General features: G+C 42.0%; 1 pseudogene; it reads left to right on the top strand.

Annotated features, from left to right (window-relative positions):
* The first annotated feature begins 50,064 nt into the window (after positions 1 to 50,064).
* Positions 50,065 to 67,473, top strand: LOC142844332 (nucleolin pseudogene; annotated as a pseudogene).
* The last annotated feature ends 4,616 nt before the right edge of the window (positions 67,474 to 72,089 follow it).

The following is a 72,089-nucleotide window of genomic DNA, read 5'->3' as shown; positions in this document are numbered from 1 at the left end:
TGGCAATTCCTATCATATGTTCAAATGGATTTGTCACATACATGAAAGCAAGGTAATTTAGAGTCATTGTGGATGAGAGAAAGAAGGGAAAACTGACCCTGGGTGGGGGTTGAGGGGGAACACGAGGATCTGGTTGGGTGGGTTAGGGGCAGGACAGAGGAGGAGAGTGATGAAAGACATGCCTTGATGGAGGGCATAAAAATAAAATAATAGAAATTTTTAAAAAAAATGATCAGAAGCAAGACTAACACACACAGAGACACACACCACACATGCACACAGAGGAACACAACACATCATACACAGTGTAGCACACCATACACACATACACAGATGTGCACACACAGATGCACACGCACAGGTGCATGTGCACGAGTGCATGCACGCACATACACACACACACATACATACACACACACACACAGGTGCACACAATACAGTCCCTTGCTTGAGCTCCAAGTCCATAGATTTTGCTCTACCCTCTAGCAACCATTCCAGAGATGGAAATACAATTCAGTGTCCATAAGAGAGAATTATTCCAATTGCTTAAGCTTCCTAAATCTGCATAGTGACAGAATTTATGAAAATGATGCACCACAATGACATGATTTTTCAGAAAACGCCTCTCCCTCACAAATGGCCTGCCGCACTTAATGAGCAGAAATAAGTGACAGGAAGTTCAGTCACCTTCCCTGCTGGAAGAGCCGGCTTCCCAGTACACCTGGTGGGGGCATTATTTCACACAGCAGGCAATAAATTTGTGGAATTCATTACCCACAGGAAATAGAAATAGGTTCAAAAAGGGTTGATCAAATTTATAAATGGCAAAGCCATAAATAGCTCTCTCCCCTTTGTATTCGATAATATTTTACACCGTGCTCTGCCTTGCCTCCCAGATGCTGCCTTCACGTGCGTCTCTGCACTCCTCACCTCTCTGGGGGGATTTGATGAGATGTGAAAGACCCCATGTGGAAATGTTAGTTTTTCTCTTTGTTAGTCTAACATGGTCACATTTTATTGGCTTAAGAATAGATAAAATTGTGTGTGTGTGTGTGTGTGTGTGTGTGTGTGTGTGTGTGTGTGTACGTGTGCTCCTGTATACAGAGGCCACAAAACAAACTTGGATGTCATTGCTTAGGCCCTGTCAGCTTCTTTTGTGTGTGAAAGACAGATCCCCACTGGCCTAAACCTGCTGTGGAGGTAGGCTGGCAAATGAGACCTAGGGATCCACCTGTTCCTGCTTCCCCAGAACTGGGATTACAAACTCACACCATCATATCCTGCTCACACCATCCCACCCTGCTCACACCATCACACCCTGCTCACACCATCCCACCCTGCTCACACCATCCCACCCCGCTCACACCATCCCACCCTGTACACACCATCCCACCCTGCTCGCACCATCCCACCCTGCTCGCACCATCGAATCCTGTTCACACCATCCCACCCTGCTCACATCATCCCACCCTGTACACACCATCCCACCCTGCTCACACCATCCCATACTGCTCACACCATCCCACCCTGCTCACACCATCCCACCCTGCTCACACCATCCCACCCTGTACACACCATCCCATCCTGCTCACACCATCCCACCCTGTACACACCATCCCACCCTGTACACACCATCCCACCCTGCTCACACCATCCCACCCTGTACACACCATCCCATACTGCTCACACCATCCCACCCTGCTCACACCATCCCACCCTGTACACACCATCCCACCCTGTACACACCATCCCACCCTGCTCACACCATCGTATCCTGCTCACACCATCCCACCCTGTACACACCATCCCATACTGCTCACACCATCCCACCCTGCTCACACCATCCCACCCTGCTCACACCATCCCACCCTGTACACACCATCCCACCCTGCTCACACCATCGTATCCTGCTCACACCATCCCACCCTGCTCACACCATCCCACCCTGTACACACCATCCCACCCTGCTCACACCATCCCACCCTGCTCACACCATCCCACCCTGTACACACCATCCCATCCCGCTCACACCATCCCACCCTGCTCACACCATCCCACCCTGCTCACACCATCCCACCCTGCTCACACCATCCCACCCTGCTCACACCATCCCACCCTGCTCACATCATCACACCCTGCTCACACCATCGAATCCTGTTCACACCATCCCACCCTGCTCACACCATCCCACCCTGCTCACACCATCCCACCCTGCCCACATCATCACACCCTGCTCACACCATCCCACCCTGTACACACCATCCCACCCTGCTCACACCATCCCATCCTGCTCACACCATCACACCCTGCTCACACCATCCCACCCTGCTCACACAATCCCACCCTGCTCACACCATCCCACCCTGCTCACACCATCCCACCCTGCTCACACCATCCCACCCTGCTCACACCATCCCATCCTGCTCACACCATCACACCCTGCTCACACCATCCCATCCTGCTCACATCATCACACCCTGCTCCTTTTTACAGAGTCCCGGGCATTCAGTCCCCGTGTTCATGCTTGCAAGGCACACTTTACCCACCAAGTTACCTCCTCAGCCCCTAGATAAAATCTTGTAGATTTTACCCTTCCACTTTGTTTTATAACACTATCCAACACATAGCTGCTTTAGTAATTCAAAGTCCGTGTCTACACTACTTTAAAACAAATTAATCCTCTTGGGAAAACAGATGAAATAAACATCTTAGCAATGTTCTTGTTGCTACAGGCACTTGAAGGCGTGAGGGAGGTGAGGGTTGGAATCAGAGCAATTAGGCATGAGCAAGGCTGTGTGGAGACTCCATTTTCAGTAGCAACTGGCGCCTCTGTTCTGGGATCCTGTCTGCTTTGGAATGAGAGGGAGGAAGTACACGGTGCCGAGAACATTCTGAACGCTGAGGTGACTGCTATTGTGAGGTGCCCACAGAAGAAAGAGCTGAAGTTCAGAGACGTGAAGGATGTCTCCCAAAGTCACACGATTAGGAAGCGCTAGATCTGGATTTTGGAACTGCGAATCGCTGTCAGCAGAGCTCAGGCTCATAGCCAGTCTATTTATGTGCTTTCTGGCTTTGCGGTTGTCAGCATGGGATGAATTTGCTGTTAGTAGGAAAAGGATTTAACAAGTTACTCTGGAATTGGAGGTGGAAAGAGGGTAAGAGTCAGAGGGGATGGAGGACACCAGGAGAGCAAGGTCCTCCGAATCAACTGAGCAAAGCTCATGCAAGCTCACAGAGACAGAAGCAGCAAGCACAGAGCCTGCCTGGGCCTGCACCAGGTCCTCTGCATAGATACTGTAGCTTTCAGCTTCGTATTTTTATGGACTCCTGAGTATGTGAACGCATGAGTCTCTGATTTTGGGCATGCTCTTGCCCATGCTCTTGGCACGATAATTTTTGTTATTTTCTAATGAGAAACAGAAAAGGAGTGGATCTGGAGGGAAGGGGAGATAGAGAAGAGCTAGGAAGAGTAGAGGGTGGGGGGAGGACTGTAGTCAAGACATTGTATGAGAAAAGAATAGATTTTAAATGAGTTTTAAAAATAGAATAAAAGGCAACTGCACCACTTATAAGTAAGTGGTGAGCCCTGATAACCCATCTGATCTTACTGGGGCTTAGTATCATCACATGCGGCTATACATGGACAGCACCTGTGTGCGTTCCTTCTTTTCCTTGTTTTGACAAAAGAAGACAAGCAAGGAAGGGCTGACTTTAGCTCATGATTTGGAAGGATGCATTCTACCATGGGAAAGGAGTCACGGTGGCAGAAACCTGAGGTGGCTAGTCGCCACTGTGTCAGGATCACGAGGCAGAGAAAGATGGATGTTAGTGCTCCGCTTTGTTCTATTTTTATTCAGTCCCTGGGATGGTGCTGCATAAATTAGGGTAGATCTTCCCTCTTTGGCTCAGTCTCTCTAGAAAGACCCTCACTGATGGGCCTAGCATTGTATCCTGGGTGATTTCAAATCCTGTCAACCTGGCAATGAAGTTTAACCATCATAACATCTAACATAAATGGTGGCTTTTTTCCTTATAGGGCATGGACTCCATGGTTTATCTGTGAAAGGATGCTCAAAGTACAGATAAGAAAGTGGAGAAAGATGGAGAAGGGAGAAGAGTCGATAGAGGGTAAGTTACTGGTCAGATAACCACCGCAAGCAACTGTGGTTCGCATGTGGAAGCAGCCTAGAAATGTCCTGCAAAGCAATTCCTAAAATCTGGCGTGCAGCAGAATCCCTTGGGGCTCCTTAAGATGGACTTCTGTACCTGCCTGCCCACATTTCTAAAGCAGTAGTTTGGGAGAGTAGCAGATGAATATTTCCAACAAATTTCCAAGTGAGGCTGGCCTACTGGGCTGGGCCATACCTTTGAGAGCTGCTGAACCGAGAAGTGTGAGGATGGACTTAGACACTAGCCCTTCCCCGACTGTTCGAGAAGATCCATTGCTTCAGTATCATCCTTGGAGATTTTCAAACATCGCATCCCCTCCCTGTTGGCCTGCTGTAGTACAGCAAGTTTAAAGAGCACCAAAGAAAGCTGTAAGGCTTAACAAAAGGGAAGCAAGTTCTCAGCCCGCAGGCTACTGCCTCTCACAGCTGCTGCTGAGACCAAGTTGAATGAGAAGTAGACATAAAGAGCGTGGACTTATGCCTTCCTTCTACTGCTGCACCTGAGGTCATTGTTAGTCATTAAGAAAAAGGGCTATAGCCCCAAGACTTTCAGAACCCACTGACTGCTAACGCAGGGAAACTCCTGAGGCCCGAAGGTGACAGCTGTGCTGGAAGACTCTCCCACACCAGTACTTTCTTTAGCAAATACAAGAAGGAGGATTAGAACCATTAACCAAGAGTGACTGCAGCAACCAGCGTGCACCATGGCCCAAAGCAAACACATCCAAGCTGCAAGAAGACACATTTCACGGGCAAGTCCTGCGGCGCACAGAGACTGACCACACACTCTTTGTGCCCTGTCAAGAAAATAACCAACACTGGCGACAAATGGGACTGCTCCCATTTATTCTGTTCCGCTTGTACATTTAATTGTCAGCATTGCCATCCCTTTAACTGCAAATAAGCACAGTCTCGTTGCCCATCAATTGTTTGATGAGAGGAAGACGGGCAGTTTGGAGATGATTTGGATGTGAGGAACACCATTATTATCTTTTTATATGATGCTTTGCTTTCCTTCTTCACTTCCTCGAAGTCTCCTCAGTGATTATATTTCCACACAAACTCAACATCAAAATACAAGTCAACCCAAGATATTCCAGCATCCATTGCAGTCCTCAGGCTTTCCTATACGAATTCCAGATGTCTGTGGGAGCTGGGGTTTTGTTTTAATCCTTTCTCCAAGCACTTATATTTTTCTTCATCTATCTACTTAAACTGACTTGAACTTAGGTGGTTGGTAGAAACACTATTTGCGAATGAGGAAACTGAGGCACAGAATAGTACATTGGCCTGTGTGGTAACTGACTGGCAGTGATTACAGCTAGTGCCTGATAATCAGCTCTGGAGATCATATGGCTAGAATAGTTGGAGACAATACTGAAACCAAGGCAAAGTGTTTTTCATATTCCTTTTATCCTTATTCAAATAAGTAAGAAGCTCTCTGCTTTGCTCGTTGCCCCAGGAAAAGCATTGTGTTAACAAAAAAATTAAACTAATTCTGTATGAGTTAAAAAATTTTAAAAAATCTGTATTTCAAAGTAGCTAAAGAGGAAGAAGATCATAAATGTTTTGTCACAAGACAATGACAAACGATTGCTCTGATGGATATGTTAATTGTCCTCAATTTGATTATCACATAACACATGCATGTATCAAAACATCATGTTGCAGACCAGAATTTTTTACTATTACTCTATGGTGATTAAAAATGAACACAATGACAATGGGGATGTTCTATTGGGAACTCACCAAGGCCAGCTGGCCTGGGTCTGGAAAAGCCTGGGATAAAACCGGACTCTCTGAACATAGTGGACAGTGAGGACTACTGAGAACTCAAGAACAATGGCAATGGGTTTCTGATCCTACTGCACGCACTGGCTTTGTGGGAGCCTAGGCAGTTTGGATGCTCAACTTACTAGACCTGGATGGAGGTGGGGGTTCCTTGGACTTCCCACAGGACAGGGAACCCTGATTGCTTTTTGGGCTGGGGGGAGACTTAATTGGGGGAGGGGGAGGGAAATGGGAGGCGGTGGCAGGGAAGAGACAGAAATCTTTAATAAATAAATAAATTAATAAAAAAATGAAAAAAATAAATAAATAAATAAAAATGAAAATACAATAAAAATAAAATTATCCTTGGAGAATTCTAACAGGCTTCTGGAAGAAGCAGGAAGGAAGTAGAAGAGCAGAGGAGAGTTAGAGAACTGTGACAGACACACATGTGGGAAAACAGGAGGGTGACCACCAGACTAAAAAGGTCTTCCTGAGATGTGGAAACAGAGAGATGGACTTGTGTCCAAATTCGATAGGATTCCATATCCTAGCTTTCGCCAGTAAAGTGAAGGAAGAAGCCAGGCCCCAAGAGGAAATGCTCTGGGGCACATAATACCCTAGAACAGGCTTAGGACGCCACAAATGTCCAGAGCCCAGAATGCTCAGCCTTCGAAACTGCCAAGAGGGCAAAGATGCAGTAGTTTCGTCATAATGGGTTGACCAAGTCCAATGTCCCAAATTCAGCCTGCAGTAAGAACACCTCAAACCTTGATCCACACCCATGAAGTAGATGTTAGGTTGCAGTGCTAGAAGAGACTCAGAGTGACTGTGTATCAACTATCTGCCAAAGGAAAAGTGGTTCTGGATCACAAAACATAAAAACTATCACTTAAAGCTAAGTGACAGCTCAGAGCTATCGAGATTATGTTGGTACCAGCAGGATCCTTGAATCACCAGGTTGCCATGGAGAGTTCTCTGGACCCTTCCACCAGGAATGTTAGTTCTACCTGTGGGCACTTCCTCTGCAGCCTGATGAATTCAGGGTTACATCTTCCAATGTCCTTGCTCAAGACACATCTTCCTCTACTACCATTAAAACACTGTCCTGCAGCATCCACCCAATTTTCTATTAATCACCCTGTCTTCTCCCAAGTCAACCCACCAAGACAGAAAATAAAAATACCATTGGAAATTGGATATCGTTCTAAACACATTCTTGAGTAAGGGCATGGGGATCCGAAGGAAAAGTAAGATAAAGGTCTAAGTTATGCTACCAAAGAAAACATGGATTTAAGCACCAGTACCTCCACATACAAAGGAATTTTCAGAATCTAGGTATGGCCACTAGAGTGCTATTGCTATTTGAGCCACTTAGGATAAGGTTCAGAGCCACGACACTGCGGGGACTTGTCAAACTCTGAAATGATGGAGAGAGAACCATTTGCACCTGGGTTGGTGAAAACAGACACAAGAGCTATCACTATCCCACAGGTTAACAGTATCATCACCCATCATGTCGGTCATCTCCTCTACTCTTCGTATTAATGCTTCCTGGAAGTTTGTCATGGAATGGGAATTATTTAAAGCACTTTCAAATTGCACACAACCCATTGGATGTTATCCTTAGTTTGATCGAGGAAAACTAAGACACAATTTGCCCTGTGAGACAGTGGTTGGAAAGGGAAACTGGGATAGAGATGGGAACTCTGAGTCAGTCTGACATACTGGGCCAAAGGGGGATTGTTGGGAGACTTGATAATTTAAGACTATGTAACATATAATAAATGGTCGTGCAAAAGGATATAATCATAACAGAATTAAGTTTATTTCTAATTCCCATTGTTCTAGCCAGGGTCCTTGACTGGAAATGCAGACTGTATCACTGGTAAATGAAATCAAAAAGGAATTAGCTTCAAGGTTGACTGACTCACAGAATCCTAGAAAGCCTGGTAAACAAGAGAGGTGGGCAAGTGGGGGTGGTGAAGCTGAGTGAAGACCCTGACTTGACAATAAACTTCTCAAGGCTACCTACAGCACTGTAGCTATAGTTATCCACCCCATCTCTGCAAGACCCACCCACAGCACAGTAGCTATAGCTATGCACCCCATCTCTGCAGAGCTTGCTGTACTCAGACACGTGCTACCATGGTACCAGCCTCTAATTCACTCATAGGCTCCACAAAGGGCAACTAGCTGACCCACCAGCACCTGCTTCTCTTTCAAGCTATAAGGAATCAATTGCAAATTATTGGTTGACTACATTTGGGTCAGAGACTCACCCCATGTCTCTTTGTGACTACAGGTTAGCTTGTGTGAAAGGCTACTTCAGACTACAGTGGGATCAGGTCAGTTTCATGTATCACTCGTTCTTTTTGGACCAGAATCTAGATACATTTTTCTTGAGTACGGTGTCAATACAAGAGCATAAGCTAATAAGCCATGTTACCTCGTGAAGCTATACTTCTAAACCCACCTGTAGTTCATGGGCCAAGGCAAGTTGTATAGCCAACCAGATCAGTAGACTAGGGATGCCCCTCACCTTAATGGGTGGGCTGCAAAGTCGCATGACACGCCTAGCTATTGATAGCTTCAGTGGAGTACAGTACAGTGTGTTGCGAAACCACCCTACCACATGGATCAGGAACGAAGGAAGGTGTTTCCTTTCACCCATGGTGCTCACCTTCTGATGAGCCAAATCGAGCGTCTACTACTTATTTTAAGGAAAATGTTCCCTAAAACCAAGAGCAGCAGCCTGAAAAGCCTTGGAGGTCAATAACTTGCCCCAACTCTTCTCCTCATTTCACATAATGAGTTTCAATCCCCACACGGGGTCCAGCTTCGGGTCAAAATTCACTTTAAAGTTTTTGAAGATGTGTGCTTATTCGGTCTCAGCCAGGGATACCCATCAATTGTGTTATTTCCCCAGATGACTTTTTTCAGTTTTTATTAGAAATGACAGTTCTTTTATTAAAAAGCAGAAAATATTATATGGAAGAGAACTTCCAGTAACAGAAACCAGGTGCTAAAGGATGTAAAAGCCGTACCCTGTAGCTGTGTCTTTACAGGAGTTAAAGTTTGAGGGGTTTATTAAATCTGACACAAGGCCTGTAATTACTACCAATTATTTGGTCATAGTGTCAGTTCCATTTAAAGTGAAAGTTAGTGGTGACAACAGCTTATTTTTAATAACTTATTTCAGGGAAAACCATTTCGTGTTCACTTGCTACTTTCTGATCTCCTGACCTCCAAATAAAAGACTTGTACCTGTGGGGTTACCCTGTGAACCCACCCCAAGAGAGCAGCCGCTAGATGGTATTAATCACTGACAGTGAGTTATATATTCAGTCAGCCATACATGTAGGGTACACGCAGACACACCCACCAGGTGCTGGCCACTGCCTTCAAGCCCTAAAATGCTCCCTCTGATCTGAGGACCCCAATACTTGCCAATGGCCAGAAGATCACAGATGCTGGGATTCATTCGTATGAGCAAATGCTCCCTCCCATGCCAAGACCAAACCCCTCCACTCATTTAATAAAGAGGTAAAGACTGACTGCTTCTGTGGCCCTTGAAGTGAAGAAATGACTCTCAAGTACCAGGAACACCTTCATGACAATGTATCTTCCCTCACAGAATAGACCACTGGGGGAGTAAGTCCAGTTATGAAGTCATCAGAGCTAAACAAGACCACTTTTTCCATGTGTTTTTTTTTTCTCTTTAAAGACACAGTCTCCCACAAATCACATGACATGGGTAATTTGGGAATACCTTGATAACCTTCCCTAGTCTCTCAACTACTTCTTTAAAAGCATCCCCCCCCCACTCCGCTGCAACTTTGAGGGTTTTTCTTGGCTTGTGTTCTTTTGCTCTCTTATTCTCCCAGATTACTGCTTTGATTTTTTAATACAAACAGTAACAATACGGAAGCCATACACCTAAGGCATTTTAACCATGCAACCCGACAAGGTGTCTGGATACAGCTTTGGCATGAAGAGTGGCAAAGACTGGCACGAGACTAGTCTGAGGTTATCATCTTCACATTCTCTCCATTCTCATGAAGCAGGAGATAGAGAAGAAAGAGGAATTGGAGAACGGCCCACACTCTTACTGCAACTGACAAACCAACGAAGTCTGAGACGGCTTTCACACTTTTGGCTTCTAAGTTGAGGTGCCCCGCCTCCACGTTCTGAACCTCACTGCAGTGAGCACAGCTGCTTGAGGAAAGGAGACTAAAATAGAAAGCCCGTCGGTGAGGAAATGTGACAACCTGCCTCTGAAAGGACATGTTTGATGTGTTTTCCAACTGGATGTTTCTAAAATTTATGACAGTTTCAGACAAGATTTCCAAAGAAATCCTTTCTCCTCCCCATCCAAACCTCCTCATCTATAATACCCTTATCACTGCTGCCGAGCGGCACCAAGGACAAAGCTGTCCCCCAACAAGCTTCACAAATCACAGCTCACAATTCCAGAGATGCACCTTTTCTCAGCAGACTCAACATCTCCCTCAGACCCTTCCCCCGTCACCTCTTCCAGCAGCACCCCCTTACTAGGGTGAATTACTTGCCCCCTCAATGCCCTGTTTGCCCATCTGAGCAATGGAGAGGTTCAGTGTGTAATAGTCAAGGAGTCAGATTTTATTTTGAGTCTGCAGGTGTTCAGAATGACACACTGCACCCCTGAGAGTGGGGGACAGACATCCCAGAAACTTGAAGTTTAAAAGCAAAGTGGCGTTTTATGATTGGAATTGATCTCCCGCCAATGGTTAAGTAAACACTAAGCCATCTTCAGATGTATACTGTAAGACATGGGCACAACAATCATCTCTTCTGGTGCATGAAGATGTGAACAAGAGATTCCAGGAAGGGGATCACGAGCTGGGAGGGCACTATAGGGAGTAAGCGCTTTATTCTGCTTCTTCTAGCAGTTGGAAAGACCCCAGCTGGGGGTGAAGGATCTGGAGAGGGAAGTTAGGAAGCAGTGCTCCTTCACCTGGGTGCCAGCACTCCTTTCTGGGCGTGTGTATGAACACCAGTGCTTATCTACTGAACCAGGGTCTCTTGCTATGGTTGGTGGAAATTAAAACAGTCTGGGTTAATAAGACAAGCTTATTGCAAGCAATCAGATATTTTATTCAGAAACAGAATATAATGCTGGTTGCCAGGAAGAATACAGATATAATAATGTTTGCAAGCTATATAGGGTATGTAAGATCAATGTCCACCTGTCTAGCCAAGCTTCTAAATGCTTCTCTGACTTTTAGGGAACGCAGAGATACATAAATGGCCTGAATGTACTACTGCCTGCAATGGAGGGGGTACCTCAGTTTCTCATGAACTGGAAGGCACACAGTGCACCAGAAGCCATGGACTCTAACCTGAAAACCTATGATGTATGCCTCTGAAGGCAGCTAGCCCAGGCCAACTCCATGATCCCCCACAGGTGCACCTAGCCTGCTGTTGCCAATGTGACTTACATCCTCCGCTGACATCAGAATTCAGTTTCTTCAGCATCTTCCAACCTGAACTAAAGATCAGTGATTCCCCACATCTAATCTGATCCCCCAACGCTAAAGGCCAGCTCTCCTAGAATCCTCCAGACCTTTAGTTAACAGACTGAGACTGATGAGGCATCCAGCCTCATGGACTAAGCAGTGACTGGGTTCTCAGCTTCTCCAACACACAGGCATCTATTGGTGAACTATCTCAGCCCAAAGTATTTGGACCAATCTAATAAATCCTGTTCCTACTCTGTGTTTTTTCTATCAGCTCTGCCCCTGGAGAGCCCTGACTAGTAAATCTATTAGTGTAGTTCATTGTAACACGGTGATTTGTTCACTGACGACAGAAGACTGGACCACACATCACGTCCCTGAGAAAACATCATAATCGAAGCATCGTTTCTGCCGAATGTGCAGCAGTCACGCATCAACAGACAGCAGACAAAGTGATGCTATTTATATTTGTATTATGAACACCTGAATATCAAGTTATGAGTTTTTGATGAGAAACACCACATATTATTTTAAAAAGAGGAAAGAAATATGGTGCTAATATCCAACCAAGTTAATTATATATTAAAAGATTTTTAAATGACTCATCAAAAGAAATTAACAGAACCCAAAGTCTCTAATGACATTTATTATGCCTGGTGCGTAATCAAAAAGAATTCAAAGTATAGTTAACCAGGCTAATAAGAGCCCCAGGAACACTGTCAGAGTGAAGGTGGAAAGGAAGCCTGAGATATTTATCCGGCTGCCTCCCCTCCTAGGAGGCCTGCGTGTGTCAGATCATTCAGCCACAGCTTCCATCTTCTCTCCATTTGTACTTAATGAGTTTTCATTCCAAATGACCACAAGAGATGGCGTCAGCGCATCCAGAAGAGCGTTTCTTTAATGTAAAGGACTGCTTTTCTTACCGCCACTTGCTCCGTCTAACAAGCCTGGAGTCCCCATTTTCCCTGAGGCTCTGTTACTTAGATTCTTTTCCTAGCCCCAATAACACACCAGTCAAGGTTCACGACCGCAAAACATAGAAATGAATTCTGACTGACTAAACAGAAAAGACTTATACAAGAAAGAGAAAGGTAGTTCATAAATGTGATGGGAGGCAGCTTCTTCCTTTCAGCCCGGTAACACGGGGAATCCATTTTTGTCCATCTTCGTTGAGAAACAATCTTACCTGAGTGTAAATAATTCTATTTAAGGCACATACTACTTAATATTTCAATATACACATGCATTGTGATATAATTACCACAAATAAGCTAATTAACATCACACTGCTGTCACTTTTTCATGTGTGTGGATGTGTTTATACAGAGAGGGATAAAAATCTACAACTCTCCAACTAGGTAAGGTTCTAATTACAGTAATGTGACCTAACAGCGCTATACTATTTGCTTCAAATTTGGAAGAGGCTAAATACTAAGAGATCTACTTTAAACATAAAGATACAGATAAGTTTTAATGTGAACGGGTAGGTTACCATGGAAACCTTAAACTTAAGAACAGGGTCTGTATAAAGATCTGACAAAGTAGACTATGAAATAAACACTCTAAAGAAGCAAAGATGAACAGTTCATAATGGCTACAACATCACTTAAATAGAAGCGACGGTGGGTGAAGAGATGACTCATTTAGTAAAGTGACTTCCACACAAGCCTGAGGACCTGAGTTCAGAGCCCTAGTACCCACGTAAAAGCCATGCACAACGCTACACATCTGTAACCCTATTGCTGATGGTTGGCAGAGACAGGTGAATCTCTGGAGCTCCTCAACCGGCCATCATAGCCAGATCTGTGAGCTCTAGGTTAAGGGAAAGTATTGCAGCTTCTTTTAATGTTTTATTATTCAGTAAAACTCATGAGTCAGATATTAGGGAATAAACCTGATTGATCCGTGGAGTGACAGAGGAAAGATCACTTCTGCCTCTCTTCCAACTTTCTGATCAGAAAAGGCCATGCATCTTTTTAATCCCTTCTTCTTCCTGAATCCTTCTATCTCCTCTGTGTCGACCAGAAAAATCTATGGTCCACTCCATGAACAGTCTCAGAGTGAAAACACAAACAAACCTCCCTTGTCTCAAAAATAAAAAAAAAAATGTGTGCCTACACTGCATATGCACTTTTACACACACGTGACGAACAAGTGCACCTTAACACATTTTGATAAACATAGACATATAACACAGAGAGGGGGTATAGGAGGGTAAAGAACCAGCAGAAAGACAAACTAAGAACCCCAGTTAAGGCAAGGATATGATCAGCCAATACAACTTGGGTCACCTGCATGAAACACTCACCAGTTCAGTGACTGGACTCCAATCCTATCACAACCATTGCCACTACACCTGCCACTCTCTCCCCCCATTCCACCACCTTCACTCTCTAAATATCACCATGTCTTCAGATCTATGTGCCTCTCAGATTCTCAGGACATCAGCATTCCATGGCAAGACCGGTTTCCTATATTAAAGATTTTTATGGCCAGAGAATAGAAATGATAATCTTCGAGAGGTATTTCACAGTGAAAGTTGTTTAGATGTGTGTTTATGTCCTTTTCTTTTCTTTCTGACCAAGTCATTCTATTATGCAAAGTTATCTTTGTAAGGGCTGGTAAGGTAGCTCAGTGGCAGAGCACTGCCTAACGTGTGCAGGACCCTGAGTTCCGTCTTTGGAGACAAAGAACAGTTATCCCCTTTTCTTGGTTTTCTGAGGGATTTCTCTATGATGTAGTCCTGACTGTCTTGGAACATTTTTTAAGATGAGTCAACCTCTCAACAGGCAAGATTATAAAAAAAAAACGATGCTCATGTGATTGTTTACAAGAGAGTATAATGATACTGCCCAAATTCTGTTAGTCTAAAAGAATGTGGGGAGATGTAGCTATTTCTCCAAAGGTAAGAGCCCTGTAGAACTGACCTTTGGCAGATGGATACAGTCAACTCGAGTAAAATGCTAGGATCCTCTCTTTTGCTTATGACTTTCCTCATCATCTCTTTCCAGGACTCCACATTGACCTAACCCAAAGAAAGCACCCTTGAACATTCTCATGGAGCCAGCCAAGAAGAAAAGGGGAAGACACAGAAGGGTGTACAGAATAAGGATAAGGAAGGGCAAGTAGAAGACAAAAAAAAATTCTGTTTAATGATATCTGCAAGCAAACTAAATAATATTTAGGAGATGATGTAACAGAAAAGGATAGCATTTTAAATGCAATGTCAACTGAAAACATGATCCAAATCATCTGGAAATTATGGTGCCAAATAAAAAAGAAACAACTAAAGTCAAGAGTACAGTGACCCAGTTGCGCAGTAACATCATCTGGTCATTGTCACCCTGTAGACACATCAATTGGTGCAGCTTTCTGGGCATTGTTCTGCATTCACGAGAGCCAAGGGGGCCAGGAGAGAGCCCACAGTTCCAGGTTTTAGAATAGTGAAAAGACAAGACATGTGGAAGGTGACAGGAAGAGTTGCCAGTATCTCCCCTCTTCCAACTTCACCTAGCATGAAGAAGGGTGCCTCCCTTTTAGGAAGCAAATCAGCATGACCTGTCTGAGGTTTTTCTTCTGTTGTGATAAACACCATGACAAGCCAGCCCGAGGAAGAAGGGGTTTATTTGACTCACAAGTTCCTGTCCATCATCAAGGAGCTCAAGACAGGTGCTCAAGGAAGGAGCCTGACATCAGCAACTGGAACAGAAACCACGGAGAAATGCGGCTTACTGACTTGCTCTCCACGACTTTCCTGATGCTCTTTCTCATACAACACATGACCACCTTCCCAGAGGTGGTGACACCTGCCTTGGACTGGGTCCACATAAATCAATAATTAATCGAGAAAATGTACCACAGACATGTCCACAAGCTATTGGATGGAGGCAGTTCTTCAAATGAGATGCCCTCTTCCCAGGTAACCCTAGTTTGTGTCAAGTTGATAAAAAACCAAACAGCACAATAGATTCTTCCATCTGTGAGTCTTGGGTGTTATCTAGCTTAGAGACAGCCTCGGCAGGAAGGTCTGTGAACACCCATCCCCAGCTGCAAGCTGTATAGCCAGCCCAAGGCCAGATACACAAGTCTCTAGACTAACCTCTTCCAGCACCAGGCAAAGGCCCGTGCCCAGATGGGGCTGGCCCAGCTACAACACTACCAGATGCGAAAGGTACACCCTAGGTACTGCCTTCATAAACACTACTCAAGCATTGAGCAACATACAGGGGACAAAGGCCCCACTTGTCCTCTGTGCAAAGCACTAATACAAAAGAGAGACATCCTATCAGATCGTTATTCCAACCAGCATTGCATATGATTGGTTGCAAGAGTCTTGGGCCATGAGTCCTCCTCCACAGTAGGCAGGTCATTGTTGATATGATCTTGGTCCTACACTGGAGCTATGTTGGTCTTGACAAGCTCCAAGTTCAGGGTTACAGCACTATTAGCTACAGGAAGGACTTAAAGGTCCAGGGTTATCCCCTCCCAGAGGCTGGTAGAATCCTACAATACCTACCACGAAACAATAACTGTGAGTGATGTATCTGACTATATCTTTGTAAAGTGAGAGAGAATTGGGGGCCCAGACAGTCCTTTCTAGGTCCCTCCCTGGTTTGTTTGGAGCAGTGTACCCAACTGTGGATTCAAGACAAACCTGGGCCTACATTGCCCTCTAGTGTTTAGTGAAGGCACACTGATAGCAAACTAATGGCAGACTGGACTTGGAGCTCCATTTATCATGGTAATAAAAGAAAGGACTAAGCCGGGCGGTGGTGGTGCACGCCTTTAATCCCAGCACTCGGGAGGCAGAGGCAGGCGGATCTCTGTGAGTTCGAGACCAGCCTGGTCTACAAGAGCTAGTGCCAGGACAGGCTCCAAAGCTACAGAGAAACCCCGTCTCGAAAAAATAAAATAAATAAAATAAAAAAAGAAAAGAAAAGAAAAGAAAAGAAAAGAAAAGAAAAGAAAAGAAAAGAAAAGAAAGGACTGCAGGCTCAGAGGAAACTTGCAGCCAGCTTCAGATTTCTGGAAAGACATGCGAAATGAAGCCTGACTTAAATACCCAATCCTTCAGTTCTCACAAGGATCACATTTTTAAAGCATCAAGAACATCCAGAAAATCATGACCTCCCATCTGACAATCCAAACAAAGTGCCAGAAACCAAGTAGATCGCAGTTGACAGAGGAGAAAAGTCCATCGGAGGGCTTGAAGCAACTGTTTTGTGGGAATTCCAAGAGCTTCAAAAAGACCAAGAAGCAAGTCACTAGTAGGAGAAACTTAAACAAAATGAAAATAATTTTAGTGGTCAGCACTTAACACATACACATATAAGCAATGCTAACTGAACATAGTATATTGTATTTGTCGGGTGTGTGTATGATGTGTATATATATACATATATATAATAATTAAGAAGATGTCACAAATTTGAAAGGGAGTGGTGGGGGGGGGACCCAGGAGGAGCTGGAAGGGGAAAAGAATGGAGTAAAGATGATGTAATATTCATGTATGAAATTCTCAAAGAGAGTGAAATAAAATAAATAATAAAATCATAAAATATTCACTAAAGCAAATAGTGTATGGCAATATGTGAAAATATTTTTATTAGTCATATAATTTTTCTTTTTTCAAAATGACCACATTGAATGTGCATTCTTATCAGAAAAAAAATAGCTGAAAAGATATTTCAATTAACCTACAAATAATTGTAAGAGCCAAGACTCTTGTGAAAAGATAAAAATCAATATTGAGCTCTTATGGATTTGTCCTGTTTGCTTCAACAAACAATTATTGATGACCTGCCAAATGCCCAACACATTCTGGGGAACACAATGCTAGATAAACTTTGACCTTGGAGACCTTTTCTTTTCCGAGCCTTGGAGTGCAGGATGGAGCTGACAAGGAGAATGGCTGGAGCATGCCCGTCTGCAGCAGCACTCACAGACCTCACACAGGCACACAGAGGCAGCGCAGAGCCTGGACAGCTGGTTGGGGTGGGCACGGAGACTCTGACTCATGTCCCAGAAAAGTAGAAGGCTTGAAATGCTTTCAACATTATACCATTCCGAGACCTAAGCCCAAAATGCTGCATCTGTCCATAGTTTAATCAACAGGAAGATAAGTCTTCAATAAATTCTCACAGACTACAGACGTGCTATCTGAAAGAAAGGGGGGAGATAAGATGAAATTTGTGTATTTGTCATGTAATCGATCTATATGTTTGATATCAATAAAAACAGCAGAGAAACTAACCTGTCACATTTGGTTTTGTAAATGGACATTAAATACTGATGCAGTCCCAGACCTGAAATGTTGTGTGAATGTGTAGTTACCAGGAACGTTCGAGCAGCAGGAATTAGATACACCTTTTACAAATGTAGGCTACAGCCTGCTTTATTGAAAAAGCATCCAGAAGAAATTAAGATAAGTCACGAGATAGGGGTGGGCGGGGAAAACAACCTGGCAGAACCATTTCTGGCTTGTGTTGGGGTTGCAATTACAGCAGGTAGGCAAGTAAGTCCTCTTAGAATGAGGCCGGTGCACTAAATCCTAATGACAGCCCTCAGGTGCTTCTCAGCAAGATGCAGAGAAGCCTGGGTTTGGGGGAGAGTATGATTGCATTTAACAGCCGTTGCAGAGACACCCAGCAGGCCGAGGGAGGGTTTGACAGCCTCAGCACCTCTGGTGAGTGCTCCACACCACATGTAGTCCAAGTCAAGAAACTAGTGATCAAAGGACGCTCCTTCAGCTGAAAGGATATCTACACAGATGCCTAATCGGAGGGAGCACTAGATCTTCATGGGTACCATTTCTACGCATTGTAAAGTTTGTTTCCCATCAAGATGATCCACTGCTTAAAAAAAAAAAATCCACAATGGATGTTTTTTTAAAGACTATATGATAAACTAACTATATATTGCTAAACATTTTTTGCTAGACTCCAAGCTTAAAAATATGTATTTTTAAAGCATTGGATAATTTTTAGATGTAGCATAGAACAGTAGTCTCTGTGATACATGGACAGGCAAAAACCATAGATCGGGGGAAGAACATAACAAAGTGCCTGAACTTCCCAAAGGGTTAGAAGACAATGCAGTCAGGTCTGTTCTGCCAAGGTCAAAACCATATTAGAAAACTTAGGACTTAATAAACAGTGGAGACATCTGGACAGGTGTTCTAAAGAGTCTGAGGCCCCGGACATCTCTAACGTCTCTGGGCCAAGAGGTACAACTAACTTTTCCCGCTTTTGCTCCTCTGAATCCAGAGCTACAGGCAACCCAAGAAGTAAGGGAGTTCCCACAAAAGAATGTCCCAAACTCTCCTTAAAAGGAAACGATTGGGAATCTGAAGAAAGAGGAAGAATAAGTCATGGTGGCAGGTCCAAAGTGTGTGTTGAAGAAGAGACGTTAGACCGTGTTACAGCCTATCTTCACCGAGTACTGAAAAAGAACAAGGACTGAACACAACCACAGCAAGGGACCTGTGTGAAGATGAAGTGAGGCTGCAAGGAAACTTGGCTCAGAACCAAGAGCAGTATCTTTCTGGGAAACAAGCTGAACATCTTTATCAGTGTCTGGGAATAGTCAAGGGCTTGGCTTAGGCTCAAGCCTGCTGGGAAAACCTGTTGCTGGCTAGCCTAGAGGATATTCAAAACGCTGTGGTTCTCAATAAGGACATAAGGAGCAGGGAGAGGAGCTGAGGACCCACACTCCAGGGCTGCTAGGCTGGCTGTTCCAGTTCATCACAGAGGACCATTCAGCTGTGGTTCAGCAACACCGCGGGATCCTCCACTCCCCCTGCTGACCTCTAACTGCACCTGGAGTTAAAGCATAGATACTGCTGAGATCGCTGAGGAGGGCAAAGGACCATCTTCCAGAAGGGCTACCAGCGTAGCCAGCATGATCTGCGAGGCTCCAGAATGTGTTCAAGGGTAGCACCTGTGAGGCTACACTCCAAGACTGCTTAATCAAGTGATCTAAAATATAAAAGTGTTCACCAACCTCAGGGACTCAGGGAGTATCTCAAGATAAAGAATTTAATATTTTGACAAGGTCCCCAAGAGATGTCACTAGCCTGCTATGAAAATGTCTTTTAAATCAAAACCTTAAGACCCTCCCAAATCAAAGTAGAAAGCCAAGTTGTCGTGGTAAAGGATGGAGAAAGGATTTAAATGCTCAAGGGTGTGGCTGGTTATACAGATATACAACCTAGGACCACAAGAAAAACTCGGCAGTTACATTCCTCTGAAAGGCCCAGAGAAGATCCCGTTTACCAACACTGTAAAAAATATGCTTAAGAGAAGATCACGAGCATCAAAATGTCCTTTTTTGATCTTCCCCTGTATGTTGTAGATAATGGGAATTGATGTCACAGAATTTAGGCCCCCAGTTGTCTTGGGGATGGATCGAAGCTCTAAATAATAATGGGCAAATGTTAGAGGCATGCATGCAACTTAGTCAGAAGCTTGCAACACTTGTGAAAATAGCAGAGATGGCCTGTGAGCAAAGGCACCTAAGATGGGGGAGCCATTACCCACATGCATGCCCATGCTCGCATGCATGCCCATGCTCACACACACACACACACACCATCTTTCCTTACATAGCTGGAAGATCTGATACCAAGTATCTCTACACTGTAATCATTCTCTGATCCTTCTACATTTATTGTGCAAATGTACACTAGGGAAAAATTAAGTTAAAAGGCTGGACTATGGTGCATACCCCGAGTGGGAGCTTTGAGATGATACTTGACAATATGAATTGTTATCCTGGACCCCTGTTAAAGCAGGGACATAAAAGCAACAGCAAACGAGAGAAATGAAACCAAAGCATGGTCACACGCAGATTAACCTGATGGCCCTGTCCCCATGCTGACTGTACAGCGGCACACACGAACTCAGAAGGGAGGCTAAGCAAGGAAATGGAGACTAATGTGGCTACCCAAGAGCTAAAAGCTAAAGGATCAACAGTAACTGCCCCCTGGCTGCCACAAGATGGATACGTCAGGGATCTTCCAGATTTGTCATAAAGGGCCAGCTAATAAATATTTTATATTTTGCGGCCCACATAGCCTGCCACAGACACAATTCAACTCTCTCATTGTCACATGAAAGCAGTCATGGATAATATGAGTAAATGGTCATCATTATGTGTTCCAATAAAAATATATTTCCCAAACTAGGCAGCATGCTGGATTGGGCCAGTGGGCTTTCCTAGTCAAGCAATATGGATTATCACAAACTTTACTGAACGGCCATTCTCCCATTGGAAATCTCTGGTACCTGCTAGAGCAACGCATACAGCATCAGATGGATACTCTGTGGCTATGAATTTGGTCAGTGCACCAGAAAAGAGAGTCATAAACAGCTTGTGTGGGGTGGACATAAACCATTAAAATTTTCTTTCGGAACTATGCTAAATCTGTGTTCTTATCATACTATAACACAGAACATCTGGAGATCCCATGTGACACCACTCCATCCTATTGGCCCTGCGCTGGTTTACTGAATGCACGGGGAGTAGCTGTCACGTAGACCCAGGAAGTAAAGCCGTTGCCCATGTTAAAAACAGGTTTAGAATCTTGGGTTTGAGAGGTTGAGGGGCCCCTTCTGCAACATTTACCTGAGCCAGTGCCTCTTCTGCTTCTACCGTAAAGGAAGCACCTTTGCTTAGTGTGGAGAAAAGGCTTGGCAGGCAGCATGCGCAAATCTTGTAACTGCCATTATGCTGGATAGTGGCTGCTCTAAGCTTTAAGAAACCAAATTGGAACAAATTAAAACGGCAGCTCCTCGGCATCACTAACCACATTTCCATTTTTCAATAACATGTTGATAATGGCTACTACAATGGCAACTTACAGTAATATATAAATGTATATATATATATATATATATATATATATATATATAAACAAAAAACATTCTATTGTCCTGTGCTGTGCACCCAGGAACACAGAACATTGCTATGACCTGTATCCCTGATGATCAAAGAGCAGTTTTGAGTGAAGATTAGAGAAAAGCAAAGAAATCTAAAGCAAAAGCTCAAACTACAATGGATACAGCCCTGTCAAATGAGTCATGTGTTCTAGAAGATTCTATAGTGATAGAGGTGTTGAGGCTGTGCAAATGTCCATAGAGGTAATAGAATATTCCCATAGGAGAATCACAATAAATCTTGAGATTTATTGTATGTCAATCTGTATTAGACGTTGTATTAAAGTGAGGAGGGTACCTGAAAACAGGGCCATACTATCTGACTCCAGAGAATCAGATGTGGTTTGAAAACAACTCCTGCCAGGCTAACAGGACCCCAGAGAGCTGGAATGTCTTTTGGTCTTCTCATGTCTATTCTAAAGGATACACTTCCACGTTCTGATAGCTGAGCCCATTTTGTATTCTATTTTAATTTGTCTGAGAGAACACAATTCATGTTGAGCAGAGCCAGAGGCATGATCACTTGGTGATTGCTGGATAATCATTTCTCTCTGCTGGGTACTGAAGTGGTTCCATGACCACACATCTGGCTCACATCCTACAACATGGTGCTGGGTAGGCCAAATGAAGTCTATGAAAAGCTGCATCTCAAAAGTAATACTCTAAAAAAAAATCCCAGCCCCTAGATGCAGTATAGGCATGAAATAAAATACTCTTGGGGTGCTAGAATCCCAGTTGAAAGTCTAGATGGGTCAGGGACAGAGAATCTGAAGGATGAATGATTCTACTTGTCATTACTGTCCCTCACACACTTAGAAAAGGTGTGTTTGCTCTGCCTACAGCTTTGCTCTCTACAGAGAAAGAAGTCTGGCTCCTAGAGAAGGGACATTCCTTTCAGAGGACTAGCAAAATTCCCACTGAATTGCAAACTGAAGCTTGAACATTTTGGGCTCCTTGGACCAACAAGCCAGCAGGCAAAATGAAGAGTCAGCACCTTATTCCAGTTATCATCCCTAATGGTGAGAACAAGGAAGGTAGCACTCTTGTTGCCCTACAGGGGCAAGGAAGAATATGAATGACACACAGTCCATTACACATTCTTTGTCTTCCCTTACCCAATTATGGCTAAAAGTAGACACGAAAAGTAACCCCCTCCTTGAAAGGACATGATTTTCAAGTCATAGCTCCAGAACCTTGGTTCTACTTTAGACCACTAGTTAAACCATCTAGTCTAGTTGACCTAGTCCCCGAAGGTGATAAAGAATCTAGAACAAAGAGTTGAATAGTGAGACGATGCCCGTTTGTAACCCAAAACCAAGTGCAACTATGATTTACCCCCATTAGCACTTCCCTTTTACATTACCATCAGAGCAAAGTTCTGTTGCCCTGGAGACTCTAGAGATAATACTGACAGCAGTAAACCAGTGGTGAGACACTCAAGATTTCCTGTCCAATGAAGGGTTTGCTGACCAGCTTTGGGGAGTAGAGAGTGGGAATTTATTTAGGCTATACCTAAGTTACAGAGAGCATCTCACAAGACTGTGCCCTTCCTTGGGGTAACCTACTTCCAGTGACCAAGTGTACAATAAACTGACTATTTCAGCCTCAAATAGACAATACTAGTGGACTCTACCCACTCTGGAGCTTGCTCTCCCCCCTCCACCCCAGTGGGGGAGGTGTGGTTGAGAGTTTCTCAGACCTGCTTCACTTAAGCATTCTCTTTCCATAAATCATACTTTTTCCTCTTCTCCTCTTTTCTTTCCCTGGTAAAGATCTCACAACCCAGTCTCCATGTTGACACCCACTTCTAACTCTCTCTCTCTCTCTCTCTCTCTCTCTCTCTCTCTCTCTCTCTCTCTCTCTCTCCTTTCTCTCTCTCTCTCCCTCTCTCTCTCTCTCTCTCTCTCTCTCTCCTTTCTCTCTCTCTCTCTCTCTCTCTCTCTCTCTCTCTCTCTCTCTCTCTCTGTAAGGAAGGACTCAGGCTTATGTACAAGTTCAGCTGAATATAAAACAGGACACTATTTCCCTCCCTTCTATCAAAGAGCATCCTCTGAAATTATTCCTAAGATAGCATTCATGAGTCCAGAAACCAGCTCTCCATGGTCAATTTACTCTCCCAAAGTGTAGGAGTGTCAATGCCAGTGGCAGTCAAATCCATGTCACTCCAGATACATTGATAATGGTGAAACAACGTGGAATGACTGACCCACGTGGCAACAAAAATTAAGGAAGCCTAGTAGGTGGAGCCATTCCCTTAACTTTTTCCACTGCAGGACAATGATCCAGACTGATTCCTGTGATTAAGTGCATCTACAAGGTTTTTTTTTAAAAAAAAAACTTCAGTTAAAGTTCTGAGACAAAAAATTGGCTCACAGATGATGAGACAGATGAAAAGTAGATGCTGTAGAGTTTTAGAGACCAGATGAGTTTAGCTTGAACATATAAAAAGTAATGTTAACTGGTGATATAAACACATAGGCCGATTGTAGAATAGCATACTTAGTATATACCCAATACTATTGACTATGTGTCAGTATGCTCAAGGGGGAAGACTGGACAGAAACAATGTCATTAGCAACTATTATGTCAGGATGGAGGGATTACAGGTAACTTTTACTGTGTTTTCTTTTTTGTAGTCTGTGATGACATTGTGTTTTAGGAACAAGGGGGAAAGTTATTGCTTGATGCTGTGGGATATTTTTGATAGCACTCTGATATTCCTGAGGCTGACAATAAAGTTTACTTTGAATCAGAGGGTGGAACTAGGTACTACCTGACCAAAATTAGTCTTAGAGGTTTTGGAGGACCAAAAACATATAGAGAGAAACAGGAAGTAGAGGGAGGAGCTTAGAAAGATTCTCAGCCCTTTTTGGATTGAGATTGGAGAGAAAGAGGAGGTCACTGGTAATGTCTCCAATGCTTCTCTGATCATTCAAGTTCTTACCCTGATATCTCACTCCCAATTTTTTATTAATAAATAACTATTACAAAAAAAGATTTAACTTGAAATTTACTAAAGTAGCAACTCTGTTTTCCCACAACAGCTTTCTTCTAAGAGTAGCATGCATTTTCACCTAATAAATATACATTTCCCTTGCTTTCATTTAAGATAGTTAGAGTAGGGCTGCAGAGGCTATTTCAGAAGTTGGTTGACAAAGTGTCACAGAAAGGCGGAAAGGAAGGCACAAAGCATTGCTATAGGTCTCATCACACAGATTACAGAAAGGGGACATCTCCTTGGGGACGATGGTGTGGTCCCAGGCTCAGGTTCTTCTCCCATAACACACAGAACGGTGGGTTAATACATAGGGTATCACACTCAAGCTCTGCATTCTTCCAAACCAATGGCCAATCCCCTTCTTCTCCAAGACCACTAACATAGCTGATTGTTTGCAGCATAAGTTCTAACATCTGTAACAAAGAAGTAAACCCTACTGAGCAGTGACAGGTGTGTGTGTTTTTACATGTGTGTATATAGTTTTATATAATTCATGTGTGTGTGCATGTGTCATAACTACCCATCTGAAACCAAATTCCCCAGACACAGTTCGCTTTGGGGCTCTGCTGTCACCTGTGCTCTTAGCTCTACCCTAAAGACCCTGTCCCCTTTCTCCACATCACCAGCTCCTAGGACAGTGCAGATGATGCAGCGGCTACTCATTAAATACCCACAGAATAACCACGACAAGAATGACAGGTGCCCCAGTGATTTCCTTTAAAAAAAAAAAAACTTAGATCCTTTGGAAAGCATCTGCTTTGATCAGCCTGTCTGCTCAAGTTCTGATACCTCCCTTTGATTGCGACCCTGTACTATCTTGGACAGTTGGCTTCTGTCAATTCCCTCCTGCTAATTATCTCAGAGTCCACACTTAAGGTCACCCATTGCAAGTAGCCTGTTTAGGTGTCAACATTCTATGTACAGTCACAGTCTTCCATTAACCCCTTAAATCAGATTTGACAGGAAAGGGCCTTTTTAGATTTAAAAGTGGAAGAGCAGCTCAAGCAGTGAAAGCTCAGTAATGTGAACCACGTAAAGGAAGGTCGCTCTGACAGGGAAAGTACAGATTACCAAATGATTTTTCTCATTTTTTCCCCTATTGTTCCCATGTAGTAGAGCATTATGGCCAAACCAAAAGTGAGCCTTTCTTAAAAACAATTGTATTATATAGTTGGGAAGAGAGGTCAGTAGAGAGGCATCTGGGCTCAGGTTGTGACAGGGACCACCCTACTCCACCTCCACCTCCACCTCCATTTTTTTTTAAATAAATAGCACCAAACACCCATTTTCTCTGTAGAGGCTGCTGTGCTACCTGGGAAAGAATGAAGGCCAGCTTAGGAAATAAGAGGGAAGGAAGATCCTACATTTGAACCTGACCATCTCCATGAAGTCATGGCCCATCTAGTGAAGAAACCAAAGATAAGCGGTAGTGAAGGAAGGGCACTGAGGGCCAGGGGTAAGAACCAGCTAGGCCTCTAATGCAGGGCCCCACTGCAGCATAAGGACCTCAGGGAACGAGGCACAACTACAGATCTCAGGCAAAGGGTCTGGACTGTCCACAGACCTCAGGACAAACACCAAACGGTCGTCAAGAGGTATCAGCCTGAAACAATATGGAAGGCACGGAGCTCCCCAGGGTAGTGGGGAGCAGGGTCAGTGGGGAAATCAGTACAAGCACAGCCCAGCAGTGGGGATGACTGCATGCTATGCCATGGCAGAGACCTGAAGACACAGAGTGCGGAGGGCTTGTGGATTAAAGGCTGGCCCATGACGTGGGCAGAACTATCATGTCATCATGCAGTCACTGTGTGCACCAGAACACAGCAGCAAACACAGAGGACAGGCTTCCACCCTGGAGGAACTTACGTGGAGTTTACCAGCTACTATCTTAGGGGGAAATTCCTACTGAGATGAAAAGCACACAAAGTGAGATGAAAAGGGGAAATATACAGATAAACAACCCAACGGGAGGGGGAGGGGCCAGCAGTATTGGACAAGGCACAGAAGTTGGTCCATAAATGAATGAAAATGGCCCCGTTCAGCCATGGCGATTCCTATACGACAGTGAGGAGACTGGCAAGATGAGCCCAAAAGGAGAAAGGGAGGCAGTGAGAACGAAACCATTGCACTCTAGTGAAACACATTGCCAAATCAGGGTAAACACTCTCCCAAATCTTTTTTTTTTAAAGAAATGGTGAATTGTGCCTGAAATTTTCAAATTAAACCTCAGTTTATTCATGAAATTATTGATATGTCGAGCATTAGCAAATCAATCTAGTTTCAAGAAAGAATTTCAAATTGAACATTGTCTTATGTTCATAGGGAAACTCTTCATAGGTTGGAAATAATACATGTTCAAACATTTGATCCCCATCTTCTCCTGCTCTTCTTACAAAGCAGTTAATGACAGCCATTTCAATTTCTGGCTGCAAATATTATTTTAGAGCTCTGCCACCAATGTAAACATCTTCATTCACTTCTCCTTAAATTGAACCATTTCAGTGAATAAATTATTCAATGTCAGAGACCTAGACAAGGAGCTGCGTTACTCTGAAACAAGTTGAAATATTGTATCTGAGACTGGCAAGTTGTCATGGCAAATTGGGTGTGACCCATCACCCCTCCTCACTCCCTCAACACTTACCATTTTCCTTAAGCTTCTTTGACTGAATCATAAGTCTGGAAAACTCAATTTGGTGACTTGGGGAGACAGATCTTAATTGAAAAGTTCATTTCTAATGAAATTCGAAGTGGTGAAAGGTTGGGCTGGCAGGGCGGATCATTTGAGTCTTTATTAATAACACCAATTCATTTTAATTCAGTGAAGCACATAATTAGCATCAAGCTTTTCAAGTTCACCACACAATCGTGTGCTTGGAATCACTAATATTTTTTTAAGTTTTTTTCTTATTTGGTAATAGATGTTTTAATAATTTGCATTTAAACATGAGGTTACTTGTAGTTGGCTTATACTAATTATAAGTGTGTTGAGTTTTATTAAGCCAGTACCCTTCGGCCAGGGACAAATCTTTCTTAGTCTTAACTTGAATTCCCTGTAATTATTCTGCAGTCAGCTAAGACTCAAGCAAAGAGATGAATGAGGCCCCCGGAGATTACTGCACCTTGAATAATAAGAGGTGGTCACAGGGGTCAATTACTGTTTCAGTTTGTTCCATGGCTGCTGCATGTAAATCCATTTACGGGGAGCTTAGAGAAAGCACTGATGGCGTTTGTTTCCTTGCCTTTATCTCTGAAAATGCAGCCATCCTGTGATGCAAGACCCAGAGGGCTCAAAGGGACCATGTCCATGGGAAGGAGAAGATCATAAAAAGGCTGTGCAGTTGAGAATAAGACAAAAAAACACTTTTCACCCTCCAGATGGGAGAGATGCAGAATTTTCGGGTTAGTGAATGCGAGTCCAGACATGTCGGGTTTCTAATCCTCTTTGGCTGAGATAACCAACCAACCGCACTGCCTCAAGATGGTTGTCTTCTAGATTCTTGCACTATCATGCAATTTAATACGATATGGGTTATCAAAGGAAAGGTGTTAAGTGGGAAGCCCTTTCGTGAAAGTGTAGACAAGTAAACATACCCCATAAATCTAGTCACTGTAGCATTTGACAGGTGGATACGTCCTTGGGGGATGAATACACATGCATAGTATTGCTAGCTTAGCTTAATGGTGGTTTTTAATGCCTACTAGATGTTGCTACGTTTCTAAAGATAGTAATACATACTGGTTTCAGTTTCCCAAGCTCAAAGAAGAAAAATACACACCAAGACCATCATTAGTTCACAAATGAAGTGGATAAACATTGTTCATACAAATAGCTTCCTATAAACTTGCAGGATTTGGATAGTAAATTGCAGAATTTAAAATTTCCCAGTCCTGGCTGCCTATCCATTTGGTGTAAAGCTTGTTTGGGTTTTGGTTTTGGTTTTTTAGTATAGGTCTATAGGGTTTCGGTTTGACCCAAGCTTCAGGGAAGTTTTTATTTTCAGCCTTTCTTCTACATCAGTATTTGGTCACTCCCACACCAGAGAAAGATGCACATTTTAAAACCTATACAACAGTCAACCAAAGCTTCCCAGTTCCAAATGAGAAAGTCACAGCTTCAAAAATCCTCCAAGGATTGGAAGAAAAGAGAGAGTGTGTGACTGCTGATTTTAGTGCACACTATGTGCCTGTGGGAATGGGATCAACAGAGCGGGCAGCGGGGGTGGGGAAACGACACTGTGAGAAGCTTTAGAGCTGGGTGGTGGCTGTCCCCACCTTTAATCTCAGCACTTGAGATGGGTCTCTGAGTTCAAGCCCAGCATAATCTACAAAACAAGTTCCAGGCCAGCCAGAGCTACAATGTGAGACCCTGTCTCAAAAAAGAAGAGAAAGGGGCTGGGGCCACTATATTCACATAAGGACAGTTGATGTCATTTGAGAAGTAAAAGACACTAGTGTGGTTTTGTATCATTTTGCTCGATTTTATCTCAAATATCCCCATAGGCTCTCATGTTTGAACACTTGGCCTCAGCTAGTAATGTTATATGGAAACCTGTAAGAGGGGCCTGTAAGAGGTGGAGCCTCGATGGAGGAAGTAGGTCACTGAAGGTAGGCTTTGAGGTTCTACAGCCTGGTCCCACTTCCTGTCCATGTTCTACTTTCTGATTACAGGTGCAATGTGACCGGCCACCCTCCAGCTCCTGGCACCACGGATTCCCCTCCTGCTAGCATGCTTTGTTGGCCATGATGAAATGATCTCTTCAAACTGTAAACCAGATAAACCTTTCAAGTCTTTCCTCCCTTAAGCTGTTTCTTGTTGGGTATTTGGTCAGAGAAGCCCCTTGTTTTACTATAATGTGGTTGTAGCTTACTGTACTACCTAGACTGACATGGAACTTATGTTTCTCTGGCTGCTGCCTCCCAAGAGCACTGGGATTACAGGTCTGTGTCACCATGACTGTTTAGTTTGGCTTTTTAAAGGCTGACAACATGAATTTACTATAAACAAAGACATAAATAAGACCAACAAAATGACTACCCCCTACTTCATAATTACAGAACTAAAACCCCAGTCCCCAAGATCCTAGCAGGTTCTTTGCACTTACCTTCGCTACTTCTCCCTTTCTGTGCAATTAAAAGAGTAACTGATTGGACCACGAGGGGTGTGTCCACCCACTGAGACAGTGTGACTGATCTAATGGGCGCTCACCAAGGCCAGCTGGACTGGGACTGAACGAGCATGGGATCAAACCAGACTCTGAATGTGGCTGACAATGAAGGCTGACTGAGAAGCCAAGAACAATGGCACTGGGTTTTGATTCTACTGCATGGACTGGCTTTGTGGGAGCCTAGTCTGTTTGGATGCTCACCTTCCTAGACCTGGATGGAGTGGGGAGGACCTTGGACTCCCACAGGGTCAGGTACCCTGCCTTCTCTTAGGAAGGGAGAGGGAGGGGAGGGGGGAATGGAGGGAAATGGAAGGAGGGGAGGAAGTGGAAATTTTTAATAAATAAAAAAAAAGAGTAACTGATAAGATGGAGAGGAGCCCCTGGGTTTTCCTGGTGAGTTAGCATGGTGTCAATACACTGTACTTTCATTTTCATTTGGCAACCCAGCACACCTATGAAACCAGGTTTCTACATAACAACCTAATTCTAATTCTCCCGGCTACTAAAGGATCTAGTGGTTCCTTAAGAGAATCAAATTAAGAGAACTTAATATCACATTTCATATCAAATAAAATTAAACATGCCCTACTGGGACAATGGTATGTCCACATATAAAAGAATAAAGTTGGGCCCCAATCTTATAAAAAAATGTATTTCACAATGATCAACTAAAGCTAAATATAAACTTCTAAATATATTAACTAATTCTATTAAACCCTTAAGAGGAAAAAAAAACAGAAGTAAGTCTAGAAGATATGGAAGAGAGCCCAGTTTGGAAAGTGATTTTCACACAAACATGAGGACCTGAGTGAGACCCCCAACACTCGCATAAAAGCGGACATGATGACACATGTCTATAACCTCCGTGAGAGAAGCTGGAGACAGGCAGACTCCGGGGACTAAGACTCAGTGGCCGGACAATTGAAACAGAAAACTCCAGTTTTACTGAGAGACTCTGGCTCAAAAAAAAGGTAAAGAAAGATAGTAGAATACACCTGATATCAATCTATGGGTTCTACACCCACCAACACATACACACACTTACATAAAACAGAGACACACACACAAAGAAAAAAAGAAGAGAGAGAGAAAGACTTTTGTGCATCAAGAGATTTTTTTGTTATAAAAAGACATAAAGATATAAGAAAATATTTTCAAATATATATCTAAAACACATCTAAAAATTAGTTTTTTAAAACGCTAATTACCTAGCAATGAAAATGAAAAAAAATTAATAAGCAGAAAAAATAGTAAGTTTATTCAAAGAAGACATGTAAATTGTCACAAAGCATAATAAAAATGTGCAGTATTTAACAAGATTTAGAGAAATGCAGTAAAAACCACAGTGAGATTTAATTTTACACCCATTAGGGTATCTATAATATAAAAAATAATGGAAAATAACTTTTAATGAAGATGAAGAAAATTAAGAAACTGAGGTCCTCTGAAATTGCTGAAGTAAATGTAAAAATGGCACTGCCATTGTGAAAAGTGGCTTCAAAATTCCTCTAAAACTAAACATAAAATTATCATATAATCCAGCAACTCTACTTACGCATATAGGATAAAGAATAGAGATCAGTACTCAAGTATTTATACATGAGTATTTGTTGTAGCCAGAAGGGGGAAATAGCTCAAATGTCCATCAATAGACAAATGTATCAGCAAAGTGTAGAAAGTATAAATAAAGAATATTATGCAACACTAAAGGATTGAAATATAGCCAGTATGGCTACAGTGTAGATGAACCTTGAAAACTGCTAAGAAGGTAGAATGAAGACACATATGAAAGATTCAGCCAGACCACATTCATGCTGACTGGAACCAGGCTAGAGGTATTTAGGGGACTGAGGGGCTGGCCATGGCAATATAAAGTGGAAATAGGGTTTCCTTTTGACATGATAAAAATATTTATGGACTGCATAGCTGTGGTGATTGTACTGCAATGTGAATGTACTAAATTTAGGTTCTTTAGCACCGTTGTGACAAGACACTTAACAGAACAGCATAAAAGGTAGAGGGATTTATTTTGGCTCATGATTTCAAAGGGTTCCATCCACATTCATTTGCTCCAAGTGCTTAGCCATGACGTCTTGGTGGCAAGGAGTTTTCAGTGGCAGAAAGCGATTTACTTCATGGCTAACCAGCAAGCAGAGAGAATGAAGGAAGTAATCCAGGATAAGTGTTTGCTCATGAACCCACCTGAAGGGACCTAATTCTTCCAGCCAGGCCCCACCTTGAAAGGCTTCCTTACTTTCTAAATTAACTCCACCAGCTAAGGATAAGGGCCTATGGGAGACATTTAAGATTTAGACCATAGCAATACATTAAAATAGTTCATTTATATTATTTGAATTGCAACTTACCTAAAGGAATCCCACATAGCCTGAATGAAACCCAGGTCTGTAACTTTGCCATGTTTTGCAACTTTCTGAGTGTGGGATATTAAAAGGCATTGCTGTCTGGATTGAGAGCTGGGACCTGCAGATGAGGCTTGGGAAGCAGAGGCCCAGTACTAAGGAGCTGTGGAGATTATCTGAGTGAGAGAGAACTAAGGGATCCCTGCCCCAACCCAAGAGGGAAGAAAGAGTTTGGTAAGATGGAAATCTTGAATGAAGATGAGATTAAGAAAAAGGACTCCCTAAGATGCAAAGACACCTAAAAAAAAGCTCAGTGTGGATTGGATGGAGGTGGAATCGGGTCAGGACTTCCTCTTCTTAGCAGCAATTCCCATTGGTTCAAGGCCTCCCCATTCTCAGAGCACATCAGATCCCTATGTACTTCCTGATCCCTGCAAAAGAAATGCACCAGCTCCTTTTCCTGCTCAACATTTGCAACCCTCCCTCTCAGCATCCTCTGCTTCCTCATGCTAAAGATGCTCTGGTGTCTCATAATCCCCACATAAACCACCTCCAATGATGCTCAGACAAGCTGCTCACCCCACACTCCAAGTCCTCTGCTGATAATTGGTAATACCCTCTGCTATTTAAACCTATTACTTCTGATTCCTCAGCAGCTTTGATTCCTTGATTCCTGTTGTCTTAGTTCCTTTTCTATTTCTGTGACAAAAACACAATGGCAGAGGCAGCTTATAGAAGAAAGGGTTTATTTGGAGTTTACTGTTTCAGAGAGTTAACGCCCATGGCCATCATGGCAGGGATCATGACAGCAGGCAGGCAGGCATAGTGCTGGAGCAGCAGCTGAGAGTTTACATCCTGATCCGCAAGCACAGGACAAAGAGCTAACTAAGAATGGGGGGAGGGTTGCAACCTGAAAATTGATCCCCACTGGCATATCTCCTTCAACAAGGTCACCCCTTGTAATCCTTTCCAAATAGGTCCATCTACTGGAAACAAAGTATTCAAATATATGTGCCGAGGGAGGCCATTTTCATTCAAACACCACACCACACACTGAATCTTGCCACCATCACTTCAGAAAATGTTCAACCAAAATTCTCTTAGATATTATTCCCAACTTTAATGCAAAATTGAACCTCTTGCCCAAATATTATTTCTTGAAACCTCTTCTATACCAACATTTCTGACTATTCTGCCCTGAACGCCACTCCACCACTCTGCTTTAATCCTCCCTCAGATTTGCTAAGAAGAGTTGAACCTTGAGTTTCTGGCTTTACCACCTCCTCCATCACTGGTTTTCCATTGACATCCCAACTCATCCAATTAAATTGAAAACCTCATTATCATTTGTCTTAGTGAGCAATTACCTAATCTCTTACTCCACAGCTAAAGAAGTAGGTTTCTTTATAGGTGTGATATTCTCTAAGCTTTAAGGGGCACCAATAGAACTCAACCAATTTCAGAATATTTACTCTTAATTTCTACCTCTCTACCAAAGATGGAATGGTTCCACCATATCTTCATGTTCAAACCAAAATTACTCTCCTCTTTATGGTACATCAGAGTAACGTGCTGAAAGGAAGTAACTCAGTGAACTAGGAAGATGCCTGAAAAATTGTCTCAGCAATAAGCATGAAATAAGGGGGGGGGGGGAGGGCTGAGCACATGATTTCCAACTGTGAGCACAGGAAAGAAAAAAAAGCAAGATGGGAGGTGTCCACTACATACATCTTTCCCAGTTGCCAAGGCTCAAACTCTCATAGTCATCTTGGAATATGGGAAAGATTATCCTGAAGCTAAATTCCATGACCTGTAATGTCTACAGGGACACTTTCCATTCACTTCTTACCACTCACAACCCTTGAACAGGCTCCAAATTACCATCTCACCCTACTCTCTCCCTGTTTCCACTAACTCTATATCCTGCCACAGGAACTGTGCCCAGGACAAAGACAGATACTATACCTTTATTCCAAGAAAACTTGCCAACCAGATTAAATATGAGCGTCTTATCTCAGATAACATCCTTTGGTGTGAGACCCTTCACTTACCTTTTCAGTTCCTTTTATCTCACTTTTCTCCATTAGCTATAGTTCCTGTTTGGACTACTAACTGGTACCCAAAACTAAAATGCTCAACATCTGTCCCTCTTTTCATGCTATACTTACAACAAAAATTCTTTCCTATTCCCTCAGTTAAAACACTGAGAGCATCTTAGTATCCCTTCCTCCACCAAACCCTATGGCCTGTCAATCATAGGTTCTTCCCATATTATTCATTTGTTATGTTTGCCATTGTTAGACAACATTGTGCATTCTGCTTCTATGATTGTGTCATCTGACCCTGATCCTCGGTCCTACACCTTCTGAGATCAGAAGTTATATTCTACTAATCTTTGGCTCCCACTCCCCCTTTCTCCTTAGTCCTAACCCCTCAGGATTTAGGTACCTAATCAATAAATGTTTGTTAAATTTAACTTTCTTTTTTTTTTTTTAGAAAATAGACACAGTAGTCTTATTGCATGTTAATCTAGGCCAAGATGAAGTGACAGCTATAGATTGGCATCTGTTTCCTCTCCTAGGTGTGGGATCTGCAGTGATAACTTTGATGTCACTCAAATAGGCTCTGGACGCCACAGTTTGTTTAACGTCAATCCTCCTGACTCCAGTGCATGAGAGCAGGAATCCTGATCTACCTGACTCACTTCTGCATTTTGTGTTCTACCTCAGTGCTGAGCATACGGTTGCTACCCAGAATCATTTGATGAGGGCTGATTTTAACTGAGCAGAATCATATCTAACCTACCTGGATGGAAGCCACAGGAAAGATGAGCTGGATGGGGTACAATTCTTTCTCTCCATCACACGACCAATGACCTCTACCAGAAGAGGTGTCCAAAGTTAATGAGGAAGCAAGGTTTTCACAACAAAAGGCCATTTGTGTCACATGATCCAGGCAGCTGAAAAGCTCTTCCGAGTCACAGTGGGAGGGGAGAGCCAAAGATAACAAGTGTTTAAAGTAGATTAGGATATCATGGTCTGCTGAAAAAGGGTTCATGCTATACCCTTTGAGTCTTTCTGCCTTTGCTTAAACAGTTTTAAAGGAAGGACTGTAGTCTAATCCTTCAAATCTACAACAGTTGATTAAGAAAATGTTAATTTTTGGAGGAAACTGAATTAACGTTTGATAGAATTGCAAAGTCATTATGCTGACCCCCAGAGAAGCTAAAATATCTGATACCAACTATTACACCTATTTCCTACCTGCTAATGGGTGACTTTGAGCTGTACATGCTCTTTCTCTGGACCAAGGATGCAGAGTTATCTAACGCTGCTTCAAACATTACAGATGAAGACACAAATCTTCTTGTGACCCCATATAATGTCATCCTTAAATATATGGGGTAAATTATATGGGGTAAAATGAATCGATGCACAAAGAAAAAAAAAGAGCTTTGTACAGTGGAAGAAAATATTCCCAAACTCTTTATCTGGAAGGGATTAATATCTAAAATAATTCGATAACAAAGAGTAAGCTTTTTTTTGAAAAAAATGGGCAACAAGCATAAACATATTTTTTTCCAAATAATAAAACATGATAATGGGCAACGGGTTTGTGAACACGTGCTCGACACCATCAGTCATCAGGAAAGTAAAAGCACAATGAGATAGTACTCCATATCTGCTGGAATAGCTGAGCCGAAAGACAACAATGTGGGCGTGATTGTGAAGGAAGCAGCCCATGAACCTGGTAGAAATAGGGTGGTACAAACATTATGGAAAATAGTAGGGTGTGGCCTCAAAATGTTAAGATAGAACTCTGTGTTACCTGCAAATGCCACTTATGCGTATATACAAAGGAAACAAAATCAAGAGTCTGAAGAGAAGCCCACAAGTCTGTGTTCATTTCAGCACCATCCACAATAGTGAGGCCATAAAAAAAAAGCTCCAATATCTATCAACAGGTAAATGGAAAAAGAAATAGCTGTCATGCCATAAAAGGTGAGGAAAATGACTTATAGGCAAATCATCTCATCCTAATTTTGGAAATATGGGCATATATTTTCATAAAAATGTTAAGTTACTATCTCTGTGTACTAGAATTTTTGTATAATTGCCTTTCTAATTTTTCAATAAACACTTGGAAGGGTTGAATAATAGCTCACACCTATAGAGCACTGACAAACATCTATAGAATTTGACAAACATTGAGAAAGATGTAGGATGACTTTCTTTTATGAGCACTATAAAAACTCAGTATGATAAGTACAATTACCCGCATTTCACGACTAAAAAAACAAATGTATACTCTGTATCCAAGACCAGAGAGTCAGCAGAGAGTCACTGTTTAGCCAAGGTCAGTCCTGGTCCCCCACAAACATTCCTCTCTTCGTGTGATACAGTGAGAAGTAACAGGAAGCGTTTCATAGCCAGGCTTTAACCCAAATCTGTTGTTTCAAAGTAAGAAAGTCTGTGAGTTCACAAAGAGCACACAAACCAGCTACTGTGAGTTAAACTCGTAATTCTAGCTGCAGTAGAGTTGGGAATGATGATCTCCAGGTGCCGAGGGCTTGGTGTGTATTATTCCATCAAACCACATTATCCTGCAGTAGGATAAATTACATCAATGCCCCCGGTTACTCAACTCTGCCTCCGTCCACATTCAGACATCTAACTGTGCATTGCTGTCCTTGCTTTCTAACTTAAGGCTCAGGGACACAAATGAACTTTAAAACAAAAATCACATTATCCTCTCAATAGGTGCAGGAAAAGCCTTTAACAAAAACCAACATGATTTCATGGTAAAAAGATCTAGAAAGTGTAGTACTGGGGGAGGGGAAATTACACAACATAATAAAGGCTATAATATATGACAAACTCACAGCCAACATTTTCTTAAATGAAGAAAAACTCTCATTAACATCAGGAATGAAACAGGGCTACCCACTACCCCAACTTCTTTTTAGTGTAGTGCTTGGAGCACTAACTGGAACAACATCGCAAGAGAAGGAAATAAGCAGGGGAAAACAGGAAAAGAAGAAGCCAAATTATGTCTTTTTATAGATGATATTATATTATACATAAAAGATGACCCCAAATCAACCAGAAAAATTCTAGATACAAACAACTAGTTCTGAAAAGTGGCAAGATAAAAAAATAAATAAACTTACAAAAATCAGTAGCTTTTCGATACACCAGCAACAACCACACAGATAAGGACATCACAGCACACTCCATTTATAGTAGCATCAAAGACAATAAAATACCTTGGAATCAAGCTAACCAAGGAGACTAAAATCTCTACAAGCAAAACTTCTAATCTTTGCATAAAGAGATTGATAAAGAAACCAGAATATTAAGAGAATATTAGGAGTCAGTAGACTTAATATTACAAAAATAACCTTCCTAACGAAAAGCAATTTGCAAATTCAATTCAATCCCAATCAAAATGCTCAGAGTATTCTTCACAGAAATAGAAAAAAACTCCTAAAATTCATATGAAACCAGGAAAGACCCCACATGACTAAAGCAATGCTGAGAAGTAACAACAGCAACACCAAGGTGCTCATCATCTTTAGCATCTTCAGGGAAATGCAAGTTAAAACAACTTTGAGATTTCATTTTAGCCCAGTCAAAATAGTTAAGATCAACAAAATAGCTAACCGCAAATGTTGCCAATAATGTGGGGAGGGAGGACCCCCCTTCATTCACTGTTCGTGGAAATGCAAAGTGGTGCAGCCACTCCAGAAATCAGTACGGGGAATAAAAAAAAACTAAAAATAAATCTACCATATAACCCAGTTTACTACTCCTCGATATATACCCAAAGAACTCAGCATCCAACTCCACAGACACTGCCTCAGCCATGTTCACAATGGAATACTATTCAGCTGTAAAGAAAAGTGACTTTACGGGTAAATGGATGGAGCTAGAAGCTATTGTATTGAGTAAAGTAACCTAGATGCAGAAAGACAAACACTGTGTGTTCTTTCTCATCTGGGGTTCTTATCTCTAAATCCTTGAATGTGAGTATACAGCATGGAGTAGCTACAGAAACCAAGAAAAGGCCATAAGCGGAGAGAGGTTGAGAGGAGAAAAGAAGTATACAGGTGATATGAAGAAGGAAATGGAAAACTAGGGAGGGAGATCCAGCCAGGGAACAGGAAGGAAGACCAGCACAGAAGGAGAAAGAAGAGGCAAATTATACTAAGGCTGTTTGGTAAAACCTCAAGAAATCATATTATTTACGTTTACCTAAAATTAGACTATATTTATACATATATATATATGACATATACAATATAGATTTAAATGCCACTTGGGCTGACAATACTCCCTGTGAGATCCACACAGTAGCAAAATCCCAGTACCAGGCAAAAGAAACCTCCTTTAGAGTGCTTTGGGCAGGGTAGTTGGAAGGACTCCCCAAACAATATGGGCTATTGATGTTGCCTTCAGAGGCTTCTCGGGAGTTAAAGGTAAAATCTCTATTGCTGCAGACATTGAACACTTAGGGCGCAAGATGATTTTCATTAGGTCTAAACTGAACAATTCCCTCCTGTGGTGTAGCTCCCTTAGTCCTGAGCAGGCTTGTGAGAGCTGCAGATGGAAGGAAGTGATCAAAGTCCTACCCAGTTGTGCCGCCTATGAACCACAACAATGACTAGCATGGCAAAACATCTGTAAAGGTGCAGTGATTGGCACCTATTGTGGTAACCAACAGCTGTGTAGCCCATTCAACAAGAGATACATCGTGCTGGTACTGGAAACCTAGCCAACTATGCATCATTAGTGAGGTCCTGGATCTTACAAGAGGATCCACTACCACCACTTTACTAGACCAGCATGATTTCTAGCTGTATTCTAAATCTTATCCTTATACCACAGATCAGCATAGCTATCGTCCACCACCAAAGAAGCTTCTCTTTGCTGCAGGTGGAGACATCACAGAAAACCACAACTGGACACAGTACAGAGATCCACAGATTGTGGGGACCTTAAGTCCCATGGATGTATCTGCAGCATCTCCTGCTTCTATGGTTCAGGAAACATCTGGGAAGAGGTGGTGGAAAGATTATCAGAGCCAGAATAACACAAAGTCTCCTGTGAGACTGTGTCTCCTATACATGGCTGAGCAAACAAGACCTGAACGATGACAATATCAATAGACATGGAAGGAGGAAAGTTTCACTAGATAAAGGCAGCTAATGATGCTGAGAGAGGAGGAATGAGTCTCTCCCAGTGATAAGGCCCCTAATTGGTTACCTAATACAGAGTGGTCAGTCCTGAAACCATATACATATAAACAGCGAAAAATGGACTCAGCAAGTTGTATTTATGCACACATAATAATTAATACTAACAATAATAATAATAATAATAAAACTATCAGTTTCAGAGTGGAGAAGCACATGGGAAGGCTTAGAAGGAAGAAACATTGGAAAGGGTGAAGAGAGAAAATGGAAAGGGGAAGTGATGTAATTATATTTTAATTAAAAATATGTTTAAGGAGAAGAAATGAAAAACCATACAGCTAATAAATTAATAAATGATAGTCAAGGTTTGAACCCAAGGCTCTCTTAATCCAGGAATTGCTTTTTATTAAAATTGTGTGTGTGTGCGCGCACGGGCGTGTGTGTGTGTGTGTGTGTTCTGTGTGTGTGTGTGTGTGTGTGTGTGTGTGTGTGTGTGTGCGCGCGCGTGCGAGTGTGTGCACGCACGGGCGTGTGTGTGTGTGTTCTGTGTGTGTGTGTGTGTGCGTGCGTGAGTGTGTGCACGCACGGGCGTGTGTGTGTGTGTGTTCTGTCTGTGTGTGTGTGTGTGTGTGTGTGTGTGTGTGTGTGTGTGTGTGTGGTCCCCTATACAGATATTTGCATGCAGATGTACTCTTCCAGCTCCAAGGTTAAACGGAGCTCTGGCACTGTGTGAACATGTATATATGTACACTCACAGCAAGGTATTCTTTCTCCACAACCGCTCACGGACTGAAGATTTAAAATTTGGAAGTAGTGTTTGTGACTTGACTGCCTGAGCTGCATGTGACACTTTAAACAGTCTACTTACTGTAGTCCTGGAGCCTAAACAAACAGCTTTGTGCCTAGGGATTCTGATTTCTTTCTTTCACACACCCACACTTTTCCTTGTCTGGTCCACAGGCATTTAATTTCACACAGATCCCTTCAATACTGACAGGTGTCCCAATATTAATTTGTGTGCTTCAAAGATTTATGCTAAAACTGCTGATGATACCAATAGAAGATGTAAAATTTGACCTTCATTCGCACAATGATTGGCATTGACTGTAATTCCTTATGAGATTTCACATAATCAGCACGCTGGTGTGTGTGGCTAGAGTACATAATCAGCTGTTCTCTATCAAAAATCACCTTTCTGCTGGGCCAAGGAAACAAATTCTCATATTTAATGGTCAGGAGAATCAATTATTAGATATATAACCGTCAACTTTCTACAGTCCATGTGAAGATGTTCGGAGATAATAATGGATAAATGCTATGCCTACCCCAAGTGTTTCTCTCTTAACAAAAGTCCTTGTGATTGAGGGATTAAACAGCAGAGGGAGAGCAGGTGGTTTGATGGTGTGACCTTAGAAAGTGTTGCACACAGGCAAGTAGCATAAGGACAATCTGGCCACACAGTCTCTGTTCCAGTCTACCTCAGACTCATGGATGTGGCAACTATTTTCATTTGACCATTGGTTACATTCCACCTTTGCCCATGCTACTCAGTACCAGGTCAGTCTGGATGAAGATTGCAAGGTTATGAAGTTGCATGGACTTCCTCACATCTAGTTTCCAGTTGGTTCTGCTGAACGTGGAGCCTTGGAAGCAAGACAGAGAGGCAGAGAAGAAAACAGGGTTGCTTACTCACTAGGTTTTTCCCAGTGGTATCTGAGGTGATGACTGCCTCCCTTTACCAGAAGTCTAGGCTGCTTCCAAGAGGCCCCCTCCACAATCCATCCCTTAATTTAGGTTCCACTAATTGAGTCTTGTATTCATCCCTCTAGACCAGAAGCAGTAGATGCCTGAGAGCTTATGGCTCTAGGACTCTTTATCTTCTCATGATTCACCCCTCACCATATGCCACCCTTCATGACTAGTCTCTTTGTTAGCCTTCCTTGAGTCATCTCACTTGAATGTCCTTAAGATGATGCACTGTAGACCTCCATAAAAGTCCTCTCAGTACACATCTCCTTACAGTAAAGGGGATAATGGAACAAAAAGGTTAAATGGTATAGGGATGAGAGGGCAAGAGGGAGATAAGATTTTGGAGAGGAATAACTAACAGTAAAAACTTGAAAATGGCCTATGGAGACCTACTACTGCTGAAGCTTCCCAAAATAAATGCATATACATATGCCAAAAAAAAAGTTTAAATAGAGCTACCTTATAGAAGAGGGATAATATCTCCCATAGACACCATGAGCAAAATGCCCAACGACAGGTATGGGTTATCTATTTTTTAAGTCGTTGGTCAGTGGAGTCTCATAAACACACCCAAAAGCATTATAGGCTCCCACCATTGCTCTTGGCTTGCCTACTAGAACCTGATGGTAAGACACTGGTGAAAAGCCATAGAACATGGGGTTTTCAAGCCAGGCCTGACCGGAAAACTTTATCCCTACTGGTCATCTCTCATAATGCTGTAAGGGTCTATGTTCATTGCTAGGGGAGAAAGATGATCAATAGTCTTACCCAGCTGTGACCCCAACATGCCACAATAACAACTGACCTGCTTAGATATACCAACTAATACAAGAGAGGCATGACTGACTGGAGAATGACCATTTTCTGAGTGGATTTAAAACCCGCTACAAAAGATGGAACTCATGCCTGGCATGGTTTGTTAACTGAGTCAAAATCCCACAGCTGGCTAAGGCATAGACTCTAGGGAAGATTCTAAGATTATTATGTTGTTAAATGGACACAGGAATAAATTGCCCCCTAAGTTCCTATACTCATAGAGTAAGAGCATCTCTCACAATCCCACAGAGAAGCTTATTTTACAGTCAGTGGTGATAGCACTGAGGCTCACGGCCAGTCAAAGTGCAGAGAGCAGGAGACTATGGGGTACTCAGCTCTAAAACCTGTTATAGAAGGCAGCCAGGGTCTCTTCCTCCTCCCTCGTCTTCAACTGCAAATTCAAAGCCCAACATCCTTGACAGAATTTTAGAATATAAGCACATTGTGTAAACTAAGCTTGTATGTCAAACCCTCATTTTGCTGCAGAACATGCTAGAAGCATGAAGAAGAATAAGAAAACATGGTGTTTGACACAGGAATTTGATACTTAACAAAGACTGGAGGGATGAAAAGAAAGGAGCCTATATTAGGCTTTCTCTGAACTAGTGGTGTTTGTACAGCTAGTTCAAATCCTTGTTTGCATAGATGAGTCTATCATCTTCATGTTTTCTGGTACTTCTTAATCACATGTCCGTTGAGAAAATGTTTTATTTGGCTTGAAAACTGCACCGTATTAATCTTGCTGACATAAAGACAAATGAATATACTTAATGCCATAAAGTCTAGATGAAAAGCAAAACCATTCAGATCCACCCTACTGGTAACCTACTGGTAACCTACTGTTCTTCCTGGCACTCCCTTGGTCTAGGGGATCTGGTCTACAGCCTTAAAATTAGGCTCAATGGCCTTGACATTAACTGGCAATAAGTTGCTGATTTTAATACTACTTATTACCCATCCTGTGTAGTAGATGCTGTATCTAACTCTCCTGGGTAGCAGTGAATAAGGGCAAGTTCCTCTTCTCATTGAAATTACATTCTACTGCCAAAGCACCTGGGGAGTGTCTATTTTAAAAAGAAAATCTTACATAGATGAAAACGCACACATACTAATGCTCAATTATCATGTCCTTAACATGCATGCAGATATAAGAGATTGTTCAGTATGCAAACGCAGAATTTCAGATCACTATATCCATTCCCAGACCTCGAAGCTCTACCATATCCAGCTCTCCACAGACAGAAGCCAAGGATGAGGTAGCTGGTGTGAAACCTTGAATAGCTAATAGTAATAATAAAGAATAGCTCTCATAATCTCTCCATTCTTCAGTAAAAGGCAGAGCCAGGGGTAGGGTCCAGACCACACTTGTCTCAGAATTGGTTTCTCTGCTTGTTTCTTTCCCTTGTAGCTGCTGGGAGATTATCTTTAAAAGTTTTCTTTCCTTGGACCCTTACACCTGCTGTTTTCTTAAACAAACCACACCTGTTGCAAGCTCATCCAGGAGCCTAGAAAGCATCTCTCAAGACTACCCCACCAGGCTGCTCCTCCCTTAGAAACAAGAGAAGGAACCCACCCTCTCTGTCAGACTCATCCATCACCATCACTCTGGCTTCTCCTTTCCTGCCAGACCCTTTGCCCAGAACACGGCAAGCATTCTGGAAAGTTCTATACACAAATGAAGCTCTTATTCACTCTATAATAGAATCATTAAGAACACTGGGATGTATGTGCAGACTTCTACGTGATGAAAAAATCCAAAATTTCCACAAAAGCACTATACTTTGTTTTGGGTTTTTTTTTAAGGTATAATAAAATATTGTTTCTGCTCTTTGAATCAAAGAAGAAAAAAACCTCTGCTCCCTGACCTCAGTTAGCAGTAAACTAGGTCCCGCTTGCTCTTTTGTTCTTTCTCATAGGTTGGTCATAACTGACATACAAAATCGTCCTTCCCTCCCTGCCATCCCAGCCCTGACTTCACACATACACAATGCTGGACCTGTCAGGCTGGAGAAAGCAAATATCCTCCTGGAGTCTTAAAGGGAGAATAACGGGTCGGTGGGAAGAAGGCTTGCTCCACCACACACTTAGGGACCACACAGATGGCATGCTGTTGGCACGCTAGCAGTTGGGCAAATTAATGTCACTATATCCTAGTAAAGTTTCAACTGAGATACTCATGTAATTCATGCAAATTCAAAAATAATTGAGGTTCGTGTTTCTGGGATAAAGCCATGGCATTTTGCTTTCTACCTGAACTACCCCAAAAGGGGGTCATTTTTATTATTCCATATTCAATTATTCATAAGCACATACTCGCAGATTTCAAACCCATAAAAGGTCAGCCCTCTTTGATTCAGCAATTGTTTTCTTCTGAAGTCGGGAAGCCGCCATGAATATGCGTGCACACAGCCCTGACACTTCCCTCCCTCCTCATTAACACTGTGTTCACTGTATATTTCAAAGTCAAACAAATAATACCTGTCACGAACATGAATTTTTAACATCTCCTATATTTCATTTTAAATGAAATGTCAAAATGATGGAAAATATTTCCATGGAAGTTTGGAAAGGGCAGCATTCGCCAAGGCTGCACTGTGAAGCCTCTGGCTGGGGTGCCAACACCGCTGTGGCTCTGGGGCTCAGCCTGGGCTCTGGTATTTTACTGCCTTTGTCGTTCCTGCGGTGGCTGCAAAATGTCAGTGCGCAATCTGTTTGCCAAGTCAATATGCTGCTCGGGCTGATGGGACCCACTGTCCTCCCTTCCTCTCAAAGTGGAAGCTGCTTATTTACAGCCTGTTTCAACTCCCTGCTTGGGGGCTTGAACTGCATTTTATTTGCATACGATGATCTCCTTAGCATATGTGTGCCTTCTCTTCAGCCTTTCAAGTCTACTTACAACTTCTCAGGGTAGAGGAATCAAACTGCTGTGGCCTCAGCACTAAATCCGTGCTTCTTCATTTCAAGTTACTGCTTATTCTCCTAGAAGGAATCGGTTTCTTTCCACAGAAACTGTTCCTGGAGAGTGAGAGTCTAAACTGGTCATGTGACACGATGCTAGGTAGCTTTACTCTTTTGTAGTCCAACGTATTTGGCCATTACATTTGATGTATTTCTAGAGCTGGGAAGCCTGGGATCAGTATTGGCAGTGTTGATTTTCACAGAGACTTCCTCCTGGGATGACCTAACACTGCCAGGTCACAGACTCTCTATACCAGCACCCCTGATGCCCCCTTTGTGGCTCAAATCTCTTCTTATAAGGACACTGGTTAGACTGGGTTAGAATCCACTTAATGTCCTCATTTTAACTTAATTGGTTCTTTAGAGGTCCCTTTTCCAAATGCAGTCACAGTTTGAGCTACTAAGAACTGGAGTTTCAACATATGAATAAGGAGAGGAGGCACAGTTCCAGCCACAACACTTGTATTCCCCATTTCATGTCTATTTTTCCTAGTGCATAGTCTTGAAGCCAAATGTTTTTCAAGCACATAGCTGAACTTATGTGATAATCGTGTGTGTGTGTGTCACAGACATACAGAGTTCACACATAAAAATTCATTTCTGAACTGAGTATGTTGGCACACATATCTGTAATCCCAGGACTTGGAAGTCTGAGGTAGAAGGATTGCCACAAGTTCAAGGACAGCCTGGACTATATAACAAGACCTGATAATAATAATAATAATAATAATAATAATAATAATAATAATAATAATAATAATAATAATTTCGTCCTATCTCAGCATAAGATTTGATTTGGAAGAAGTCTTCTTTACAGAAGTTAATTACAACTTGATAAAGAGCAAAATAAGAGCATACAAGATTAGATACAAGACTGCCTAACAATATATCCTGGACAGAGACCCAGAGAAGGTGCTATGGGATAGAAAAAAGCAAGGATTGGACTGATCCATCCATAAAGCCATAGACCAGCATGCCTTGTCAGCAACCTACTCTTTCAGGACCACTTCCCATACAGTCTCCAAGAACAAATCCTGCACAGGCACAGTTTCTGACTTTGGGACTTTTCAAAACACACCTTTTGTCTTAGACACCTAGTATGTGCTAATTTGTAAAGCAGCCCTAAGAAATCAATGGCATCACTTTGTAGTTAAGGGCGTTATTCCATTTATTGAGACTTGAGGCATCAGGAAAGAGACCATCTACAGCCTCGTGATGGGGACTGACAGTGGCCACTAGCGCACCCCAAGTCCTCTCATAAAAACCAGACACAAACAAAGAAGACTTGATGTTTCAAGCACTAGAGGATCGCAGGTAGCCAGCCACAACAGTAGTGAAAGAACAATGAAGGCTGCAGTGTGCTCCTGAATTTAAAGGAAGGTCTTTCCCTTTCTACTTCCTAACTTCTAAATCTGCACCTGCAGTAAGCCTCCCCTGCCCCCTCTAATTGTATCAGATCAAGGATCCAGATGGAAAGCCCACAGCCCTGATGTGAGAGTCTGACCTCCATGCGCCTTGCTCCTGACCACACAGAGATTCAGACACGCAGGGATGTTTCATAACAGGTCTTCCAGGCCATATGTACATATTATCCCCCATGCAACACCCGCTATAGAGAAAGGCTGAGTAACTACAAGACTTCCTGTCCCCCAATAACAGAACTTCACACAAAGAAGACAGAATGAAGTCAGTGTGGAAGGAGGAAAGCAATACACATTTGCTTAGCAACTCGTCTTTGCAGGAAAATGGGAGCACAAGTCAACGTTGCCTAGACTAGACTGGGCACCTTATCTCGAAGGACCCACTGTACAAAGAGATAGACTGATAGATCACAGTGGAAAGGGAAGGTTGAGAGGCAGAAGGTCGTGAATGAGAGACATGGAAATGTACGAAGAGGGGAGGAGGCACAGTACTATGGTGAGATGGCTAAAGAATGACGGAGAGAAAAGTCAGAGACCCATAGAATCCCAAAGCAAAGTTGGAGAACTGGTCCACTGTAGTAATAGGGAGCGGTGGCGGGGCTATGTCCCCAAAACCCCAAGCCACCTGCCCGGCTAGCTTTACCCGAAATAATTACACACAAACTGTATTCATTTAAACACTGCTTTGGCCCATTTCTATGTAGCCTCTTCTAGGCTAATTCTCACATATTAATTTAGCCCGTTTCTAATCATCTGTGTAGCGCCCCTAGGTGCGCTTACCGGGAAGATTCTAGCCTAAGTCCATCCTGGGTCGGAGCTTCATAGCATGGTCTTCCCTGGAGCAGGTAGCATGGCGTCTCTCTTGCGTCTGCTCCGGAGAGGAGAGCTGCAGTCTGACCTCACTTCCTCTTCCTCCCAGCGTTCTGTTCTGTTTACTCCTCCCACCTAAAGGTGGGCCTATCAAATGGGCCTAGCAGTTTCTTTATTGCTTAGCCAAAGAAATCAACAGATTGATATGACACTCCCACATCACTTCCCCTTTTTCTGTTTAAACAAAAAAAGGAAGGCTTTAACTTTAACATAGCAAAATTACATATAACAAAACAGTTATCAAGTAAAAATTACAATAATCTTTATCATAACTAAGGAAAACTATAACTATAACTAACTATTCTTAACTCCATCAAAGACTCCAGAAAGATACAATACTACATAAGCAAACAAGAAAAAAGCAACTTTTAAAACTCTAGAAATGACAGAGACATCTCGCTGCCTGGACAGTCACCCAAAGTTCCTCTGTACCGTTGGGGCATCCATCTTCAGCCTTCAGGCCCATGGTATCCAGCAGACATTTCCATAAAGCAGGAAAATTCAGAGTCAGTTCAGTCACTTTCTGTTGTGTCCTGCAGAATGTCTTGCAGACTCTTTCATGATTCAGGAACCCCGAAAGATCATCTCACCTTAGGCAAGTTCAGTAGTCCTCTCTCTGCGGGTTCTCTGTGTCCAGTTTATGCAATAGTCCAGGCAAGAGCAGTTTCTTGCCCAAATGGCTATCAAACTCCATAAAGATCCTCTTCAATGCCCATCTTCTTCCTGAAGTAGATTGATGCTGCCAGGAGCAGAGTGTCTCATTGTCATGAAAAGTCCTCAGTCATTAAATGTCCTATTCTGTAATCTTTGAAAGACATGAAAAATGTCTATCTAAAATATATCTATATCTAGAAAATCTAACTAACATGACTACAAGCTTTAATATTATTGATGATTATCCATTAACAACCTATATTTCTTAATTATACAGTACATATTTAAATGAACTACACAATCACAATACCTTAATCAAAATCAGAAACACTTATACATATAACAAAATTGACCTTAAATCTCTATCAATAAAGCAAAATCTATACTAATGCAAATTATTCATACCTATATCATATCCCCCTTTAAATGTAAAAGAACATTTATAAACCATATTTGGGAACATGGGCGCAGTTTTTTCTCTCCAAACTGCTTCCTGCTGAATGGGGGCGTCGTTAATTAGGTCTTTCATGGTATAACCTGTGTGCTAGTTTCATCTCAGTTGGCAGTTGAGCAAAGCAATTTTCTGAAGATGTTCACAGCAACCCTTCAGGAGGACGTGGTCCATCATACCAAATCGGAATAGAAGAAATGAACAGGGTCTCATCCTCTGTGAAAACAAAATAAGAAACTCCTTTCCAAAGCATCATGTCCTTAAACCCAAATTCTGAAATCATACCCTCATGATATCCGTTCTGGTTCCACTTGGCAGCCCATATAATGAAATGTCTCTCTGTACTTAGCTCCTTCACAGTCAAAAATTTTAAAGAAAACACAATGTACATAATCCAGACTCTCTGTGAATTTTCCATCTTTACGCGGCTTATTTTTATTTATATCTATAACTGTCCACATTTATCTACTGCATGGAACGGTTGTTAACAATTCATCAACAGAGAAAATCAAAACGTCCACTCTTTTGAGAACAGTCTTCTTAAATAGCTGTCACTCATCTACGTGTCCCACAGACCCAGATGTCCTTTAACTGGGAGAGTGGGGCACAAGAAATGACCAACCCCATGACTACAGAGAGTGGGAGACAAAATCATGCCCATGGGTATCCCCAGCTTCTTCCTCCGGACTCTGTATAATTCTCTACCTGGAGGAGCACTATTCTAGCAGTACTTTCAGCTGCTAAACAAACTGCATTTACTGGGCTATCACCTACTTGCATGCCCCACTTTTCCGTTAACCATTGATGTAGACTAAAAGAACACACAGAATCTGATCACTGTAAACAGTCTCTAGTCTTACTGTCCACGGTGAGAAAGGAATGGAGGTGTGGGTTCATTCTGTCCCCAAACTCCATCTGAAATTTAGCAATACAGAAATTAGTTCATGAAGTCCTAGAAATATTTGTGTGCACTAGATACCACTGAGCAACTCTGTGTCCAAAACAGTGGTTCTCAGCTTTCCGAGTGCTGCGACTATTTAATACAGTTCCTCATGCTATGGTGACCCCCAACCATAAAACTATGCTATTTCATAATTATAATTTTGCTACTGCTAGAAATCATAATGCAAATATCTGATATGTGACCACAAGGGGGCGCAACCCACAGATTGAGAACACTGGTCTAGACCTTAATAAACCTATAAAGGAACTTTCCCTCCATGTCCTGTTCTCTGGAAATCTCCTTCTGTCACCTTCTCACCAATCCTTTTCTAGTTATTATTTATAGTTGACTTATAAAACATTGTTATATACACATGTATATCATATGCATACATATATATCAGCTGATGCTACACAATAATACAAGAGATACTCAAATACTTGACATCTCAATTGTTTTCTCTACCATATTCATTTTTTCAGTTATAATGATTCTAGATGGTGCCTTAGTCTTAAGATGCAATAAATGACACACTTAAGTTTTTCTCAAAATTGGTCCAAGGTCTGTATCACCATTCCAGGCCCCAGTGAGTAGTTCAAGATCTCCAGGAATTTATACCATACTGAAAGGAAGCACGTCAGGCTCATTTTCTGAGCCAGGAGCATCCCTGGAGCCTGTTGGGCTGTGTTTCCTGTCCTTTTCTTCCTCTGCCTCATAGACATACTGTTGAGTCTTCTACAGACCACTGGTGCTGGAAACTTGTGTTCCCACTATGACATGCATGCAAGGCTCCCAGTGCCAGTATAAAGAGTCACCAGTCAAGTCAGAGCCCCATGTGGTCATTCTGTAAAATCCTGCTACCAAAGAAGCACTGTCACTGTCACTCGAAGCTGCCAACTTCCCCTTCACCTATCTGTTGTGGGAAACCAACTGTACCTGCTCTCTCTCCCTTCTCTCTCTCCCTCTCTCTCTCTCTCTCTCAGTGTAAAGGTATCTTTATACTGAAGCCAAAGCACCTTACCATCAGCTAAACAAGAATGTGGAACTCCCAAGCATCTATTTACTATGAAGTTCTGAGGGTAGAAAACAAAAGAGAGGGAGTTGGCACGATGGTTCAACAGGCAAAAGCATTTGCTACTAAGGCTAATGCCCCGGGGAGGTTCCTCAGAACTCACACAGAAGGAGATAACGGACTTCCCAAGTTGTCCTCTGGCCTCTACATATGGTCAGTGGCACCCACATTCCCTCAAACATGCATGCATACATGTAATTTTTAAATGAAACGGGGGAGAAGATTGATAAGCAGGAGAGACTTCTTCCTTCCTCTTTCTGGGGAGCCCCTACAGGTAGGGGACCTTTTTCCTGCAGCAGGTTGAGTTTTCAGCCTGTTGCCCTTACACGGTATAAACATGCTACCACCTTAACCTTCCAAAATTTCATGTGAAGTTACTAATATCTTTTATAACTATAAAATATATGCTTGTTATAGAAATTTAACATATGGGAAAATTTTTCAGTAGGCTTCTGTAACTCTGTAGACTTAGTCAGACAACGCAGCATGGTCTTGTGAAGAAGGGCTCTTCCACTGAAGTCATATTCAGAAGATTACCTTCAGACAGCAGTCAGCTGTGATTTGTTGGTGACTTTATGATCCTTCAGCCATGATTCCAGCATCCAAAAGTCTCTAAAAATCAGATTCTTTCTTGTAATCTGTTCAGCACCCAAACCTGAGCTGGGCTAGCATGTGGCTGCTGGCTGTTTGTGGCTTTTCTTTATCTCACTCAGGATGAGCATTCATATCTATAGAGATATGATGTATTAATTCCTGAGTACAGCACCAGTTTCTTCTAAGGTATTCAGTAATACTCATGTTACATTTCCAGAATTCAAATAAGTCTAAGCGCTGATAGCTGTGGGAAAGAAGATTGTGTCCCAGGCTTAGAGAGACGACCTCTTCCATGAGGAGGGCAGGCAAAGAACACTCGTTTTCAAGACTTTAGGCAAGGTGTTTTCTTTTAAGATAGAGAAAATTCACAGACTTTTAAACCATTAAAATGCAAGTTTTTTAATACCTAAAAAAATATGTATTACAGACAGTCTCTTCCCTGAATTCCCTTAACTCTGACAGATTTTAGGAACACGGTGGGACTCAGGGTAGGTCAATGATGGAGAGTTGAAAGTTGGGGGCTGAATGAAGGTTAAGGACATCACTTAATTTTTAAAAAAATTCAACTATCATTTTATATGGACACAAAATAGATATGAATATAGCTACAGCAACCAAATGGCTGTATCAAAATGTCAGGAGCCCCATGAGAGAAGGACAAAAATCTTTACAGCTACTAAAAAAGAGGAATTGTAGCTGCTTCTGGGAGGCCTAAGACCCCTGAGAGATAAATGGCACCCAGGAGTTCTGGCCAATGAAACATCAGAATTCCATAGGTCAGAAGTGAAACCCACAGGCTTGCTTTGTTTGCATGGCACAACACCAAACCCCACTGGTTTTGTCCTATTTTTTTCCAAGGTGACTAGCTTGCCGTTATTAAAACTTGAGTGTTTTCTCTTAAACATTTGACTTCTCTTGAAAAAAAATCTAAAAGCCTGACAATATTAGACTCACATCCATGCATGACCACATGTATAACTTGTAGGTCACACACATGTACCATTTTAACAAAAAAAAAAGCCTCTCTCTGAAGTCATTGGCCCATCCCTGTCTTCATGGGATGCCTGCATGGGTTCTGGTATGTGCAGATGCTATGTTCCACTAATGTCACACATGACTGTGGTCTAGCTGGGGCCAGACCTTGCTCTGGATGCAGCCAAAGACCTTGTCCCCAGGCACACAAGTGAGCAGAGATGATGAGAGAAATGGGCCAAAAATATTACAAAGGGAAGCCCTGTGCAGAACTGAGAAGCCAATGAAGATTCTTGCTGAAGTAGCGGGGTCTAGGAGCCATGGATGCAAGGACTTCAGCTGAAAAGAACAAGCTTACTTAATATTATGGGCTGCTTTCTACCTTAATATTATGGGCTGCTTTCTAACTGCAGGTGTTTTATGTATGTTGCCTAATTTGGTCTCTTTAACATCCCCAGGAGACACGTACAACTGTGTCCATTCTAGAAGTACAGAACCCAAACCTTGGGGACGTTAATAATTTACTCAAGCTTTTAACTGCTATGTAACTGTTAGGCTCATGATTTAAACGGGGTGTGCTTTTTAATGGTGTCCCTCCCCACCACTGTCCCACACAAGGGTTCACTTTTTATTGTACCAGTAGAACAAAAGCAAAAGTCTATCTGGGGCCCATCTGGAAAGGAACTGTTCAATTAATGAGGCTTTCTAACTACAGTCTCTAAAAAAATAATCTAAGAAAATGACAAGCTAGCTATACTTTTCGGTGCAGTTTAAAACGTTACTATGGAGACTTATTAGACACCTGAAGGATTCTGCATCCAAAGAAAAACGGATGAACTCTCTGGTGAAGAAGGGTTCCTGACTCACCAACACCACAATAGCCTTCTTTAACCATTCTGGGCCAAAGTTGCCATTTTGAGCTAAAAAAAAAAAAAAAAAAAAAAACCTGCTCGAGGGCCACTAGTTTCCATTTTCTCTATGAAACCCTAATTATTGATACCACAGATAGATGTTTTATAAAAGGACAGAATGTTCGTTTTTCAGGCAGTGTAAAAGTCTCTGGCATCCAAGCCCCCAGCATGTGATCTTGGAAAACTCAGTTATTAGTATAAGGATAGGAACATCATTTTGTTGTGTGATTCGATTTCACTTTAATTTAAATTTTGTCAAAGCTACAAGGGAGCGAAGAAGCAGTCTCGTGAAATAAGCGAGTCCGTCTCAGTTTTCTTTTTCATGTTTGCCGGGCAGGATTATCAGCAAATCTTATCAGTCAGGTGGTAAATTACCAAGAACTGCATCAAAAATGTGTATAGTCATTTTCATTTTTGAGAGATTCAAGACTATAAATAATTAAATGCATTAGACATTTGTTATTTATGAGCTGAAATGACCGTTTTAATTTGGTTCTTCATTTAGCTCAGCCTGACGTATTGTGACTCTGAAGGAAAACTCAGGAAATATCTAAAAATGGCATCTCTGGGAACCTGCAGTGACCAGAGGCGCAAATCAAAGCCTGGTTATTTTCACTTCCCTTCAAGGCCTGTCAAGACACAATCTCCTTGTGACCTTGCGCTGACCGGCTTCGGGAATTCTAATTGGCTGACAGAGCAGGCCCCCAAATCAGCTAGCTCCGCAGTCTAAGCGAGGGGGGGTCTTAGGAAGAGCTGCGAACATGCTGCAAATTAATTGATCAAACAGAACTCAGTCACGAGCTCGCATCTACAGAACGCTTTGGAGAAATTCCCAGAAACTCAAATCACCCTGTTTGGGTTTCCCAAAGATTCGCAAAGCCTCATGGGTTACAGAAAGGAAGAGGCAAGAAACAGACGCTGATGCCGGAGAAATGACTGGAAAGCAGGGGAAAATGTGAAAATCGCTAAGATTTACTATAGTCAGAAAGCTGAGGGATCCTTCTTTGGAAAAAGTGACTGCCTCTTAAGACAGTCCCACAAACGCAAAGGCTTCGGCCCTGGGCTCCTGGTTCAGGGAAAGTGCAGTTATCTGCAGTTTGGGCATTCTGAACTTCAGTGGATTCTAAGTTGCCTTTTTCCTTGAGATGAGGTAGATCCAATCGTCATGGTCCCTGAAAGGAAAAGTATGGGCTTGGGACTCCCAAGACCAAGTTCTCAGCACTCAGGAGGTTTATCTGCCCCAGAGGGACAGAGATCAGGGGAAAAGAGACAGGAGATAGTGGAGGAGGGAGAAGAGGAAGGGAGAGGGGGACATGGGGCAGGATCCAGAGGGACAAAAAACTGCCTCTGGACAGAGAGGAGACAGACTTGGCACATAGGAAAAGGGCGGTCATAGGTGGTTTTAAAACATAAAGCAAAGAAAACCAGCCTACAAACCACAATCCCAGAGAGTTTAGACAACAATGAGGACCCTAAGAGAGACATAGATCTAATCTACATGGGAAATAGAAAACGACAAGATCTCCTGAGTAAATTGGGAGCATGGGGACCTTGGGAGAGGGTTGAAGGGGGCAGGGGAGAAGAGGGGGAGGGAAGCAGAGAAAAATGTAGAGCTCAATAAAAATCAATGAAACAAAAAAAGTAAAGGGGGAATCCCGTATTAGGACTAGGTGTTGAATTTTCATCAGGCATGTTAATTAGACGAGCCAAAGGGGGCTTCTGATTGCTGACTTTAGCCAGACCTTGATAGTCAACTTCAGGAGGAGGAAGTGACCAAATAAAGGAATAGACCTTGGTGGCTAGCCATAGGAATGTAATTCAGTGGTTTTTCAGCAAGGCAGAGGGGATGGGCGATGAGCACAGACCTGCCAGAGCCATGCTCGACAGTCTCAGGCTACCTAGAGTCCCTCTCCCTCAGCCAGAGTTTCGGGAAGTGTCAATGGTCACATCACCTGAGCTTGGTCTACCAGGCTTTGATGTGGGAGTGTCATATATCAATCTGTTGATTTCATTGGTTAAGCAATAAAGAAACTGCTTGGCTGGCCCTTATGGGTTAAAACATAGGTAGGTGGAGTAAACAGAACAGAATTCTGGGAGAAAGAAGCTGAGTCAAGGAGTTGCCATGATTCTCCCACTCCAGGCAGATGCAGGTTAAGATCATTCCTGGTAAGCCAGCTCGTGGGCTACAGCAGATTATTAGAAATGGGCTAGTCCAGGTGCGAGAGTTAGCCTAGAAGAGGCTAGATAGAAATGGGCCAAGCAGTGTTTAAAAGAATACAGTTTCCGTGTAATTATTTCGGGTAAAGCTAGCCGTGCAGGCGGCCGGGTGCCGGGGACGCAGCCCCGCCGCTCCTAACACAACAAGGCTTCTCATTCTATTGGCCAGAGCCTCTGGTTTAACAAGGATTTCAGTAGTCCATGCCTAGATGTCTGCTGCTTGCTTTCAGTATAGATTTGCTTATTTGTACTGGCTAGATGTTAAACAATGTTTTCTTGTGAGTTTTTGTTTGCACTGGGACTCCTAAAGGGAGAGGACAGGGTGGAAGAGGACCTGTATAAACCTATGTGAATACTGGAGCCCTAGATTTGCTTAACATAATAGACATTCCAGGGTCATTTTTAGTCACATTCTTTTTGAGAAAGCAAAAGTTGATGTGTTTTTCCTGCATGCAAAATATATATCTAAGAGGACAGGGATATTTTGAAGGAGACGTGCTGCGCATAGGGGTGGGGAGATGGCTCAGTCAGCAGCGTGAGAACTTGAGTTTAGCTCCCAGAACCCGTGTAAATGAGCTGGGCACAGTGAGATAAGCTTATAAATCTAGCACTGGGGAAGCAGAGGCCAGCCAGCCTAAGGCTGCTTCAGAAACTGCAGGCTAGTGAAAGACCCTGCCTCAGAAAGAAAAAAATAAGTGAACAGTGCCAGAGGAACACCATCCAAGTTCAGTCTGTGGCCTCCATGCACACGCACACACACACGCGCACACACACACATGCACACACACAAACACACACACACGAAATGGTGTGCATAAAGTGGCTCCTACCCCTGCATTTTCCAACCTGTAGCTAGGGGCCTTGGTTCACCACCATTAGCTCTGGAACTGAGGGACTGCCAGGAAAATCAATGGTCATGAGGGCTGAATTTACATCTATTGAGCCTGGAGATGTCCCTCCATCCAATCTCGGACCCCAGATGGGTGTGCACGTCACCTTCTTGCTTTGTCTCATAAAACAAAAGCTTTCCTTGTCTGCCAGTGTCCCATGTCATCCTCAGCTCCCAAACCCTTGTCCTTGTGTCTACTCCTTCCTCAGGGATTTGGAATTTACATCACCTGACCAGTTATGCTGGTTTCTCACAGAGGAGATCCTATCCTTCAAACCTATTGCCAATCAGACAACCAGCGGCAGTGGGCACCAAGCTAGATGGTTCTGAAGCTCTCCAGATGTCCCCTTCAGTCCACCAGCCAGGGTGGCTGCCTCTGATCCCTGCTGAACCACTCGGAGTCTGTCCTGTCCTCATTGCTGCGTTCCTTTCCCTCCTAAATGGTCTTATCGCTGGGTCCCCAGCAACCAGAGTTGGCATTCCAATTCTGATAAATAGGTGTTTGCCTTTTCCCTCCGCAGCATCCAATGAGCCTGATTGACAGCTTTCCAGGGATTTCTGACTTCCCCGGCTTCTAATCCGGCTTCTCATCCAGCTCGCTATTCCCCTGCTCAAATTAGTCTAGGCAGGAAGTGATTCAGCTTGTAATATGAGGTTAATTACAGAAGCGATAACACTTCTAAACAAAAAATAAGCTTCTCGAGTTTAAAAACCTAAATTAAAATAAAACCAGAATGAAATTATTCTTAGCAGCAAATCAACACTGCGGCTCCCAACTCATCATTTTGACAGGACCGGCATCATAGATGTCCAAACAGCATAGTCACGCAGACAGAACACTGCCCTCAGAAGGCCTTGAATTTGTTGTCCCTGCACAGAAGTTCCTTATTCTGTCTTTGAAGTTGTGGCTTTATACAGAGAAGTCCAGTGGAAAATATACCTCGCACGTAGCAGAGGCAGTATGTCCCATGTGCGTGCCCCCGTTGTTCTTCCCCTCCCAGGTATCGCCTGATATAGGATTTCAGTGAATAGCGGAGAATCATCAAGATTCCACATGGTAACAAGACGAGCATTGCATTTCTGCCATTGCATGTGCGGGAGCCTGACATTTCCAAGAGGTCACACTCGGGCTTCAAACTAGAACTTTCTTCCCACAGAAAACAGTGCTGTTCTAAAAAGCTAAACGTCCAAGCCACTTGCATCATGTCATTGTGGTGCCTATATATGTTACTATAAGTTATTCCGGCCACTTCTCCTAGATCCAGTGATGCAGGGGGGGGAAGGAAGAGAGAAATATCAATGCCTCCTTGTCCTTCCATCCTTCCCTATCTTCAGTGAAGCTAAGGCAGGTTTTGGAATATCAAGAAATGAGTTCATGCTGTGCAGACCTCCCATTTTCTAGCAAGAATAAAATGCACATGCATACATGCTCTATGAAATATGAGTTATATAATATTGGTGATTCTGCATATGAACTGAATGCTATTATATTTGCACATGCATGCATGCTCTATGAAATATGAGTTGTATAATTCTGGTGATTCTGCATATGATCTGAATGCTATTACATTTGCATTCAAAGCTACCATGGCCCAATGCAAAGTTGGATGAATTTGTGTTATTTATAATTACAGTTTTTCTTTACTTAGAAACAATAATAAATAACAAATCAAAACTACCTGTAAAAGTTGTGAGAGAAAGCATAGAAGAAAAGAAAGTTATTTTAGTACTTTGAACAGCTTCTATTTTCCTTTTTTGGAGGAAATGACCTGCTAGTCTCATTTTGCACAGAGCTCCAGGAATTCTGTGTTTGGGAACAAGCCAGTTGAGCAAACAGGGAGTTTGAGCAGACCAGATGGAAAGGGTTCACTCCATGGACAGCCTACTTCCACAACCCTGTGTCTGTACCTCCCTTCTGGCCCCCAGTGCTGTGCCTTCATATCATCTGATGTATTAGATCTCCAAGTATACTCTTTTGCATAATCACAGTTACAATCAAATGAAAATTTGCTGAAAAGTTTGCACTTCTGTTATCATCATCCTCTCTACATTAAAAACTTGGCAATTGCCTCAAAAATGTTTCTTATAGCTACTGTGTGCTCTGGTGTAGGATTGATCTAGGATCATGTATTACATTCAATTTCTGTATCTCCTTGGTTTTTTTAATAAGAAAGAATTTATCATACTCTATTTCTTAAGGTTTTTCAAGACCACAAACCAGGTATTTTCTAGAATGCCCCTCAATTTGGCTTTATATGATATTTCAGGCAGACAATTTTGGTTAAACTATAATATCACTTGAGAAGGTTCTTGACGTCAAATTTCCTCATTATTGCATGTGGTATTAATCTTGATCACTTACTACGATATATATTGCCTTTTCCCACTAGGCTACTACTTTTGCCTTTGCAATTAATAAGCAATCTTAGGCCAATGCTTCACTGCCATTTCCTGAGCACTCACTAAGTCCCAGGCTGCATTAGTTACTGTATATGTTTTATTACACTGACCCTTCATAATAAACTGTGAGGTGTATTCCATTCTCCCCCTCCTCCCTCTCTCTTCTGTCAGGTTAGAAAAGGGAGGGCTGAGGTCACATAAATGGTTGTGTGTAACTCCAGAATCTATTCCTGTCTTCTTGTACCAAGGCCTCGGGAACAGTCAAATGCCTAGAGCTCTTGTTCTCAGGATCCGGGGACACAGCTGCTGTGGAGTGGAATGCAAGTATGAGCTTTAAGCCTATGCTCCTGAGTGGAAGAACCCATCTGAGCAGGGTGACCAAGGCACACACAGTTCCAGCTCCAACAGTATAGCATTCTGAGGAAGGGGAGGCTCCAGACACAGTGTGGATGCCAGGATGGGAAACGAGGGGAAGGGGTGGATGGCAAACCACAGTGGTCATTTGTGTCTGTGAAAATGCTTGGATGGCTCTCACTGGATATTGTTCAAGCCTATAGATGTTCAACGCTGGTAGCAAATGCCTCAGCCTGTGGGAAGCACTGATCAGGCCGGAGTCCTGTGTGTATTGGGCCTGGATTACGTGGGAGCTCTCTGCACTTACCACTCAATTTTGCTATAACGTCAAAGCTGCTTTTTAAAATGAAGTCTATTTGCAAAGGGATATATACCAATAGACGGGTTTTGACTTTCTGCAGTTACCACAAACCCATTGTTTTAAGGGATTGTATCATTTCCTTTCGGAAGGAAGACTTTGTATACACCAGTTCTATTAGAATCAGCGGCCATTCTAAAGCACTGGGAAGAAAAAGAAATAAAAGAAGTTCAAGAGATTAAATTTTATAGAGAAATATATACAGCGGGGATAGAGGGTGAACCATCTGGGGAAAGGCATAGCAAGAAAAAACAAATGCCCTTCGTATGCCCTTTTCTTCTGGCAAGACTTTGTATTTTCTCCCGCTGCCGGCAGAGAGGGAATGAGCTGCCCTTTGATTCCTGCCCTGAGGATGGTCTGGGATGGCTGCTGACACACTGCCTCTGAAAGCATAGGTCTCCCTCTGGCCCCATAAACTGCCAGCTAGGCCAAGGCCTGTTCTGAGGCCAGCTCCTTGCCCTTGTCTTCAGTCTCCAGGCTGACTGACTGACTGCCTAAAGATTCCATATGTTGTCAGGGATCAGACCATCTCCAGATAGTGACTTGCTGCAAACCAGGATGGAAAGCCAGGACCCTCAGCTGGGTGTGGGGTTGCCTGGCAGCATGAGCCATGCGGCCACAGGCAGGTGACATGTGAGGGCCTTGAGAAGCGCTGGTCCCCTTATAAAGACACAAGGATCAGTGAGGACAAACTGAAGAAGAAACAGGACGACTTCCTGTACGTATCAATTACAGTACTGCATGGAGACTAGAAGCTAGCACTATCAACAAGGAAAGAAAAGCCAAAATACCAGGTGCTGCAAGGAAGTGCTTGCGTAGTGCAGCCGACAGCTCCCGGATGTGTCTGCGTGACAGTTGCTGCTGAAGATAGCTAGTTCAGCAATTCCAGAAGCCTGACAGGCAAAGCAGAAGAAAGAACTAGTCTGGTGTGGTGGTCTGAATGATAAACGTCCCCCGCAGGGCTCATGTAGCTGAAAATTTGGTGCCCAGTCAGTGCTACTATCTAGGAAAGTTAGGACCCTTTAGGAGGTGGAACTTTGCTGAAGGAAGTACATCACTGGGAGCTGGCTTTGAGGATTTTAGCCTGGGCCTCCACTCTCACTTTCTCAGTTTCCCGTGTTTGGATTTAAGTGTAATTGGCCAGCTTTCTGCTCCTGACACTATGCTGTGCCTTTCCCACCAGATGAACTCCATCCCTCTGAACTGCAAGTTAAAACAAACACTTCCTTAAGGTGCTTTCGTCTGGCATTTTACCAGAACCTCAGAAAAATAGCTAATGCAATTAGGAATCTTTAGAAACGTTCTCACACTGTGAGTCACTAAGGTAAGTTGAAAGCTGAAGCAAAATAAGAGAAAGGAAAGAAGAAAGCGGAACAGGAAAATGGCTGGAGGCTGGGAACAACGGAGAAGGCACAGATGTGGACAATCAGCCTTCTTTAAGTCCATGACCAGGATTATTTAAAGAGCCAGACTGGCAGGGGAACATTAAAGTACAGTATATGACTATGTAAAAATGTCTAAATAAAATACTATTTTATTGAACTAATATATGCTAATAAAAAGACAGATGAGACAGAGGCTTAGCAAAGACTTATTATTCTTTTTGTAAAAACAGAAACATCTCTTTGTTAAAAAAATAATAATAATGAATACCTAAAATAGAAAACAGGAATACCTGAGAGTTATGCAAATAAATCCATGTTTTTACCAAAATTCATATCCTAGGAAGACACTTTGAATCAGAACTGCTTTCAGTATTCAGCAAGATGGAAGTATGGGAAGTTGGTCAGAGATAGTCTACAAGGAAACGTGGACAGGTTCTGAGCAGTTCTCCTGGGAAAGACTGCCCAGAGGTGTGACCAATGTTCACAGATTCCTGAAGGATGGCCTGCATCTGGAGTTTGACCACATGGAGGACTTCCTGGGAATGTGACAACATCTGGGGTTCCAGAAGAGAGAATGAAATCCAGGTCTCTCCTCTCCACATTTATTCATCTTTAATAGCCAGTGATCAGCTGGCTATTAAATCCCAGCACTTGGGAGGCAGAAGCAGGCTGATCTCTGTGAGTTCAAGGTCAGCCTGGTCTACAAGCAAGTCAGTGATGAATTTAGCAAGCTAATTCTGTGTTCTCATTCTCTGTCCGTCTCTCCCTCTCCCTCTCTCATTCTCTCCTCCTCCTCCTTCTTCTGTCAGACAACCAAAGAACATGGTGTCTTCAGCAATAAAGGTTTTTTTGTTGTTGTTGTTGTTTTGTTTTTTGTTTGTTTGATTGATTGATTGATTGATTTTCAAGACAGGGTTTCTCTGTGTGTAATCCTGGCTGTCCTGTAACTATCTCTTGTACACCAGGCTGGCCTTGAACTCACAGATTTCTACCTGCCTCTGCCTCCTGAGTGCTGGGATTAAAGGCGTGCGCCACCACCGCCCAGCCCTGTAATAGGATTTTACTTTCTAATTCAGGTGGGCAGTCAAGCGTAGTGACAATAGCCTGTACTGTTTAGGAAACCCAGGAGTCTACCTGACTCATTTTCCTTCTGATGGGTTGTACTAACAAGCACAAGCCAGCTTAATTTTTGAGGTTTGGCCTTCTGGGACATAGGACTCTATAGTATCAGATTGTCGTTATTTTCTCCTCTGTTTCTATTCTACCCTTATTCTTGCCTCACCTTTTGTCCACATTGTTCACCCTTCTATATACTCTCCTCTACTTCCCTATCAACCCAATAGCAATGACTAGCTTTACTCTGCTCTTTTCCTTTGTACTCATAACCTTTGCAGCTAATATCTCAGTGCATACTGTATTACCGATATTCCTTTACTTCCTAAAATGATAGGACTCTAAGGAGTGATTCGATGTTATTTGGCTACACTGCATGTTCATTAGTGAATCTATATCTTTATAGACTGATTCCTAGTCATTATTATACTTTAGTAGAGTCCTGGGACTAAACTTGACTCCCTAAACTCCAGCTTAGCAGATAAAAACGATTTCTCAACTCTACTAAAACCCACCCTCTCAAACATTGAGAACGATTTTTTTTTTAGTTTAACCAAGAAATAAATCTCACACATACAACACAAGAAACAAAGAAACTAAGGCAACACTACTACTCCAAAAATTATTAATTCCGCAGTAACAGACTCTGATGAGAACAAAATAGATAAAATCCCAAACAAAGAATTCAAAGGAGTAATTATAATTATATTCAAAGAACACAAAGAGGAAACAAACAAACTCCTAGGTGATTCTCCAAAATAAAAAAGCAGTTCACTGAAATAAGGGATGAGATAGATAGATAGATAGATAGATAGATAGATAGATAGATAGATAGATAAGTGAAAATGAATGAAGAGACAGAAATGTTAGGGAGAAATGAAGTACAAGAAATTAAAAACTCAATAAATCAGTTAAAGAGCTCTATTATAAACCCTACCAACACATTAAGGGGTGTGCAGGACATTATTGGAGCTTGAAGATAAGGTAGAGGAATTGGAATATTCACCAAAAGGTAAGTTAATAAGAAATGCCATCATTAGCATCAGCTGTTGATCTGGCAGAAACCCAGAGTAACCTGGGAAGATAAGACACATGTAAATAATTTCCTTAATCAGGAAATTGCTCTGTGAGCATCTCTGGAGGGCATTTTCTTAATTATTAATTGATGTAGAATATTCCACCCCACTGTGGACAGTGCCATTTCTAAGCAGATGGGCCTAGACTATATAAGAAAGCTAGATGATAAAGCCTATAAGTAGCATTCTTGTGGTTTCTACCATGGTTTCTTCTGTAGTTCATGCCTTGACATCTTTTATGGTGCACTTTCAACTTATAAGATGAAATAAACCTTTTCCTAAGTTGTTTTTGGTCATAATGTTAGATCATAGTAACAGAAAAGCAAACTAGAACAAGAAGCTAAAAATAAAATGTTCAACAATTAAGGAACACTATGAAAAGAGCAAGTCTATGAATAATAGATACAGAAGAAGGGGAAAATTTCATACTAAAAGCACACAAAACATTTTCAATAAAATAATAGCAGGAAATTGCTGACTTTTAGGGAAATAGATGTGTTCCCAAGCACAGCAGATATTTAAAATATCAAACATAAAGACACGAGAAAATATCCCATGTCTTGCTAAATTCAAAACACTTAAGTATACAGAAAAAGAAAAAATATATATTAAAAGAAGCAAGTTGCACATAAAGACAAGGTCATAAAATAACAGCAAACTTCACAACAGAAACTCTAACATTCAACTGGGCTTTGGAAAGGCATATGTGAAACTATGAAACACAGCAACTGGAAACCCAGACGTCTATACCTAGCAAATACTCAGGCTATGCACAATGAATTAATTTGTTATAATTGAAGGATAAAATACTTTCCATAAAAAAAAACAAATCCAAGGAATTCATGAGTCTTAACCCAATTCTATTGAAGATACTTAAAAAATCTTTAGGATTACAGAGAGAGACAGGCACATCCATGAGGTGCAGGAAGGAATAAGCCACATTAAAATGAGGAGATGGAAAACAGCAAATGCTCCAAAAATCACAAAATGATAGGAATTATTAAACACACTTTAATAATTACTCCGAATATCAATGCCCTAAATTCTATAAACAAATGACACAAACTAGAAGATTGGATATAAAAATAAGATCAATCTATTTGTTTCTTCCAAGAAAATGTACAGAGTCTACTTATTGGGAAAGAATAGAAAATGGTACTTAAAGCAAACAGAACTAGGATACAAGCAACTATCCCCATACTACTGTGTGACAAAATGGATTTCAAACCAAAATTAGGCAGAAGAAGTAGAGAAGCCTTCATACCTATTAAGCAAACAACACATCAAGAAGATAGTATCATTTTAAATACGCACACACTGGGTCTAAACTTCATAAAACAAACGGCACTGGATGTACTGACACAGATTAGTCTCAATACAATAATAATGCTTACTTCAATGTCACATTCTCATCAATAGACAGATCTCAACAATAAATAAACAGGCAAACAAAATAATGTCTTAGTTATATCAGGGCTGGAGAGATGGCTCAGCATAGAAAATCACTGGCTACTCTTGTAGTATGGTGGTTCACAATCACCTATAACTCCAGTTCCAGAAGATCTAAGACCCTCTTCTGATCACTGAGTGCACAAGGCATGCACATGTTAAGACACAAATAAATGCAAACAAAAAACACATGCACATAAAAATGAATCTAATCTTTAATAAATGCCAAACCATATGCACTACAGTGAAAGCCATCCAGATAGGGAAGTCTACAGCTGCAAGTTCCTTCATTGAAAATATCAGGGAGATCACAACAAACAACGATTTACTTACCTTAAGGCCTTGGGGAAAAGAAGAACAAGCCAAGCTCAAAATCAGTAAATGGAAAAAATAGTATAGAAACCAACAAAATGGAAATAAAACCTAATACGAAAGTCAATGAAACCCACATTTGTTCTTTGAAAAGTTTTATAAGTCTTTAGACAACTAACCAAAAGAATGAGTGGGCCCAAATTAAAAATTAAAGATATTATAATATACCAATGAAATTCAGAAAATTATTAGGACATACATTTAAAATTTATATTCCTCTAAAATAGAAAACATAAAAAGAAATAAATGAAGCTCTAGATGTGAATGATCCACCAAAATTAAACAAAGATGATGTAAACTATTTAAACAGATCTATAACAAGAAGTGGGTTTGTTTGTTTATCTGGCTGGCTGGTTGATTTTGGTTTTTTTCAAGACAAGGTTTCTTTGTGTAAATATGGCTGTCCTGGAACTCATTCTGTAAACCAAGCTGACCTTGAACTCAGAGATCCATGAGCCTCTGCCTCCCAAGCATGTGTGCCACCACTGATGGGTGGCAATCTTTTTAATTGTACTAGAAATTGATACGATGATTTAGTGAGTAAAGGTACTTGGCCCCAAACTTGATTACCTGAGTTTGATTCCCACACCTATATAGTGGAAAACAAAAACTGGCTTTCACAAATGATCCTCTCACCGCTACACATGCACACATACAAATAAATAAATGTAACAATATGTTTAATTCCACTAAAAAAAAAAGTCCAGGCCTAGGTATGGACATTGTTGAATCTACCAGATCTTAAAAGAAGAACCAGCACTAGTGGGTATCTAAATATTTCTTAAAATAAAAAAAAGACAGATTGCTACCAGAATCTTTCTATGAATACAGAATCAACATGATACCAAAACCAGATAAAAACACAACAACAAAAAGAAAAAATTATATCCCAATCTCCTTGATAAACCTAGATGCAAATGTTGATGATAAAATTAAGTAAATTAAGTTAATTTGAATTTGACAGACCAAATTCAATAGCACAGAGAAAATATAATTCACCGTGATCAATTTGGCTTCATCCCAAATACTTAGTGATGGTTCAGCATATGCAAAACAAGAAATCTGATACGTTAGGTAAATGGACTCATGGTCTAAAAATGTGATCATCTCAATAGCTGCATAAGAGGGTTTTGGTGAACTCTAACACCATGATAAGAGTCTTGAATAAAGGACACAGAAAAGCCATACCTCACCATAATAAAGGTTACATATGGGAGTCTTATGGTCAGCATCACAGATGAGAGAAAACTCAGCATTTCAATTAAAATCAGAAACAAGTGGTGTTCACTGTTTCCATTCTTGCTTAATATACTGCCTGAAGTCTAGCTAGAGCAAGAAGAAAAGAGAAGGAAACAAGGTACACAAATAGAATAGAAGTTAAAAGTTAAAAAAAAAAAAAGCCCACAGTGACTCCAAAAAAAAAATGGCTCCTCTCCCAAAGGAGGTGGAAGAAGATTGTGAGGATGAAAATATCAGAAGATGAAGAAGATGACAGTAGAGGAGAAGAAGGTTGTCACCCCTCAGAAAAATAGGCAAGAAGGCTATCACACCTCCATCAAAGAAGGTGGTTGTTTCACAAACAGAAAAGGTTGCAGTTCCCTCACCAGCTAAGAAAGCTGCTGTTACCCCAGGTAAAAATGCAGCAGCCACATCAACCAATAAGGCAGTTACATCAGCAAAGCAGGTGCAGCACCTGGTCAGAAGGCAGCCACACAAGCAAAAGTATTCTTAACCGGCCCTGGTAAGAAGGGAGCTGTCACTTCAGCCCAGGACACTAAGAATGGTAGGAATGCCAAGAAGGAAGAGAGTGATGAGGATGAAGACGATGATGATGAAGATGACAGTGATGAGGATGAAGATGATGAGGAAGAGGATGAATCTGAGCCACCAATAGTGAAAGGATTGAAACCATCAAAATAGCTGCTGCTGCTGCTGCTCCTGCCTCAGAGAATGAGAACGAGGAAGATGATGAGGAAGTTGACAATGAAGAAGATGACTCATGGAAATCACACCCACTAAAGGAAAGAAACTCCGCCAAAAGTTGTTCCTGTGAAGGCCAAGACTGTGGCTGAAGAGGATGATGATGGAGGAGGAGATGGATGAAGAGGAGGAAGAGAACGAAAAAGCAGAGGAAGAGCCTGTTAAAGCAGCACCTGGAAAACAGAAGAAGGAAATGACCAAACAGAAAGGAATCCCTGAAGACAAGAAACAGAAAGTGGTGGAAGGCTCAGAATCAACTACACCTTGCAACCTCTTCATTGGAAACCTTAACCCAAACAAGTCTGTCGCTGAATTAAAAGATGCCATCAGAGAACTTTTTACTAAAAATGATCTTGCTGTTGTGGATGTCACAACTGGTACAACTAGAAAATCCAGCTATGTGGACTTTGAGTCTGCTGAAGACCTAGAAAAGGCCTTGGAGCTCACTGGTTTAAAAGTGTTTGGCAATGACATTAAACTAGAAAAACCAAAGGAAGAGACAGTAAGAAAGTTCAAGCTGCAGGAACACTTTTAGCAAAAAAACTTTCATTCAACATCACTGAAGATGAATTAGAAGAAGTGTTTGAAGATGCCGTGGAGAACAGATTGGTTAGCCAGGATAGGAGGAGTAAAGGGATTGCTTATATTGAATTTAAGTCTGAAACTGATGCAGAAAAAAATCTTTGAAGAGAAGCAGGGGGCAGAAATTGATGGGCAATCTGTTTTACTTTACTACACTGGGGAGAAAGGACAACAAAGGCAAGAAAGAGCTGGAAAGAATAGCACTTGGGGTGCTGAATCAAAAACTTTGGTTTTAAGTAACCTTTCCTACAGTGCAACAGAAGAAACTCTTCAGAAATCATTTGAGAAAACAACTTTTATCAAAGTGCCCCAGAACCAACAAGGCAGATCTAAAGGGTATGCATTTATAGAATTTGCTTCATTTGAAGATGCTAAAGAAGCTTTAAGCTCCTGTAGTAAAATGGAAATTGGGAGCAGAACAATCAGGCTGGAGTTACAAGGACCCAGGGACTCACCTAATGCAAGAAGACAGCCATCCAAAACTCTGTTAAAGGTCTGTCTAAAGATACCACTGAAAAGACCTTAAAAGAATCATTTGTGGGCTCTGTTCGTGCAAGAGTAGTTACTGATTGGGAAACCGGTTCCTCTAAAAGGTTTGGTTTGTAGACTTCAATAGTGAGGAAGATACCAAAGCTACTAAGGAGGTCATGGAAGATGGAGAAACTGATGGGAACAAAGTTACCTTAAACTGAGCCAAACCTAAGAGTCAAGGTGGCTGTGGTGGCCAAGACAGTTGCAAAGGAGGAAGAGGTAGATTTGGTGGCAGAGTATGGAGAGGGGGCTTTGGAGGTTGAAGAGACTTCCAAAGTGGCAGACTTCAAGCCACAAGGAAAAAAGATGAAGTTTGACTAGATCCTTCCATCCCAATTTTTCCCGATTCATTTTAAAGAAAGGACTCTGGGATTTTACACTGTTACCTGTTAAATGACAGAGGCTTTTAAAAGGACAGTTCAAGAGGCTTTTGTTTATTTGTTTGGTTGGTTTTTGTGTTGGGGGTTGTAAAAGAATGTTTATCATGTTTTTTTTTTTTTGCTTCAATGACTTTAAGACAAATTAAAAGTCCTAAATTCTAAAATAAAAAGAAAGAAAAGAAATCAAACAACACAAATTGATTAATGAAATGAACAGAAGATTTCAAGAGATAGACTACAACTAGTCGATGAACTTTTGAAAAATCTTTCCACTTTAAGAGCCATCAGAGAATTTCGAATTAACACTTCCTTGATATCCATCTCTTCCTAGTCAGGATGTCAGTCATTTAGAAAACAAACAACAAATGTTGATTCGGATGTGACTAGTGAGAATGTGAACTAGCCCAGCTACTATGGAAGTCTAAAGACAGTACATCAAAAACCTAACATTTGGACTGTGGAGAAGCTTAGTGGTTCAAAATTTGCCCAAGTGTGAGAACTTGAGTTTGGATCCCCAGAATCCACATAAGAGCAAATGCAAGGGTGTTCCTCTGTAATCCCAACACTCCCAATGTGGGATGGGAGGTGGACACAGGATCTCTTCTCCCCCTCAAAAAACCTAAACTAAAAATAGATCTACCATATAACCCAGCAACATTGCCCATACATATTTACCCAAAAGACTCCAAATCACCGTATCTCAGACACTTGCACAGCAATGCTTATTCCCGCACTCTTGGCAAAAGCTAAGATGGAATCAACCTAAGTATTCAGAAGCAGAAAACTTGATAAAGAAGATGAGTTATGAGTTGATCGGAATGGCTGATAGGTAGGGATGGCCGTCACACAAACCTGACAACTAAAGTTAGGGATCCTCAGAGCTCAAGTGGAGATAAAAGGAGAGAACAACTTGGAGGGTTGTCGTCCTGCGTCCACATACATGTCATGGCTTGCACACAGACAGTAATAAAGTGGTTTAAATGGTTCTTTAAAAATATAAGAATAAAACGTTGCATATATCCACAATTTAAAAAATTCAGTCATAAAAAGCAAAGTTGTAATTTTCAGGGAAATGAATGCAATTGAAGGTGATTATATTAAGTGAATAGTATGGCTCAATCGTGGTTATCATGATTTCTGTTATGATGGGTCATGAAGGTTATACATATATACAAAATAGAAATGATACAAAAGTAGATATGAAAAGTCCAAGAGGAATAATGGGGAAATAGAAAGGGAAAGTCTATGGATGCGGGGAATATGCTCAAAATACGATATGTACTTGTATGAAAATGCTCTTATGTAACACAAGAACATGATACATATATGCAATGAGATAATTTTAAGCATTTTATAATACTCAGAGGGAGACTGAAACAGACACAAAGACACAAGGAGAGCTCAACTTCTAGCCAGACACTATAAAAATCTAGGAAAAAGTGGAATGATGCCTTTTAAGAGCTAAAACTTGTCAACCCGGAATTCTATACTCAGGCAAAAAAAAAAAAAAAAGGAAGGCAAAAATAAAGTTTTCAAGCAAAAGCTGAGAGAATTCATCACACCAGCAGATCTGCACTTCAGAAAATGTTACATGATGTCAAACATAAATCCAAATCTATGCAAAAATAACTGAACCCATAAATAAATGGATATGTGGGTGCTTTCATCTTTTGGTTATTCAAATGATTCTAACAACACTATGTAGTACTTAAAACATAGAAGGAAAGATTAAGGACAATTGCACAGAAGACCAGAGACAGAAATAAAACGTGCAGTTTAATGTTAGTTAAACTGTAAGTGAAACAATACTCTATTTCGAGGGTTGGTGATGATAAACCAGGCACTCATAAATAAGTCCTAGAATTTTAGAAGTTTTTTATTAGTAGGAAATTCATACAGTATTCAGTAGTAGGGAAATGTCTTGAGTGTCTTATTACCAAGCAGGACAGAAAAGTCATTCTTTGGTTTGTTTGCTTGTTTACTATAAAAATAAGATAAAAAATTTCACATTGAAATTAGACAAAACAAACTGTAGGGAAAAAAAGCTCAAGAGAAGGCACCAAAAACCAGAGACCCACTCTCTTGCACATCCAGGAATCCCATAAAATCACTAATCTGGAAGCCATAACACACAAAGGACCCGAGGCAGACCTGTGGAGGCCCTGAGCATGCTGACTCAGTCTCTGTGAGTCTGTACGAGCTGGGATCAGGTGATTTATAGGGTCTTGTTTTCTTGGTGTCCTCCATCCACTTCGGCTCTTGCACTTTTTCTGCCTCCTCTTCTGCAGACTTCTCTGAGCCCTAACAGGAGGGATTTGTTCCATCCTGGCTCCAGTGCTCTTTCGATCTACCTTTTTTAGCATCTTTGGTACAGGAAGGAGAAATAAAAACATCAACCCAAAGACCCTTTGATCTTCAGTGGTATCTTATCTGCAAGATATGCTAGGTCTTCCTAAAGAGCTTGAGCATCACTGAGTGGCATACATGACTATAAGCTGACAATCAGGTGTTGCTCTTGATGTAGTACCATCATTCTTGCCATCAAGAATTCCTCATTGTGGGCCATGGTTTACCTTGGTCCTTTCTTCTGAAACCATTAGCCTTTGCTTTACCCAAGCTCCATCTACAACATCACCAAAGAAAAACATGAACATTTCTCCTTTTGGAAGGATTATAATTCTATCCTTTTCTTTATCTGGAGCTTCTGGGAAGAGCCAGAGGGCAGCTGCTGTCATTTAGGCAATGTTTGCCATCCCAGCCTCACATCTGAGCGACTGGAGAAGTTAGAGCTATACCCAGAACCAGAGTCATCGTCAGAATGTCCAGAGCTAATGTTGGCATTGATCCTGGTATATATTAGGCCCCATCCACATGGTGCTAATACTAGGGAGATCACAGGGCAACCATGTAACTTAAGCCAAAACATCAACATATTCTTCAAAGGAGGTCTGCGGGGCCATGACTACTTCACCCACTATCTTTTGAACTTATTACTGGCTCAAGAACCATAGCAGCCTTCATCAGGTACTGTGCTAGACCTTAGGTTACTCATAGCAGGGATTCATAGGAAGAGCTCCTCATTCTTGAATAACATGCACAGGTCAGGGCATTTTATATATGTCTATCAACTTAAATAAATCAGGATATATTTGTTAAATTTGAATTAGATATTGTTATCCCCACTATACATGTAAGAAGAAAGATCAAGAAAATCAGACAGGAACAAAGATTCCATCCATGATAGCAAATGACAACACCAAAATTTGAGTGCTGATCCGTATACATGCCAAGACTTCTTTTCCCATACCACAGTGTCTCATATTTGCATATCCTGTTGACTCAAAGAAAGCAGACCCACAGATGCCTCTTTTTCACACAATCGCACTCTTGTGGGTGATTATCAAGTTCTGCCTGCAGCTTTTCTATATCCTTAGAACTAGTATCAGAAACAGTTCTTCTATGTAGATACTGTGACAATGCTGACCCTAGGGCTGAACGGTCCAGTGCATCATTCTGTCTGAGTCTCTTCTCCACATGACTGAGCAAAGGAACATCTGGGCTGGCTTGCTTCTGAACATCTAAGTGGATAGATGTCAATCAAAGGGGATTATGAGTGCCCTAATGTTCCCAGGACCCTGTGCAAATTAATGAGATGTCACATCAAACTTAAATGTGCTCCAAGTCCTGTGAGTTGCAAAATAAGCAGGCCATGCTGACAGGAAAGGTGATCTATTAACGTCGGTAGCTCTGAATAAAATCCATTATCCCCAGCGTACTTCATATGTTTCTCTGTAAACATTTTATCACCTCACAACTCAAGGGACACAAGACCATGGAAGAGGCCATGAAGGTTGTTAGCTATCAGAATATGGGGGCTAAATATTAAACAATAAAGCTGTCTAAAGATGAATTCACGCCCATGGAGAATAATTACATCAGGTACTAGCTTGAGGAAGGCCAGGGCTCATGACTCTACTGAAGCTTTCCAATAATTCTTCAAGGGAGGTGCACAAGTAAGTTGCCTACTGCTGTATGACAAATTGATCTAAACTTTAGCAGCTTGAAAACATCACATATTTATTTCCTCACTGTCTCTGTGAGTCAAGAATCCAGGAAGAGGCTAGCTGACTCTTCTTGCTTAAGGTCTCTTACGAGGCTACCAGCATCTTGGCTGAAGGGGGATCCACTCCCAAGCTCACTTCTGTATCTATTGGATCTTATTCCTTGAGGGTTGCTGGACTGAGGGCCTCGGTTTCTCTCTATGCTAGTTACTTTTCTGTTGCTGTGATAAAATCCCTGACCAAAAAAAAAAAAAAACCTTTTGATTTTTTTATCTATTTTCACTTATGACTTCAGAGGGATAGAGTCCATAATGGTGGGGAAGGCCCAGAAGTAGGAGCTGGAAGCAGAAAGTTCTCATTTTATCTACACTTAGGAAGCAGAGAGAGAAAACAGGAAGTGGAATCAAACTATAAACTTTCAAAACACACCAGTGACCC

This window comes from Microtus pennsylvanicus, chromosome 2, assembly GCF_037038515.1.
Source record: "Microtus pennsylvanicus isolate mMicPen1 chromosome 2, mMicPen1.hap1, whole genome shotgun sequence".
Lineage (NCBI taxonomy): Eukaryota > Metazoa > Chordata > Mammalia > Rodentia > Cricetidae > Microtus > Microtus pennsylvanicus.
The sequence above is the reverse complement of the archived record's forward strand: the minus strand, read 5'-3'. Positions and strand labels throughout refer to the sequence as shown.